The 72,089-nt window shown below is 40.2% G+C and overlaps 1 non-coding gene across 1 annotated transcript; it reads right to left on the bottom strand.

Moving 5' to 3' along the window:
* Positions 1 to 43,389: 43,389 nt before the first annotated feature.
* Positions 43,390 to 43,496, bottom strand: LOC124521391 (U6 spliceosomal RNA). Its single transcript, XR_006964489.1, has one exon. It is a non-coding gene; the product is annotated as a U6 spliceosomal RNA (small nuclear RNA).
* Positions 43,497 to 72,089: the final 28,593 nt, after the last annotated feature.

The following is a 72,089-nucleotide window of genomic DNA, read 5'->3' as shown; positions in this document are numbered from 1 at the left end:
CACAGGAGCGGAAGGGAGAAATCCATCCCTTTTCCAGCCCGGAGGCTGTTGGAACAGGACGTGGGGAGAGCGAAGCTGTTAGACCTGCATCCCCCACTCCCCTCTTTGAGCTTTGGCATTGAATAAGTGAACCTAACAGAGAAGGAGACCTGGTCCCTGACCTCATATAGATCTCTGGGGAGAGAACAACTCCCACGCTGCCTGCACCAACCTAGGGTCATGCGGCAAACACATGGCTGCGAAACAAGGAGGGAACAAGGAGAGCCCTCAGATTTCACTTTTCCAAGCCACCTCCCTTCCAGCCTGGCACCGACATATACGATTGCCAGGGGCCTGTCAGGGACCCTCATCTGCTGACTGCAGCCCACCAGGGGGTCAGAGGTCAGCCAGAGTACAAGCCCCTGACCAGGCCCAGGCTACACAAGCCACACTAGACACAGAATGCCCAAAGCAGGCAGGAACCAGTACAAAGACACAGCGACCTGACACCACAGCCCCCATATGCGAGGTCTCCAGCTCCTCCCCTCCCTGCTGAGGCCATGAGAGCTACCGGCCCTTCCCCCACACACCGATGCCTCCTGAACACCAGATGCCATTTTAGGGAGACAAGCAGTAGGAGAATGGAGGCAATCTGAGATTCAAAGCATTTTTTCCTCGAAAGACTGAGCATTCCTTGAAGGCTCTGTTTAAATGCTCAAATCAGACATTCACTCAAACCAAATTAGACATTTAGTTATTTTTTTCCACTGTTGGGTGGGGAAAGGGGGAATCATGAATTAAACTAAAACAGCTATAAACAAAATATAGAAATTACATTTCCTCGTCATATCCAAGCCGCAGTGAGTTAAATTTTTCAAAGCCATTACACCAGCATGCCCTTTCCTGGGAGGCTGACAGCTCTAGATTAATTTCTGAATTTGCAAAATACCCAGATAACAATGAGGACAGAAATTCTTCCCCTAACTACAGAGAAGTGAGTTACCTAGCAATGGGTCACTGATTTATCATACCAGCTGTATGTAAATTAAATTTCAAAACTCAAATTGATTTCATTTCCAGTCACTAAATATCCAGGTGGCTTGCTGCATTAATTAGAGTTGACGTGGAGGTTAATAATTTCGCCCTCTGGCCTCCACCTCTTCAAAATCAGATGCCTTGCTATTCCTGCTAATAACATGTAGGGTGGGGGCGGGGGGAAGGCAGGAATGGATCGGGAAGCAGAGGCCTGATGAATCATCCAGGAGATGAATTGTTCACAACATCCTCCCCTTGCGCCTGAGCAGGGTATGTTATCACACTGGCCGCCAGCAGCAGGTGCACGGGAGTGATACAGCTGGGCAAGGTGGAAATCAATAAACCTCCATCACCTGCACAGGGCCCTCTCCTCAGCACCCAGTGACCTCCCAGTGCAGGCTTTACCTTGGAAGAGAGCCAACAGCGGCCCATCCCCCAGAAGCCCAGGCAGAACAAAGCTCCAGCCATGGAGGAACAGCTATCCCAGGATGGGGTAGGAGAATTGCCATGGGGCAGGAGACAAAAGTAAGATTGGGAACCAATGAAGTGAGGCTCTGCTGACTTTCGATGCTTGGTAGACAGATGCTGTCACCCAGATGCTCTTCTAAACAGAACATATGGGGTTAACAGCATTTCTGTTTCAGTTCCTCTGCAGGCAGACTGTGTTTGGCAAGGGATTTGAAGGTGAGGTTGTAGAAACCATTTGTGGAAATTAGTTGAGAAATATCTCCTTCCTTCATCAGCTGCTGGGTGCTGCTGAATCCTCTTCCAAATGGTCCTTTTTGGACTAAGTAGCAAACATTTGACTGAGATCTCCTAATTCCGAAGACCACAACTACCTTGCAGATGTCTGCTTGGATCTGGATTCAAAGGCTGCCAACAATGGGTATAACAATATGGCAGCTCCATGAGATGCATGTCTATTGCACAGACCCCACTTAGCCCAGGTTCTACATGTTCACTGTAATGGTCTTAAAAAAATAAATAAACCCCAGGATCTATTTTTCCCTTGAAAGAATACTTACTGTAAGTGGTGATGAGCATCCCAAGTTATCCCAAGCACCCACTGTACTGAGGAGGCAGCTGTGATGTGGCAGAAATTTCATTCTAGTGTGTGAACAACTGCGTTAGTTTCTGCTCAGCCACTTTCTGACTACACTACCCTGGATAAGTCACTTCTCTGAGCCTTAAAATAAGAATCAGGTTAGTACCCAACAGGCTCACTTCAACTCAATGAGCCATGTCAAGAACTACAGGAGAAGCGGGGGTTCAAAGTGTGGAGGGAATCTGTCACCAAGCTTTGGAATCCCACTGGCCTGGCTCTCCTGCTCTGCAGCTGGGTACCCTCAGCCAAGTTTCTCCACCTTAAAATCAACAACCTAGGTAAGCCAGAGTCAGACTAATTTGGATAAATTCCAACTGTGCCATTTACTAGCTATCGACTTTGCGTAGGTCATTGGCCTTTCCTTACTGTTAAAACAAGGGAACCCCTTTTTTTTATTACTTTAGAGGATGGGGGAGATGGGGAGAGAGAGAGAGAGAGAGAGAGAGAGAGAGAGAAAATCCCAGCAGTCTCCACATTCAAGCACAGAGCCCAGTGCAGGGCTAGATCCAAAGACCTTGGGATCATGACCTGAGCCAAAGTCAAGAGTCAGACACTCAACTGACTAAGCCACCCAGGCACCCCCAAAACAAGGGAATCCTAAGTGTACTTTTGTAAGCTTGAGGTGAATAGTAAGTGATAACATGTATGTATATTCCTTGGCATGCTTCCTGGAATGAAGACCCAATTCAGGTAATTCTGTTGGTGGTGGTGCTGGTTTTGATTTAAAAAAACCATTTTATGGTGAGAATAGTTAACTTGCATCACAAATAGTACTTATAGATGCCAAGTAATTATTTGTTTTCTTTTATCAGCAGGAAACTTCAAGGAGCAAAGAATACAATTCTTAAAGAGCAAATTAAAATGTGGTAAATACAAGCATAGGCCTAATAAAGTGCTATGGGACACATAGAAAGGGTGATTCTATCTGGAAGAGACTAAGAAGCTTCAAGGAGGTGACATTGAACTAAGAAGTCTGACCAGATCACAGAGAGTGTAGGAGAGGAAAAACTTTCCTTCACCATCTTGTTTTCAGTAGCTGGGGCATATGAATTAAACTAACAAAAGACTGATTAATAAGAAAAGGGTATATTTCTTATGCACATGGGGGGAGCCTCACAGAAAAGAAATGAGGCCCCAAGAAGTGGTTAGGCCTGTGAGCTTATATACCACTTTAACAAAGGACAATAAATTGTGGAGAAATGACAAGACAAGAAAAAGGGGGATTGAGTTTGTAAGAGCAGTAAATTATGGGAAGGTAAATATATGAGAAAATCTAATGGAAGATAAGAGTCATTTAACAAGGTTTGTAAGACTCAAGTCTGCATAACAAACCTTACTAAATCTTCCTACAATCTTAAATTAAACCTTAAAAATTAAATTTAAATGAAATATTACTAAATCTGATCTCCAGTGATATGTGTCTAGTCCTCTCTGGTGACTAAAAGTCATTCTCCTCCTGATATGGGAGAGAGAACGAGGGGAACATATTCACAAAGGGAAATTTCTGCTCTGCTTTTAGGCAGAGAGGGGGAGGGCAGAGAATTCCTTCTGTATCTGCTGTTTCTTCACTACCTTCAGCTCAAAATAATCTTTATGCTAAAGTGACATATTTTAGGGTGGCATATTCCAGTCCTCTTTGAGAGCAAGGGCATTTCAGACAAAGGCAGTTTGAGCAAAGGCTTTGGCACGCATGAGGAGAAAATGAAGAATTTGTTACGGTTAGAACCCCAGGTACATGGGGGTGGAAGAACTGAGGAAGAATCGTTACTAGAAGAGAAGTTAAAAAGGCAGAAATAGACTGCTATCAAATTGCCATGGGCTTTGAATGCCATGCTAAGAATTTGGGCTTCACCTTGAGGCTGATGTTTCTTTAGGCTGATTGTCTACACTGGAATAACCTAGAATGTTTGTTAGAAAAGCAGCTCCTTGGCTCTACCCTGGACTCTTGTACCCTGGACTCAAGCTGGATCATCACGTCTGGGTGGGGTACCCAGGGATCTGCATAGTTCACAGGTGACCCTCATGCACAATGAAGTTTGAGAACCCTTGCTGTAGCCGGTGTGGCCCCTTGAAGGGCTGGAGACAGTTGACAGATATGTTAAAGACTGTGATTTCTAAAAAAATGAGGTTAGAGTGGGAGAGAGCCAAAGCATAAGAGACTCTTAAAAACTGAGAACAAACAGGGTTGATGGGGGGGTGGGAGGGAGGGAAGGGTAGGTGATGGGCATTGAAGAGGGCATCTTTTGGGATGAGCACTGGGCGTTGTATGGAAACCAATTTGACAATAAATTTCATATATTTAAAAAAAAAAAGGCTGTGATTTCTAAAGAGACAGCTGGGTGGAGAAATGTCTTGGAGGGGGCAGAGCCTAGAGGCAGGAAGGCAAGCAAGATGACGGGACCTGAACTACAGCACAGGTGCTGAGGACCTCAGGCCAACATATGAAGCATCCCTGTTAGGAGCTGGTGAGCAAAGGTCGTGGGGCCCTGGAGATGTTCATACCTTTCTAAGGAACTAAAAGAGTGAATGAGGGGCACCTGGGTGGCTCAGTCTTTTAAGCATCCAGTTTCGGCTCAGGTCATGGTCTCACGGCTCATGAGTTCAAGCCCTGCGTCGGGCTCTCACAGCTCAGAGCCTGGAGCCTGCTTCAGATTCTGTCTCCCTCTCTCACTCTGCCCCTCCCCCACTCATGCTTGCTCACTCTCTATCTCTCCAGAAAAAGGACCATTAAAAAAAATATTTTTAGGGGCACCTGGGTGGCTCAGTCGGTTGAGCGGCCGACTTCAGCTCAGGTCATGATCTCGCGGTCCGTGAGTTCGAGCCCCGCGTCGGGCTCTGTGCTGACAGCTCAGAGCCTGGAGCCTGTTTCAGGTTCTGTGTCTCCCTCTCTCTGACCCTCCCCCGTTCATGCCCTGTCTCTCTCTGTCTCAAAAATAAATAAACGTTAAAATATATATATATATATATATATATATATATATATATATATATATATATATATTTTTTTTTTTTTTTTTTAAGAGTGAATGAGTACAGTTAGATACCAAACAGAGGTTTGTCATCAGTGGACAGATTTGCAAGGGCAGTGAAGAAATCTTGTTAGAACTACTGCTTCTGGGAAATTATATGTGGGCAGGTGGCAGATATCTTCTTTTGAGAGGTGGAAGTCTAAGTGACAAAGCCCCACTTCCTTTACTTGACCTATGAAGAATCCATTAGAAATCCCACCAGCAGACCTGTCAGACTACACAATGGAAGAAAAACAATGTGCCCCTCACTTTATGAATCAGAAAAAAAAAAAAATGAATGAAGAACATGGCCCTAAGGCAGGAAAAGCCCATTTTACCCAATAATAGTTATATTATTCTGGCCCCGGGCACAGGCAGGCATTAAAAAAGGGGGAAAAATTAGGAAAAAAATAGAAATTAGGGAAAAGTATAAAGAAAAATAAAGATACTCTTCCTAAGGTAAGGCAGTCTGAGGCTAAAGCCAAAGAGGGCAGGACTTTGAGACAAAGCAGACTTTTCCTATTTCCTCTTCCATTCTTCTTGGATTCTCCTTACCACTTTTTCCAGCCACCCAGCTATGTGCCTGTATTTCATTAGAATATGAATGAGAAGCCCTTTGGGAGAATTTTATGCTGTCATGGCAACAGTCGCTATGGCAACCGTTAATTAATTGGATGCTGATGAAGTGGAGGAAGAAAAAAAGCCAACCAGAACGGATACAACTCCAGAGGAAGTCATGGTGTGTAGTAATTATATGAATTTCATTCAGCAAAGGCATGCAGCAGGTCAGAAATGCAAATATCTCTCCAAGCAGCCACCACCTACTCAGAGAGGCCTGCTTTCAGATCAGACACATGTGAATGAGTGGCTGGGACCTTGACAATTAAAAAAAAAAACACACACACATATGGCTTCCCCAACATGGACCGATTCTCCAGGGAGATAAACTCATTCTAAGATGGGGAGTTGGTTGATTCTACTAAGAATGGCCACAATGAGCAGCTGTAATCCATAATTGTTGCCTTCATGCCCTCTTTATAGCAAAGAGAACCAACCAGGGAGGAAAATAACATGTGACCCTGCAGAGCTGTTCAGCTATGAAGTGTCTTCTGGTTGAGGGGAGAGGAAGTCTGGTTTGCCACCACCATCTCATGGTGGCACAGGAGCTCCTACACACACAGATGGTTCACAGTTCAAAAAGAACATTAGTCTGGGGGCGGCAGAGGAGGACCAAAATAGCAAGGGTCCTGAAAGAAACTCTCACAAATCAGCTTTCTATTAAGAAAGCCACACGGAGAAGGCACAGGAGGCAATTGCTTAGGTATTTTTTTAAGTACCGTCCCCCTACCCTCACCCCATCTCAATTATCCAAATTATATTCAGACCCCAAGGAACTGGGGATTTGATACCTTGGCTGTTTTCTTTGAAATTTCCATTTCACTTGCCTATTGAGGTTAAACCAGCGCAAGTAGTGAGCAAATGTTGAGCATAGTTAAGAAGCCCTCCACCACACCCCTCCCTCCTGGCTCAAGCCAGGCAGCCTTAGCAAACAGCACCCTCAGGCAGTGATGTTTACACCTGCTGGCAAGCTCCCACCCCCCCCCACCCCCCAGTTCCAGATTCCACTGAGCCTTCTACAACCTTTCCCTTATGACCAGTTTTTGCAAGTGTTTTGAGTAAAAGGGTTTAGAGTGTTTAAAAATAGGACTCTGAAAGCAACTCCTAAAGCTGCGAAATCAACTGTAAATGGGTGCAGGGGACATGGAATCCCACCTGCTAGAGCAATGTCATTTCCTTGCCTTGATAATAATCTGAAAACCCCATGCCCTCTCACAGTCATGTCAGTGCTCAGAAAGTGTGAGCTAGTATTGTTTTCATTCACACCATTGTTATTATTATCCAAAAGCACCTTATTGTGTAGAGCACTGGGCCAGATGCCACACAGGTATGTCCCTTACTTCTGCCTTCAAAAATTTTACAAAGATGAAAATGACCTGATTAGAAGATACTTCCTATTCATAAAGATGCTTCCAAGAGGGAAAAAAAACATACTCCTATCTGTCCAAGACCGAGAGAGGCTTAACACAGAAATTCTAACCCACAAAAGTACATTCAAATCCTCTTCTTATCTGCACCTCCATCATAGCACGTACAAAAGCTAATATGTTCAGTCTGAGCCTAGAACAAAGCACACATATGGTCATTTGAAGGAGGAGGAGCACCTTTTCATCTACCCAGGCAGCCATTCCAAGAGAGTCAATTTCCCTTTTTTTCCAGATAGCCAATTACGGGTTTTGCTGATAGAACTGAAGACAGAGTGGAGGAAGGGAAAAAGGAGAAAGGCACGCATGAATCAATGATCTGCTTCCAACAATAATCCATGCCATCTGGTCTGACTTTCCTGCCTTCCTGACAGATACCCAAAGCACCTAGAAGGAACACAAAAACCAGATTCCTATGTGATAATATATATAATATATGCAATTTGTTGCTTAAATGATTAACTGAAAAAGTCCATTCAGCCTGTGATTAAGGAAACCATAAATGCCCCTTGACCTCTGCAATATTTTAAAATGGCTGTGAAGATTACCTCATTCTTGTTTCAGAAATCATTAAGGGTTCACCATACAATTTGCAGAATGTCAGGGTTTCTAAGTGGCAATAAAAAATCTCCAGTAGATTCAGGGAAGGGATGGAATTGGAATTTGAGTGAACGCGGTTGCCAGCATCCCTGCTCTATGAGCTTGTGAACCGTTTCACAAAATATTCACAACTGAATGGCAATGTACTCTGGAGTTCTCCCAGTAAGAGATTCCATTTCCCTGAAAATCGAAGCCATTTATATAGGATGTGCTCAAAAGAAGGCACCTTGCAGAACTTTTCTTTTTATTAATATCACAATGATTAATTCAAATTGAACCACTATTGTATGTGGGAAAGTGGCAAGGTGGCTCTATTAATTTATAATGATTGCAGTATGGTTTAAGTGTTCGTATCGGTTGATAGCAGACTTAGGTCAGTAAATTTATGGTAGGTCAGGCGAAAACGGATTTCTTTCACTTCCTCATAGTCAAGTGCAAATATCCACAGAGATACCAAGAAGAGAAAAAAAAATATGAGCTTATGGGTTTTGTTTTTTTGTTGTGGTATCTTTCTTCACTTTAAAGCCACTTTAAAATATATTGCAGTGTATGCTATAAAAAAAAGCATCAAGGTACCATCTCACATAAAAATAACCCATAAAGCAATGTATTCTTTCTGAATTTACGCATACAACCTTTTTTTTAGCACTTTTACCCTGGATGAGTCAGAAGATCCAGGTTCAAATCTTAGCCCTCCCACTCCCTCCAAACTCATACAAGATATTTAACCTAGGTAAGCCTCAGGTTCTATACCTCTAAAAGGGGGTCCAATACTTAGACAATTTATGTGATGTTTAGAAATTCAGATGAGGGGTGCCTGGGTGGCTCAGTTGGTTAAGGATCTGACTTCAGCTCAGGTCATGATCTCACACAGTTTGTGACTCCGAGCCCTACATCAGGCTCCACGCTGACAGCATGGAGCCTGCTTGGGATTCTCTCTCCCTCTGTCTGTCTGTCCCTCCCCTACTTATGCTCACTCTCTCTCTCTCAAAATAAATAAGTAAACTTAAAAAAAAAGAAATTCAAATGAGATTATATATGTGTATATAATCCTGTATACATATACAGACATATATATGCCCACTCACATGTGTGTATATACATATACACATATGTACACATACACGCACACACACGACATTCGTATGTGAAGGTGCACTACACAGACACCTCAAGTGCTGCAATGGACAGAGGCAGATAAAGCCCAGTGTCTGCCTTCAAGGAGCCTACAGCTTAGTGTGACCCTTCTTTGTTTGACTGTTTTTCTTGCCCACTGCTCTGTGAACTGCACTGAGAAACCTATGCTTAGAAGCCAAATGCCTTCCTCTTATGGAAGGTGCTGGCATGATTATGGGATCACTTTGGAGAACCCTCTAAAGTGCAGCCTGTTCTTTTTTCTGAAACTCTTCATGCACATGATTAGCATTAGATTCTGCTGTATTCCTTCTCCTTACACCTTTTCAAGACTTTCCTCTTTTACCCATGTATAAAAATACCCCCTCCTCTGGAACCCATGCTTCCCCGTTCTATTACCATTGAGCCTCTCTTGCACCCTCCTCCCTGGCCACCTGTTCACTAGCCTTAATTCCACTGGAAACATTAGCATCCTTCTCCTGGTCTTCCTCTCCTGTCCTGCAGCTGCCATCATCCTTCTGGTCTTGGTGCCCAAGAGAAGAGCCCTTGATTACGGTCACTCATTATCAAGGCCATACCAGACCTCATCATTGTGGGAAAACAAAGGCCAAGATGCCCATGTCTGAGCAATATCTCTTCTGAGACTGAATTCACAAATTAATTCTCATCTCTCCTATGTTTTTAACCCCTATTTCTTGATCACATCTCTCTTACAAAAGCCTTCCCTTAACCTAGAGTTGCCTTCTTGCTATCCCATCTCTCCCACCTGACCGGCCAAGTCCTTGAAAAGAATAGCCTGCACTTTCCGTATGCATTGCCTTTCTTCCTAGTTACCCCTCATTCAGCCCTTACAATGACTTATCTGCTGGGTGTGTGTGTTCATCTACCTAGGATTGAAATTTCTGGATCAGAGTTAAAAGTTTTGTCAGCTGATAGTACTAAGCAGTTTTCCAAAACGGTTTCCAAATTACACTCCCAGAAACAGCATGTAAGCGTGCTAACTGCTCTACATCTTCACCAATTTTAAATATTTTTGTCTGTTTCATTTTTAGCCATTTTGGTGTATATGCATTAGTATTTCATTGTGGCTTCAACTGGCTTTTCCCTGATGACTAATGACATTGAGCAAATTTTCCCACATTTATTGAACCTTTTCAATATCCTCTTCTGTGAATTCCCTATTCAAGCACTTTGCATTTCTTTTTTTTCTTACTGGTTTATAAGAGTTCTTTATAAATTCTGAATATGAGTCCCTAGGGGAATATATGTGTGGCAAATATCTTTTTCACCTACATTTTCACTCTCTTCATGGTGTCTTTTGGTGAACAGAATTTTTTTTTTATATGTGAAGTTTATTGACAAATTGGTTTCCATACAACACCCAGTGCTCATCCCAAAAGGTGCCCTCCTCAATACCCATCACCCACCCGCCCCTCCCTCCCACCCCCCATCAACCCTCAGTTTGTTCTCAGTTTTTAACAGTCTTTTATGCTTTGGCTCTCTCCCAAACAGAATTTTTTTAATATAGTGGTTTTTTTTTTATATCCCTTGTCTATTCTTTTTCCTTTTTTGTGTCCTGTTTTTAAAAAACTCCTTGGGGTGCCTGGGTGGCTCAGTCAGTTAAGCATTGGACTCTTGATTTTAGCTCAGGTCATGATCTCACAGTTTGTGGATTTGAGTCCCACTTCGGACTCTGTGCTGACAGCATGGAACCTGCTTGGGATTCTCTCTCTCTCTCTCTCTCTCTCTCTCTCTCTCTCTCTCTCTCTCTCTGCCATTCCCCCTCTTGCACTCTCTCTCTCTCAAAATAAATAAACTTAAAATAACTTTGCCTACTCTAAGATCACAAAATATTTACCTCTACCCTAAAAACTGCATTATCTTTCAAAATAAAATCTGCAATCCATCTGAAATTGATCTGTGTTTACAGTGTAAAGTAGGATATTATTCCATTTTCAATCCCTAGCATCTGATATAGAATCCAGTTGATCCTTAATAAATACTGTCAGAATTACTTAATGAAATAGCAGTTGGGATACATTAAAGGGAAAAGCAAAATTTGGGCCAGGGCTATGTGTCATCACAAACCTCCCCTGAGTATATCAAGTGTGCTGGGCGTCCTCACCTCTAATTGCCGCCTGCCTGCTACGTGGCCAGCTTCCAACACTTCTTCACCCACTCCTTCATCTTCAACCAGAAACCAAAACCTCAGAATTTTTGTTTTGACCATTATAATTAAAGAAGTGTCATCTTGGGAAAGGCTTAGGCATTTTGCATTCCAATGTACATGTCTGGAGACTAAATAGCTTCCAGAAATCCAAAAGCATCTTCAGACACACACACACACACACACACACACACACACACACGCACACACACACGCACAAAACAGATGCATGGAAAGTAAAGTGCTACTTTAAATCTTTTTAAAATAAGGCATTTTTTATCAAAACAAAGATGATAAGGTGCCATAAATAGAAAGCTAACTGCTTTTCACTTTCTAGAGGTCCCTTTTAAGAAATGACAAAAAATACATAATTATATTTCAGGCTCCTGGACTAGAAAAGAAATTTACCAGCCACTGTGGGTTGAGCCTGCTTTGATATTAACATGCCCACATTTTACTCCCTGTGAGTCCCAAGCATTTCCATAGATTCATATTTCTCTCCAAGACTGAAAGATATTGAAATTCAAAATAAAAGTTGACAAGAAAAGAAAAGGGGTGTGATAAAATCTTACACTTCATCTAAAAGGGAGTGGAAAGTCACATTCAACCCTAATGAAAAAGATGCTATAGCCAGATCAATGGCAGAGAAAATTATTTTGTCCATGGTGAGAGACATTGCTTAGGAAACAATTCATTCCCGATCTAAGGCAGTGGCCGAAGAAATACAAGAAGGGGTAATTGGGATGCAAAGATTAAGAAGAATCTGAATTTAACACTGATTCCACATACAAAATAAAGGACGCAGAAAGGCAAACATAACTGAAGGCTCCCTGGCTGTAGCATGTGAGGAAGTGGCAGCTCTGAGCACTGCTGAGAAGCACCCTGGGCCCAGGTGAGAATGAGAAGGAACAGGGGTGGCTCAGTTTTCTACATTTGCTCTCTGAGCTGACAACAGCTCAAGCCCACTGGGGCTCTTCAAGGCAGATGCACATGGAACCAAGTCAAATGAGTCAGCTTCAAGATGGAGAGCTTTCTCTGAGAACCAAGGGAACCAACACTCAGCTCAGGGGCCTGCCACACCTGAAAAGAATAAAGGGCACAGGATGGTACACGGTATTAGCTGCTCTCCTACTGGTAACCCAACTGTTTGACAAGTGACAAAGGGATTTAGATGGCAAGGAAAACTGACTCATAGCCTGACAGATATTTATTGAGGACTTCTGACAGGCCTATCCATGGGCTAAGCACTGTGATTCATCAAATTGCCTCAAAACCTTTTAATGGTCAGAAGATGTGGGTTCAAGTTCTAACCCTATCCCTTATTAGCTGGGAGGACCTTTGTCAAGTTGTTTATTCCTTTGAGCCTCATTTTTCTCATTTGTAAAAATGAGCATATCTGGATTTAATGTCTGAGCCCTCTCCAGCTCTGAAATTCAGTGGTGCATTGTCTAAGGGTATTTCCCTCCCAATGGGGCTCAAGTTAATCAGCTCACACCATCCATCGTTTCTCTGTCTGAGGGTTTATTTCCCTAATCAGATTTGGGTAAATTTTCATCCTGTCTCTGTCTCTTACTTCCAATCCAATAAAACTGGTATGGATTTGTTTTGTATTTCATCTCATGTCATTATTCATTCTAACAGTCACTGCCTAACCATTTCCTTGCCTATAGCATAATTAGCTATTAAAGAGCTACAATGGCATGGTTTTCAAATTTGCATCCTCTTTTTGGGAGGTAGATTGATCCTAAACTGATTAAAATATCTCAGAATTTCAAATGCAATTTTTAAAATGCAACAGATTTCCAAGACTCCCTCATGACTATGCCATGCCAAGGGGGTTGCCAACTCTTGCTGACTGCCAAGGAAGATGAATAAATAATCCCCGACAGTGGTTTTGAAATGAGAACTAAAATGTCCCATTACTAGCATGACAATGTCACCCTGATCCATTGACTTCCAGGTCATCCCTGAGGCACCAGGGCTGATGTCTCAGATTTCCCCAGGACAGAGCCGCACGTGGACCAGTCTTCTCACTCAGCAGGATAAGAATCACTCGTCATTTTCCTTTGCTTCACATGTGTCCATCTTCTTGATAAAGATATTCCTTCTTTCTTCCAAAACCCTGCTAAAGTTCACCATTCTGTGAAACCGTGGAAGATTCTTTCTAGCTATCGACCCAAATTCTATTTCTTAACCCCTTACCTGGAATCCTGGGCCCCATGCTTTGAGCCTTTACATCCATGGACGTTTGATCTAACCTTGCAGATGTCTCCCACTTGGATCAGGACCACTATCCCAAGATCTGGTTATGAGATAATCCAAACCAAACATGGTCAGTATCACCACCCACCATGCCTGCTGATGCCCACATATCTTTCTCACCTATATCTACTCTTGGATATGCCTTTAAATGCCAGTGAAATCAATCAAGGGATTTCTGCAACACAATACCAGCTTGGACCCATTATTGTGCTGTGATGCCTTTGGCTTCCTCAGAACTGGGACTGCCTGGGGGGGGCGCCTGAGTGGCTCATTCAGTTAAGCATCTGGCTTTGGCTCAGGTCACCATCTCATGGTTTGAGAGTTCGAGCCTCACCTCAGGTTCTGTGCTGACAGCTCAGAGCCTGGAGCCTGCTTCAGATTCTGTGTCTCCCTCTCCCTCTGCCCCTCCCCTACTCAAACTCTGTCTCTCTCTCAAAAATAAACATTAAAAGATTTTTATTTTAAAAAAAGAAAACTGGGACTGTCTGTGGAGCCTAACATCATCACAGGACCAAATGAAGATGGTCCCCAGCTGATGTTCCAGGTGCCCAGACCCACTGACTTGAGTGACCACCTGGCTCAGCCAGGACCAAAGTGCAGAGTACCAAAAGCTGGATGGAATTTTTAAGTGTCTGTTTTCTATTTTCATGCCTTTGAAATGTGTTTTTCTTGCCTTTTCCCCTATTAAATTGTAAGACTCTGCAGCTAAAAACCATGTATATTTCTTTTCAATTCCACAATGGAATTGACTTCTCATTATAATTTATCAAATTGTTACTGTGCTAACTATGAAAATGCCAACTCAGAGGAAGGTTACCAAATCCCTGTGAGGTTACTAGGTATCAGGGACCCGGATTTCATGACCCCAACAAATCACAATCAAGATCATGTCAGGATCTACAGGATGAAGGATCCTGCCTCTACCCACCAGTTCTCAGGAGTAGAACCCCTCTCAGCTGAAAGAATGAACCTCTTCCACAGCTGCACAGGTCAGGCTAATGACAAGTCCATTCCAAGACAATGCATGTAACTGTGGATCTGTGAGTCAAAACCTCTGTTTGGAGGCACATCTCCCCCATCTAATTAGAGGCTTCTATTTTTTCTGGCCAGGTATCAAATTCATTGGAATATTTATGTCCTAAAAAATCAGAACACAGAAAGAAAGCTTTTTGATACCCCTTCAGGTCAGGTCTCCAGACAAGGAGACTTTATAATTAGGCTTGTAAACATTCCTCACTTTAAAGGTGATGAAATTCAAACCGTGAATCTAGGGGATTTCCTGGTAACAGTTCAACCAGGAAAATCTGAATTGAATTTTCTCTCCTTGGTATCAAAAGGTTCCTATTCTGTAAACAAGTGGTTATTGGAAATTCCATCGAGCCACTCTATGCTCTCCTAGGGACTAAGAGCCCCTGGGGAGCTCACAGTCCACTGCGGAGACTCAGATGGACTTCAAACACTCCAGCACAATCACATGTTCTGTGCCCTAGGCTTCATGGCTCCAAGTCCTCCAGGGGCTCACAGCAAAGTGGGCGTGGCCTTGAACTACGTCAGATTTCTAAGTAAAGCAACAGGTAGGAGGCAGACCAAGAACAGGAGAAAGCATGATCAGAAAGAAGTCAGGGCAATGTGTATTTGTGCCTAATGAGCAAATCCAATTCATTTGGAGTATACTATGTCGAGGAGCATGAAGGGAATGTTGGGAACCTGGCATTCCTGGAAACTCTTTCCATCGTGAATTGGTGTTCATTTACCTTTGAAGACAACAATTATACAACACCATGGACTGTAAGAATGGAGGAAACATGGTTGATAGAAGGGCTCCTTATGTTCTTCAGAAGCTGCTTAATCAATATAGACCTAATGGTAGCACCTTGTCTCTGTTTCTATTACAGGCCATCGCATTGCCTTCTTTTTTTTATGTGTCTCTCTTTCCTGCTAGGCTGTGAGCTCCATGAGGGCAGTGACTGTTTCTTATTCAACTTCTAATCCTTAGTTCTTGTCTCGATGCCTAGAACATTAGTGAGTACTCAGAAAATGTTGAATGAGTTAATTAATAAATGAGATAATGGATATGATCATGCATCCCTCACAGCCACTTGTATTGTGCAAAAGGTACTGGATGCCGACTACATTTCATGTAGAGAGATGATGTACTAATGGTCAATGTGGTAGTGGAACCAACAGTGGAGGACTCCTTTCTGATATCGCAAACTGCTGATGGGGCGCCTGGGTAGCTCAGTCGGTTAAGCACCCAACTGTTGATTTTGGCTCAGGTCATGATCTCAAGGTTTGTAGGAATCAAGCGACCCCATCAGGTACTGTGCTGACAGTGAGTGCCATGCTTGCCTAGGATTCTCTGTCTCCTCTCCCTGCCCTCGCCCTGCTTGCACACTGTCTCTCTCTCTCTCTCAAAATAAATTTTTAAAAAATAAACTTAAAAGAAAAAGGAACTGGTAAGGCTGGACATCAAAACCATGAAAAATGCAAGAGCCCTAGTAAAAGGCTTTTTGCCAAAGAGTGCTTGAAGCAAAGCTTCTCATTCAAGACTGCCTCTCAATGGCTTTAAAGTGAAATGCTGGGTTTTGTTAATTACCATTACAGGTAGGCAAATTGATCATCTGGAATTTGTAGCTAGTTTGTTAGGCTGTATCCAGAAAAAAAGAGTGGGTAGCAGGTTTGGCTCAGCTGTCTATAATTTTAGGCCCTTAATGGGATAATAATTTGCTGTTCAGTATGTTCATTTTGAAAACCATCACTCATTCAGAGGAGAAAATGAATAAAACCAAGCCTTTGCTCCAAATTTGTATGGAAACATCAATATCCTTCAACCGAGAAAGCAGGTGGTTAAGAATACATGGAAGCATGGAAGAGACTTCCAGTATCCTGTGGAAAAAAAATGTGCATTTTGTAGGACTGGTTGTGTAAATTTATCTTGAGAAGCTTCCTATAATAAGAGCTAAAAGTCTAGTTTTTCTACACTATACATCCAAGTCCGTAAAAGTCTCCCAAGACATTTTATGGAGCCACACACAAAAAGGAGAGACACAAATGAACAGAGTGTGTGCATTTATTTGTGTATGCTTCCACACCTGTGTTTATCAAGTTATTGGGGCTGGCATTTTCTGACAATAGATTATGTAAAATGGTAGTCTACAATATTTTCCACTCAGCATAAACACAGATAGTTTCTAATGACATTAATTTAGTTGATTTCTTCCTTGGGGTGCCTGGGAGGCTCAGTCAGTTAAGCATCTGAATTAGGCTCAGGTCATGATCTCATGGTTTGTGAGTTCGAGCCCCACATCAGGCTTTGTGCTGAGAGAGCAGACACTGCTTGTGATTCTCTCCCTCTGTCCCTCCCCCACTCACTCTCGCTCTCCCTCTCTCTCAAAAATAAAGATATTTTTTAATTTAGTTGATTTCTTCCTTGATACATCACATGGCTTCACATATATTCTTCTTTTCTCTCCTTTTTCTTTTGCATCCAAGATTAATTCTGAGGAAATCAAGTTGGTCTTTGTATACATTGTAAGTTCCTCAGAGTAGATCATGTTTCTGTGTCACAGATTTGCAAAGCCTAAAGATGTCCAAACATTATCTCTTTGTAAGAGCTAGAGGCATATGCATGCTATTAGTCAACACAAAAGAGAAAGAAGCATGAGAAAACAGGGGAAATTATCCTCAGTAAGAGACCGAATTTTTTTTTCTATTCTGCAACTCATCAAACATTTATAGAGCCCCTATTAGATACAGTGAAGGATAGAATAATAATAATAATAAATACTCTGCCATCCATTCTTTCTTTCATTGTTTGAATATTTATTTATCCCTAGTTCGCATTACGCATGACTATTAGCTAGAAATTCAAGATGAATAAGATATGCTGCTACCTCTAAGAATACACACTCCAGAGACTCACATCCTGACATGGAGAATCATTTTGTGCTGACCTCTGTCCAGAGAGAGGAGGAGAGATGTGATGGAGAGGTGGCACTTTAGCTGTATCTATAATGTTTTATTTCTTTATAAAACCTAATAAAAGGAATATTAGCATTTGCTAAATCTAGATGGCAGGCTAATGCGTATTTGCTATATTATTTTTCTGCTTTATTCTATAAGAAATACTTCATAGTTAAATATTGTCTTGAAAACTGAATAATGGTGATGATGATGATGATGGTGATGGTGATGATGATGATGATGATAAAAAAAGGTGGTAAGAGCATTGTTAGGAATCTTCACAGAGTAGTACGGAAGTACATAGACAGGGGCATATAATCCAGTCTGGAAAGGAGGGCAAGCCTTGACACCTCCTCTAGGAAGCCCAGAGCTAAAATGTTCCCCCAGGAGTCTGAGTGTAAGTCCTTGCCAAAAAAATCCAATGAGGCAGATCAGCAAAAGAGACAGCCTGAGCAGAGAAACAGGGCAAGACCAAGTAAGCAATTTTTTCCCTGCTACTCAGAGTTCCTGGGTGAGCTTCTATGAGCACCAACTTGTCCTTTTACCCTCTCCAGTGGGCTTCCAGCTTTTGTCTCTACTTCTTTGACTCTACTTTTTTTTTACTCTACTTTTGTCAAGTTCTTAGGTTCTCACTGTTTCCAATTCCCTGCTGGAAATCAGAGTCTTTCTAAATCCAGACCATTTATCTGGGCTTTGAATTACAGCCTCACCCCTGATTGTAGAAACCTACTCCCTCCAGGACCTTGAATCTTGCTTCATCTACATGTTCCTCTTCTCCTTTCCTCACTCAATCAAGAACCATGACTCAGGGATGCATGGCTGGCACAGTCAGTAGAGCATGCAACTCTTGATCTCAGAGTCAAGAGTTCAAGCCCCATGTTGGGCATACAGCTTATTTAAAAAAAAAAAAATGACTCAGCAACCTACCCATCAATGAGTAATTTAACCCCCAGAGAACCCAGAATCTTTGTCTTTACCCATCAGAAGGTAGGTACTAACTCCAACCGGGGCTGGACCTGCTTACTACAGTCTCTGAAAATCTTAACTTGAACTATGGAACACTTTGGGAGCCTGCTATCAGTCTGAGCCACAACTATATCCTGCTACCATAGAGTTCTAAGAAGGTCTACAGGCTAAGATATGAAAGGATTCCCGGATTGTCAACAACTGAGTAACATACTTACAAAGGAGACACTATGAGCAGAATACACCATTGGGCAGTGTCTTCCAACCTTCCACTCTGGAGCTTACTTGCAAATTAACCATAGCCTTTTCTGGGAATAGCAGACTCTTGGCCTTAGCCCAGAAGAGCAGAGGAGAGCCAAATTCAGGCCCACCAAGTTGAGGCAGAGTTCCTGTCCTGCTATGTGGGAGGGAGGCAAGACACAAACGAATTGGCTAGAATGGAAGCCCTAAACCAATAGCTGCTTCAGGGCCATGACAGGTGTTGACCCGGACAGTAACCAGGTTGAAGGGCATCCCAGGCAATACAGCTGGCAATTACTCAGGCTTGGGTTCAACACCAACTAAATGGAGCACATAAACCCTGTCTTCAAAGATATTTTCCCTTTGTGGAGAATACATATGGAGCACACATGAAAGATACTAAAACCATTCAAAGACTTCAAGCACCCTGTGTAGCACAAAAATGGGAATAAACCACACTTCATAGTTCAAAAACTAAACTATTAATTGTGTGTTCTGAATAATAAAATGAGCCAAAGCTTATTTTTGAATTTTTTTGTTTTTTGGTTGGCTGAGTTTGGGATCATCAGAATCACTGCAAACCAGAACTGAACTTCAATATCAAAATGCTCTCAAAAGTTTGGCAACATTTCACCAAGTTCAAGTCACGGATTAAAACAAAAAAGCTCAAGACAACACGGGATTGATTCAAAGGGTTATTCTTAGTAAGACAATAAAGAATTTGAAAGCCCACTAAGATTAAGAAAAAATTTAACTTTTACGCAAAAAGAAATAATAAAGATAAAATTAAAAATAATACACTGGAGAAATATTTCTACCAATTATGCCTGATATGTAAAGAGCTCATTTAAATTAATCTGTAAAAATCAACATGCCAACCCACCAAAGGCACAGACAATATACAAAGGAAGAAATGTAATCTATAAGTAATATATCGAAAATGGTTACCTTTGTTAATAAAAAAAAGAAAAGGAAACCACACTAGAATTTTACTGTTATTTGTTATAATTAATACTCAATCTGGCAATATTCTGACAGAGGTGACAAATTTGCACATTGTTTTTGTAATTTATACCAATGCAAACACTTTTAAGAGACAATTAGCAACATACAATTGACCCTTAAACAACATAGGGGTTGGGGTGCTGAACTGTAAATTTTTTTTAATGTTTATTGATTTTTGAGACAGAGAGAGACAGAGACAGAGCATGAGCAGAAGAGAAGCATAAAGAGAGGGAGACAGAGAATCCAAAGCAGGCTCCAGGCTCTGCAGCATAGAGCCTACCGCAGGGCTTGAACTCATGAACTGTGAGATCATGACTCGAGCCAAAGCCGGAAGATTATCCAACTTAGCCAGCCAGGTACCCTGGGGGTACTGAACTGTAAAGTTAAAAATCCACATACAACTCCTGACCCCCCCCCCAAAAAAACTTAACTAATAGCCTACTGTTCACTGGAAGCCTTACTGAGAACATAAACAGTCGATTCACACATATTTTGTATGTTATATGTATTATATTACTGCATGCTTACAATAGAGTAAGTTAGAGCAAAGACCATGCTAATAAGAAAATCATAAGGAAGAGAAAATATGTCTACAGTCCTGTACTGTATATTCAGAAAACATCTGCGTGTACGTGAAACTGCACAGTTCAAATCTATGTTGTTCTAGGGTCAGCTGTATATCAAGACATTAAAATATTCACATCTCTTGACTCATTCTCTGGAATTGCTGAAGGAAGTTATTCAAAAGAAGGAAAAAAGGCTCTATACAAAAAGATATTCATTGTAGGGTCTTTATATAACAAACACTGGAAATGTTTAACAATGAGCAATGGTTAACCATGATACATCAGATCCGAAATACCATAATACCACAGCTATAAAAAAAAAAGTACTGATGAAGAGAAAGAAGCAATATAAGAACATGTTTATCGTAGAATGTTAAGTGAAAAAAACATACAATACAAAATTCTATTCATCCACTGATTATAATTACACTAAAGTATATCTGCAGGTGGGTAAAAATGAAAAAAAACTCCAAACAGTTGTGCTTGGGCCGTGGACTTGTAAGATTGTCATTAATTGTTTTTCTGTCATATTCTCAAAGTGTTGGTACCAGAGACACAATTGAGGCAGGGGGAGCCCATCATGGAAGTACCAGCAAAAATCACCACAGTCCCCACGCCCGGTATAAGCTCCCACACAAAGAATCAGACCTCAGGCAGATTTCAGTGCTGCCTGGAGCGCGCTGTCCTTGGCTCCCACACTGCAAAGATTTTCCAGTTCCCCCTCAGTCACCTCATTCATGCTTAAGGAAGAAAGCACAGCTACCAGACAGGGTGACAACAGATGTCCAGGCGCTGAGCCATCGCATCGCTGTTATTTTTCATTCACATGGGCATGTGCCGGATCTAGCAGATGAGAACCAGACCTGCCCTCTTCCTCATGGTTTTTTTTCCCCCTGCTGCTGCTGCTGCTGTAACAGCTAAGTGCCAATTATCTCCCAAGCGTGAAAGCAAATATTGTGATAGCCCAACAAGCTCTACAAATGTTAGAGGACACTGGTGGGGATGATTGTCTTTCCTGGCCTGGTGCTTCTTTCTTTATTAATTAGAACAGCTCTCATTTTAAAGCAGGATCTAACAAGGGTGGCTCAGTAGGTTAAGCGTTTGACTCCTAGTTTTGGCTCAAGCCATGATCTCATGGTTCACGGGTTCAAGCCCTGCATCGGGCTATGCCCTGACATCAGGGAGCCTGCTTGGGATTCTCTGTCTCTCCTCTTTCCACCTCCCCTGCTCACTCTCTCTCTCTCTCTCTCTCTCTCTCTCTCAAAATAAATAAGCATTTTTTAAAAATAAGATAAAGGAGGATCTAATAGGTGCCAAGCTCTGTGCAAACACCTTCAGTCCTTTGCATTCTTTCTTTTCTCTTTAATCTCTCAGCATTTTGTCTCTACCTCTCCTGAATCCAGGGGTAAGTTTGCTCTTATTTGCCCAGAAAGAGGTATATCAAACTATCTACCCATTCTCGAGACCCAGCTTAATATGGCATGTGAGGCCTTCTTCAAATATTTGAAGACCTGACTGGGTATATTAGACAGGATTCTCTGGAGAAACAGAACATATATATAAACTGGATGGATAGATAGATAGATAGATAGATAGATAGATAAATAGATAGATAGAGATGTTTCAAGATAATCATTGGCCACATACTCTCCCTTCCTGAGGCTTCTGTGATTGTGGAATCTGACAAGCCCAAAATCTGCAGAGTAGGCTAGCAGGTTGCAGACCCAAGAGAAACTTGATGTTGTGGCTTGAGTCTAAAGACAGTCTGAAGGCAGATGTAACCTCAGCCTGTATTTTCTTTAGGCCTTCAACTGATTGAATGAGGCCCACCCACACTATGGAGGGGGCAGTAATCTGCTTTACTCACAGTCTACTAATCTAAATGTTAATCTCATCTATAAAATGCCTTCACAGCAGCATCTAGACTAGTGTTGGACCAAATGTCTGGGTACCCGGGCCTAGCCAAGTTGACACATAAAATAGAACTCCTGAAACAGTAGAACTCCTGAAACAGCAAGAATTAGACCAATGACTGAATATTACTGAGCTGCACATTTTGCCATGTGATAAAGAAGTTGTTAAAAAAAAAAAATTTTGAAATGCCTCACTTGTGATGCAACATGCTCCTAGTCCCAGAAACATTCAAATGGATACTGAATGATCATCTATTAGAGATGTTGCACAGAAGAGAACTTTCTTCACAGGAAATTAGATCATAGTATTTCCAATGATCTCTAATTATTCTCCTAATCCAATATCCCATTATTGTATGATGAATACAGCTAATTCATGCAAACTACTTTTAAATTCAAGAAATCTTAAATACTAAATAATTTATCCTTCCCCCACCCCATTTTGTGAACAAACAAATTGAGATTCGAGGAAGTAATATGGTTACAGTCTAGGACTATAATCTAGGTCTTCCAGCCCAGGCTCTTTCCACTATAACATGATCTGAGATGCTAAGGAGATGTTTCAAGATCATCACTGGCCACACACTATCACTTTTTGAAGCCATTCCCTTGGCCCTACCCTGCTCATCAATCCACCTTCAAGGAGGAGTAACTCCTATATGAATAAAGCACAAAATGGGCTCCATGATCAAAGTGGGGTGCTGTAGAAAAGGATCAAGTTTATGCTGGATTAGTACAAAAGTTCTCCTAGATTAGCTCTGATTTCCTCAGCATGGCATCAGACCAACCTGAAAGGTCCATAATGGGCTCCAAGGGAGAGAAGACCTAAAGAGGAGAAACACACATTACCAGAAAGGAAGTTATGGTAGAATCTGGGAATGAATCTCAGCTGTTCATAACATTGGCCTTGGCCAAAAGGAACCTCTGGGTTATATAGGCATCTCTGCCCCTCAGGGTTTTCAGAATAAAACATCTACAAGACAAACAAACCTTGTCCTTGTTAGTATCAGCTGCCTTTCGCTTCAATGGGTAACCATTCTACAAGGTCTCTCTGTACTCTGTCTGGGAGGAAGGAAGGAGGAAAGACGACAGTAAACGGGGAAGGAAACCCACCCTGCCCCCTATTTATCACAATCCTTCAGGCACCCGGTAGAGTAATAAGTTGGTAGTTGAGAATTTGGGCATTTAGAACCTGGCCCTCACCCCTTCCCAACACATATGACTAACAGTAATGACATCACCAGGGATCTGAATCAAGTCTCAGCCTGTAAACATGTCGGTCTCCTCCAATAGCAAAAATATAAGTGAGGAATCTTTCCATAAGTGAGGGCTTAATTAAAAGGCATGAATACCATTGTTCTACCCACAGCCCCATGGCTCTCTTCCACATGCCCTCCTTCCTGATCTCTCCTTCCTGCCACAAGCACACTTCCAACAACCACACCATGGTTGATAGGCATTGGCGCCTCAAGGTTGTTGGCAAAGACATTTTTTTGATACCTAATCCATTCACTGCTTTTTTTTTTTCTTTGTCAGAAAGGAATTTTTTTCTTTGTGCTTCATGGTGTCTCTAGCCCGTTGAAAGCACTTCTCATACGTCTCTCTTTGTAGTCTTTAAAAAGAAATAATTATATAATGGCTGACTTCTTTTGGTTACGTGGGAAATCAACATCTCAGTAGCTTTTTCAGACATACTTAATAAGAAAGCTATTAGAAAAGCAAAAGAGAACCCTATCATTATTTTCTGGTTTCCTCCTTAATTATAGACAATCATTCTGAAGGAGGGGGGACAGCTTCTGTGACAAAAGTTGTCTGGCATTTAACAGAACAATTTAGAACCAGATTGAACGGCTCAACGTTATGTCAACTTGCAGATGCTTGACAAAAACTACTGAAAGGATGTTTAGACGGAATGAGAAGCTAATTCAGCCTTTTCTTCTTTCCTTTCACTCTGAAAATAGAGGATTTTTTTTCCTCTGCTCAGGAAGATTCAGGTAGGTCTGTCTCAAAGACTCTAATTAAAGAATGATACATCCCCAAATTCTTACTCTTTTTTTCCCTAGGTAACACAAATATTATCACCGCCTAAAAGTCACTAACATTTTCCCCAATTCTATACATACTCCTTTGGCTACAATCTTATCTCCAAAAAACTAATTCTAAAGTTCTCTTATGCTGCCTTAGTTTGGGCTGCTATAACAAAAGTGCCGTAGGATGAGTGATTTATCCAACAAAACAAGTTTATTTCTCACAGTTCTGATGGTTGGGAAGTCCAGGATCAAGTTGCCAGCAGATTCAGTTATCTAGTGAGGGCATGCTTCCTGGTTCATGGACCGCCACCTTTTCATTACAACCTCACATTGTGGAAGGACAAGGGAACTCTCTGGGTTCTCTTTTATAAGGGCATTAAACTCATTTATGAGGACTCCATCCTTGTGACCTGACCACCTAATAAGGGCCCTACCCTCTAATACCATCACACTGGGGTTAGATTTCAACATAGAAATTTGGAGGGGACAGAAACATACAGTCTATAGCACTGCCCTTAGTCCCAAACTAGTCGATAACCCTAAGCCAAAGAAATATGTGTCTGAGCCCAGGGTGGATATTGGTGCTCGGGACATGGCAGCTTCCATTCAACACAGACATAGTCAAATCAAACGCCCCCGAATCCAGAAGGAAACAACCTCCATCTGGAAAAGTCACAGAATGGCAAAGTGAAACAAGATGCAAGATGCCTACCTGTTTCCTATTCAAGGTGTTCATTTATCTGATTTCCCACAACACACAAAGCTGAGGGGAAATTGGTAACGGCCTCTATAGGAGACCATCCCACCCAAACCCTATGAAGGCTGTACTGGCTTCTAACCACATGAAATTTCTCATTCTCTTTATTTAATGCTGCCCAGTAATGCTCTACAGGCTTTGAGATGTACTGGAAAGGGTCTAAAATAGGAGTCAGGAGTCCTCAATATGTTCCTATTATTACCTCCCTAAGACAAGACACTTTCTGTATTCTATTTTTACCTGTAAAACAAGAAGGATGAATACATTCTATACCTACTGCACTAAACTGTTAGGGGAATCAAATAAGATAATGCTAGTAAAAACACCTTGAAAATTAAAACATACAACAAATTCTTCACAGTTTTCCACTGAATTAACCCAAATAATGCAATTTACTTTGCTATCTGTTTTATATGCATCATTCAGGGCAGACTCTATTATTTTTCTCCCAGAAGGGTGAAGTGACTTGTCCAGGTGACAAAGCTAATAAACAGTAGAACTGAGATTCTATCGTAGCCTCAGTGACATCAAGAGACTGCTGCCTTAAAGACCAGTCTATCCTTCTCCAAAAATGCAAGCAGTAAGGGGGATCTTGGTGAACCACCAATCTTACCTTAATAGGTCCTTCTCCAACCTCTCAACATCACATAAATGGAAATATCTAATCTATGAAACAGGCATTTGTTGTTTTCTTGGTAAGTAATCCCTTCTTACAAAACATTTATCGGGGCACCTAGGTGACTCAATGGGTTAAGCATCCAACTCTTGAGTTGGGCTCAGGTCATGATCTCATGGTTTGTGAGACTGAGCCCCATGTCTGTCTCCATGCTAGACGTGGAGCCTGCTTAAGATTCTCTCTCTCTCTCTCTCTCTCTCTCTCTCTCTCTCTCTCTCTCTCTCAAATCAAAAAATTTATGAATGTTTCTCAAAATATTTTATAAATTTAAAATTTAAAAATCAAACAGTAGAGAAAGTGGGAGTGGGTGGGGCGATTCTGCAATTCTCCAATCTTCCCCCACCCTCCTCCCATGCAGCATCTCAACCCACCAGTCTACACCACTGGGATAATCAATGCCCACAGCTTCATATGTTGGAAATATTCTGAGTAATTTTTTTAACACAAATAGGATCACTCTATATATACTATTCTGCAACTTTATATATATTAGACAGCTTTCCATATTAATATATACACCTCTGCTTCATTTTCATAGCTATAAACCACAGTATTAATAATGTACCATAATGAATGCACACTGCCACCTTTTGATGGGCATTTAGGCTATTTCTTAGTGTCTGTGTGTTTGATGCTGTTATTATTAGAAAACAGCAAGGAACATCCTGTACATATAACTTTGCATATTTATGTGAGTTTATCGATGAAATAAATTCATAAAAGTAGAGATGGTGAGTCAAAGGAAGTGAGCATTCTAGGTTTTTATAGATAGTGCCAAATTTATCTTCAAACACTTGTGCCAGTATGTTCTCCCACAAACAACAGCGTACACGGATATCTGTTTGCATATATCTTCACCAGCTGAGGAGATTATCAAATGTTTTCATCTTTGCCAATCCAGTGGGGATAAAATGATCATCTGTCCATTGATTTTATATTTCACCTTCAGTGAGCATGTGTCTCCCTTCATTCTTTTTATGCGACCTCCCTCTTTATGGTGTATGCTCTTTTTTCTCTGAATTTATAGTCATTGTCTTTTCTGTTTTTAGGAGCTCTTTGGGTATTATGGAAAATGAGTCCTTTTGTTACAAGTGCTCCTGTTGTTCCCCACCCGCCCCCCAGGCTGTTCTCTTTTACCTTTACTTACAATGTTTTTTTCAAGTAGAATTTTTTTTTATATGGGCAAATCTTTTTATTCTTTTCCTTGTGGTTCTAAGTTTCATATCATGTCTAGAAGAGCCATACCCATTCATTTTTAAATTCATAAAATCTTTATTCTAGTGTTTGTATAAATCCATATTTTTAGATTTCAACATTTGATCTTTCTTGCACTTATTTTGGTGTGAGAAAGGAAGCAGGTACCAAGCTTTACCAAGTAGAACCGAGAAACCAAACCAAGTTCAAGTAACAAAAAATTTATATTGTACATATATCACATATTGAGTGTGCCAGGGCCACTTTAACCTTTACCGGCTCTTTACTTTGTCTACATGGTGACCTTGAATCATGTGCAGCTTGTTGATTGAGGACTCAGTTTATCTGCTGGCATGGGATCTAGTAAATGCACTGACATCAGTCACCTAGGTACATCTTTATTCAGTTATTTTCCTGATTCAGGGATTCTTAATCTTTCTGCCTCTTTGACAGGATAGTGTTCTTAAAAACATTGGATTACAAAAGAAACAAGAACATGGAAATAGATTTCTATGCAAAGACCCCCTTGGTGCATGAATCCCAGCTTATTGAGACTTCCTTCCTTCTCCTGACATTCCAGAGACTGGACACATTTGGGGTGATATGGCCATAAACTTTCTCCTGACATTCCAAATACTCTTTGTGGAGGCAAACACAAAACTTTCACCAATGGACAGGCTCTCTCTCTCTACTGCCATGAGATGGTTTACCTGAATCTCGTGTTTCCCTCTGCTTCATTGCCTCCTTTGCACTGACATACACTACTCCATATCAGAGGAGCCATCACCAAGCTCCTAAGAGGCAGGCTAAGTTAAGAAAAGTGAATGTACAGAAAACAATACCAGGGGGCACCTGGGTGGCTCAGTCAGTTAAGCTCTGACTTCAGCTCAGGTCCTGACCTCATGGTTCATGAATTTGAGCCCCACATCAGGCTGTGCATTGACAGTGCAAAGCCTACTTCAAATTCTCCATCTCCCTCTCTCTCTGCCCCTCCCCCACTCTCATTCTCTCTTTCAAAAATAAATAAACATTTTTTTAATTTTTTTTAACATTTATTTGTATGAGAGAGAGAGAAAGCATGTGTGAGTGGGGGAGGGGCAGAAAAAGACAGAGACAGAATCCGAGGCAGACTCCAGACTCTGAGCTGTCAGCACAGAGCCCAACACGGGGCTGGAACTCACCAGCCAGGAGATCTTGACCTGAGCCGAAGTCAGACACTTAACCAATTGAGCCACCCAGGCACACTTAAATAAATAAACATTTAAAAGAAAAAAGCCAGTACCACCTTTCCTCATTCTCCTTGTTTCATCCTTACTCTCACTCTCTCCCTCATCCTGTGCCAATGTCTCCTACTCTACTGCTTCCTACAAAGTTATTTCTTGTTAATATAATTTTTTGATGTTTATTTCTTTATTTTGAGAGAGAGAGAGAGAGAGAGAGAGAGAGCGAGCAGGGGACAAACAGAGAGAGAGGGAGACAGAAAATTCCAAGCAGGCTTCACACTGTCAATGCAGAGTATGACACAGGGCTTGAACTCAGGGACCATGAGAGAGTGACCTGAGCCAAGACCAAGAGTCAGAGGCTTAACCAACTGAGCCACCCAGGCAACCCCCTACAGAGTTATTTCTGACTACTCAGTCGTCCACTTTATATCCATGTGTTACAGTCCTTTTATACATATGGAAAAAAAGAACATAGGCATATATTCTTGTAAGTGTGTGTCTATCATTTGGTCGTTTTGTGTGTCCCTAAACAAGTGTATCCTTCCCCATGTCACCATATTAGAAGCTTTCCTGGTTCTTGCCTCGAGAAATAAGTTGACTCCAGAGGTCTTCTGTGATGAAGTGTTAACTGAGAATATTTTGAGAGCAGAAGAAAAAATGACAACAGTGGATTTGTGTGATAAGAAGCCTTTGTGAATGAGCTATGAATTGAATTGGGCCTCACCCAAGAGAAAAAAAAAATCTCACCTTGCAGAGAAGTCTGAAAACTAATTCCGTCTGGTTTGTCTGTGATGTATAACAATACTAGATCATTAGCCTTCGTGCTTGCTCAAAGCCAAGTCTAGCATCTGGATCAATGATACCAAGGCCCCCAGGGACATCACCATACCAAGAATTCTGTAGCCCATATGGAAGAACAGAGAGTTGAAAGCATATTTCACCTTTGACTTCGAAGGCCAAAAGAAAATCAATAAGCAACTCTTTGGCTCCTTAGTGCTGAGAGAATACAGAAGGTCAAACTCACTCTCTCTCTCTCTCTCTCTCTCTCTCTCTTTTTCTCTCTCCCTCCCCCTCTCTCTGATGAAAGTGTAATTGAAAAGGCTGCAAATAATGATGATGATAATAATAATCATAATAAGTGATAAAGTGGTAAGTTCCTTGACAAAAGCAAATGGCGTTAATAAAAAATACAACTTTTCTCTTAGAAACACACACACACAAAGAATTTTAGCCCCAAAGCAACAAAATTTTCACAGAACTGCTTGCTACATTAAAAAGAGATGGTAGACATGAAAACATTTTTTTTCTTAATTTTAAATTTTTTTTTTCAACGTTCACTTATTTTTGGGACAGAGAGAGACAGAGCATGAACGGGGGAGGGGCAGAGAGAGAGGGAGACACAGAATCGGAAACAGGCTCCAGGCTCCGAGCCATCAGCCCAGAGCCTGATGCGGGGCTCGAACTCATGGACCGCGAGATCGTGACCTGGCTGAAGTCGGACGCTTAACCGACTGCGCCACCCAGGCGCCCCATTTCTTAATTTTAAAGACAAGTCAAATAAAGGTAAAATTATCATCAACAACAATGGTCATTTCATCACTGAATATAGCTCAAAATTATAAAAGCTTCAAGTTATAAATCTCGGAAAATTTATCTTAGACATCTTTTTGTCTGATGTAAGATTATTCATTCCATAAACACAACACAAAACTGAAAAGGGACCACAAAGGTCATCTGGTCTAACCCCCTCCTATGGATGAGAAAAGAGGATCAGAAAGGTTAAGTGAAATATTCAAGGCCACAGTGAGTCACAGTGGAGATGGGACAAAACCTGTTGTAACCTTGTTATAACTCTGTGATCTTTCCAATAACCCCACGCCATCTACCCGAAACAAATTTATAAAGTTTCAATGTCTGTCATACAAAGCTCTCCTGGACAGGCTGTCTTTCTTTAGTCCTCATATCTCCCACCCAGATTTCCCGACTCTACTGTCTACCCTAGGAGGCTGACTTATATGGATTACCTAAACCAGCTCCCTAGCCCTCTGGCTTCCAGTAGAGTTTAGTCAAAAGGAGCCCCAGGGATGAAGTGACAGAAGAGATAGAGGTCAGGGTGTTTATTTCTTGGATCCATTCTACGTGGGTGTCACCCTGTGTGGTGTTATAGCACCACACAGCTTTTTATGTCCCTCCTTGCCCCTTCAGGCCTAAGGGTGTGTATTAGTTTCCTAGAACTGCCATAACAAACTACCATAAATTGAGTGGCTTAAAAGAACAAAATTTGACTTATAGTCCTAGAGACTAGAAATTTGAAATGAAGGTGTTAGCTGGACCATGATCTCCCTGAAGGATCCTTCCTTGTCCCTTTCTAGCTTCTGGTGTTTGCTGGCAATCCTTGGTGTTCTTTGGTTTGCAGTTGTATCTATCACTTCATTCTCTCTCTTTGTGCTCATACAGTGTTCTCCCTGTGTCTCTTTCCGTCTCTTCTCATTTTTAACAAGAACGCCAGTCATATTGGATTAGGGCCCACCTTAGTGACCTCGTCTTGACTTGGTTACATCTGCAATGATTATCTTTCCAAATAAGACTACATTGATAGGAACCCAGGATTAGGACTCCAACATATTTTTTGAGAGACACAATTCAACCCATATCAGGTGGTAACAGTGCTCTATGATTACTATCCCCAGACTGCTGTATTAGCCCTCATACTTTCATATAATATAGATGCATTATATGCATAAATATTCCTACAAATATTTCCTGTGCTAAACTCTCCTGGAGTTCCACTTTCACTAGAATATAGAAAGCCACATGAGAACATTGATCCCACCCTAACAATGACAAAAAGCCAAATAAGCCATATACAATTGTAACTTCCCTTGAGCCCATCAGAGAGCTGACAACACAAAGCAACCAAGTGAATGAAATTCCAATGACTAATAGACCCCTAGAAGGAGAGATAGAATTCACAAGCTATTTCTCTTTTGGCAGAGCAAGAAAGGAAAAGGCAGCTGCCATAAAGTAGGTTAAAAAAAAAAAAGGAGAAGAAGAAAGAAGAAAGAAAGAAAGAAAGAAAGAAAGAAAGAAAGAAAGAAAGAAAGAAACAGCTAAAATTTTAACAAATTCTTAAAGGTCAAGTGTGAGTTAATGAAACAGTATTGAATTCCTGGAACTGCACATACAAGCAGAATCTGTACTCACTCACCAGTTCATTTTCATGAACCTTTCTCAGGCACTCTTGAGGAAGATTCGGGGAAGAACAGGAAACCTGAGTGAGTGGCCTTCAGTGGTGCCAGTGTTCTAGTTCTGAACATCTGCCACTGAAGCGGTACAAGCATGCAGTCTCACCCATTTACTAGGCTCTTATTCCATGAGAAACAAACCCTAAAGCTGCTGGGAGGCAGGAAACACTCCCACTCTCAGAACCCTGGCAAAGAACCCTGCCTCTCAAGAGAAAAGGAACTAAAAGCCTCCCTGCTCCTGTGGGAGGGATAAGAAACCCTCTCAAGCCAAAGATCCTGCACCCATACAAAGCAGTGTTCTCTTACCACTGAAGGCAGTGGGGGAAATATGTCTCACACAAGGGCTCCCACACCTATAAGACAGAGCTTGGCTTGGTTGCAATGGGAAAAGGGACAGGAATACTGAGAAAGTGCCCACCACTGGGGCCCAAGGACACAGGACCCACCGAAGACTAAAGCTGAACCAAGAGAATGAAGAAACTCCCTGTGGCCACCACCACAAACCTCACACCAAATGACAGTCTATATCCGAAGGTAAAATGGCAAGAGTGTGAAAAAAGATCTTATCTATGATGCGAATGTTCAGGGCCTGCTAAAAGTTGAATGTGAAGCATAAACACTGAGAAAAACCCTCAGTATGCCAGGTCCCATGGTAAGCACAAGGTAAAAACAGTCCACCACTGAAGGAATTTGAAGTCTATGGTTTACTGGAGTTAACTACAGTGACAACAAGCCTAAACGCATCTACTTATCTACTGACAATACAAATTCAAGCCTCCAAACTAGCACCATGAAATGAGAAGACCCATGCTCATTCAAAACATAATTACTATTTACCTCAGACTCTTCATTCTACACATAATATCTGGCACTCAGTCAAAAAATAATGAGACACACAAAATAACAAGACAAAGCAAAACACTATCAAGGGATAAAGCAATCAATAGAACAAGGCCCAGGGGTGATCTGGATGCTTGCACTATCAGACAGCCCCTTAAAAATAACCAGGATTGGGGCGCCTGGGTGGCGCAGTCGGTTAAGCGTCCGACTTCAGCCAGGTCACGATCTCGCGGTCCGGGAGTTCGAGCCCCGCGTCAGGCTCTGGGCTGATGGCTCGGAGCCTGGAGCCTGTTTCCGATTCTGTGTCTTCCTCTCTCTCTGCCCCTCCCCTGTTCATGCTCTGTCTCTCTCTGTCCCCAAAATAAATAAACGTTGAAAAAAAAATTAAAAAAAAAATAAATAACCAGGATTAATATGTTAGATAATCTAGTAAAATAAAGGAATACATGCATAAAGAGATGGAAAATCTCAGCAAAGCAATAAAAACTATAAAAAAGAGTCAAGTGGAAAAGCTAGAGATAAAAAGCATGATGTGAGTTGAGTTTAGACTTTGTTATTGTTGTTACCTTCAGTAAATCTGAAATTTAAAATACCTGGAATAAAAATTTCAAAATAAATTTGAAAATTAAAAAAATTCTTGGAATGGGACATAGCTTAGTAAAGTGTAAGTAAATTTGAAGATAAGTCCAAAGAAATTATCCAAATTAGAACACAATCAAGGAGGGGCACCTGGGTGGCTCAGTCAGTTAAGTATCTGACTCTTGATTTCGGCTCAGGTCATGATCTCATGGTTTGTGAGTTCAAGCCGCATATCAGATTCTGTGCTGATAGTGTGGAGCCTGCTTGGGATCCTCTCTCCCTCTCTCTCTGCCCTTCCCCCATTTGTTCATTCTCGCTCTCTCTCTCTCAAAAATAAGTAATTTTAAATTAGATAAAAACATTTTAAAACACAATCAAGGAAAAAACATAACAGAGCATTAAAAACTTGTGGTAAGATATCAGTCTAATGTACATATATTTGAAATTCCAGAAGGAAAAGAAAGAAATACAGCAGAAGGTTTTGAAGAGACTATAGCAGATAACATTTCATAATTAATGAAAGACAACATCAGATCTAAGAAGCTCAGAGAAACACAAGCAAGGTAAGTGCACACACACACACACACACACACACACATCCCTAGATCCATTATACTCAAATTGCTGAAATCAAAGATAAAGAGAAAATCTTGGAGGCATCTAGAGAAAAAAGAAATGTTACATACAAAAATACAAAGATAAAATTTACAGTGGTCTTCTGATCAGAAATTATGTAAGAGAGAAGACAATGGAGTGACATTTTTTAAATGCCAAAAGAAAAATGTTGACCTGGAATTCAAAACCTAGCAAAAATATCTTTTTATAAATTAAGGCAAAATAAAAACACTTTTGAAAAAATAAAATCTGGGAGAATCCATTACAGGAAGACCTGCATTAAAAGAAGAGTTAAAAGGGACACCTGAGTGGCTCAATAAGTTGAGCATCCAACTCTTGATTTCAGCTCAGGTCGTGATCCCAGGTGGTGAGATTGAGCCCCATGTGGGGCTCCATGCTGAGCATGGAGCCTGCTTAAGATTCTCTCTCTCTCCCTCTGCCCCTCTCCCCCACTCATGCTCTCTCTCTCTCTCTAAAAATTAAAAATTAAATAAATAAATAAACTAACTAATTAATCAAATTAAGAAGAAGAGTTAAAGGAATTTCTGCAGGAGGATGGAGGATGATAAAAGGTGGAAATGTGAGGGGCACCTGGGTGGCTCGGTCAGATAAGCCTCTGACTCTTGATTTCGTGTCAGGTCATAATCTCACAGTTTAGTTCATGAGATCAAGCCCCATGTCAGACTCTGCACTGACAGCACAGAGCCTACTTGGGATTCTCTCTCTCCCTATCTCTTTCTGCCCCTCCCTGACTCACACATGCTCTCACTCTCGCTCTCTCTCAAAAAATAAACAAACATTTAAAAAAGATGGAAATGTGGATCTACAAAATGAAATGGAGAGCAATGGAATTGGTAAAACCAGAGCATATGTAAAAGTGGTTATTTCTCATTTTTGTTAAGATTGATTATACCAATATATCATGGAGTTTATAGTATATGTACAAATAAAACATATGACAAAAATAACACAAAGGAAGGGAGAGAAAAAACAAAAGTATACTACTGTAGGTTCTTATACTAAATGGGAAGTGGCATAATGTTATTTAAAGGTAGACCGTAAAGGGGCACCTTGCTGGCAAGCAGTAGAGCATGTGACTCTTGATCTTGAGGTTGTGAGTTCAAGGCCCACAATGGGTGTAGAGGTTACTTAAAACTAAACAAATTTTTTAAAAACTTTTTAAGAAAAATCAAACAAAGGTAGACCATAATAAGATAATACGTGGTAGAGGTTACTTAAAACTAAATAAATTTTTAAAGAAAAAACAAAAATGGTAGACCATAAAAAGATAATATGTGTTTTCAGGGCGCCTGGGTGGCTTAGTCGGTTAAGCGTCCGACTTCAGCTCAGGTCGTGATCTCGCAGTCTGTGGGTTCGAGCCCCGCGTCGGGCTCTGTGCTGACAGCTCAGAGCCTGGAGCCTGTTTCAGATTCCGTGTCTCCCTCTCTCTGACCCTCCCCTGTTCATGCTCTGTCTCTCTCTGTCTCAAAAATAAAATAAAAGGTTAAAAAAAAAAAAGATAATATGTGTTTTCAAAACTCTATGTCACCACTGAAAAACAACAAAGAGGTGTAACTAATAACCCAATAATGGATTCATAAAAAAGCACTCAATCCAAAATAAAACAGAAAGTAAAAGAAAACAGGGAACAAAAACAGAGGGCAAATAGAAAACTATTAGCAAAACAGTTGATTTAAATCCAAACATATCAATAATCACATTAAATGATAGGGTGTCTAACTGCCTCTATTAGAAAGAAGAGATTATCAAATCTGGAAAATAGCAAGACCTACCTATATGCAATCTACAAAAACCCACTTTCTATATAAATTTTATATAAAAAGATAGGTTAAAAGTAGAAGATAAATCAAATCAAAAGAAAGCTGGGTCAGACAAGGCAGACTTCAAAATAAAGAATATTATAAAATATGAAGAATGATAATACATAAGGACAAAAGGAGACAACCCACCACGAACACTTAACAATCCTAAAAGAACATGCCCCTAACATAAGACTTTTTTTTTTTAATTTTTTTTTTAACGTTCATTTTTGAGACAGAGAGAGACACAGCATGAACGGGGGAAGGGCAGAGAGAGAGGGAGACACAGAATCGGAAGCAGGCTCCAGGCTCTGAGCCATCAGCCCAGACAGAGCCCGACACGGGGCTCGAACTCGCGGACCGCGAGATCGTGACCTGAGCTGAAGTCAGACGCTTAACGACTGAGCCACCCAGGCGCCCCAAGACTTTCAAAATACATGAAGCAAAAACTAAAAATGAAACAAACAAAAAATAGGCAAATCCACAATTTGACACTGAAATTGTTAAGTTCAACACTCTTCGATCAGTAATTGATTGAACAAATGTATAACACATTAGAATAGATTTAGAAAACCTTAATAATATCATAAGCCAACTTGACCTAATGGACATTATGTAATACTCCACTAAACAGAAAATAACATATTCTTTTCAAGTGTATGTACAGAATTCCCCAAAAGAGACTATATTCTCAGTTATTAAAAAGAATCTCAACAAATTTAAAAGAACTGAAATAAATGAAAGGTGTGTTCTATAACTACAATGAAAGTAAACAAGAAATCAATAACAGAAACGTATCTGGAAACCCCCTAAGTGTTTGAAAATTAACACACTTTTAAGTAATAAAACAGAAGAGCAATTAGAAAATATTCACATTGAAAGAAAATGATAACACAACATGTCAAAATTAATGGGATGCAGGTAAATCAATGTTGTAGAAGAAAATCCATAGCATTAAATATTTATATTAGAAAAGAGGAAGAGTCTTAAATCAATGACCTAAGTGTTACCCTTATGAACTAGAGAAAGCACAAATTACACCCAAAGCAAGCAGAAGGAAATAAATAGTAAAGATAAGAATATAAATCAATAAGGGGATGCCTGGGTGGCTCGGTTGGTTAAGCATCGGACTTCAGCTCAGGTCATGATCTCACGGTTTGTGAGTTCGAGCCCTGCGTCGGACTCTGTGCCGATAGCTCAGAGCCTGGAGCCTGCTTCGGATTCCGTGTCTCCCTCTCTCTCTCTGCCCCTCCCCTGCTCACACTCTGTCTCTCTCTGTCTCTCAATAATAAATAAATGTTAAAAAAATTGTTTTTAATTAAGGAAAGAAAGAAAGAAAGAAAGAAAGAAAGAAAGAAAGAAAGAAAGAAAGAAAGAAAGAAAGGAAGAAATATAAATCAAGTAAATAGAAGGGATAAAACCAAACCATCTGCCTGGGGCATGATTGAAAGGTAATATTTGTTTAGTTGCTAATTTATTGAATTGTGAAGCCGAAGTAATGGCAAAACCACCATTTGTACAGCTCAAGCCAATTTAGAGAGTTTTTCCATATAGATTTGCCCATTTGATCACACAGAGATCCTATTGAGTAAGATAGTGGGACAATATTCACTATTAGTTAGAAGTAGGTAATATTTACAAATGAGATAGCCACATTAAATGACTTGCCAAAGACTGAGCCAAGACAGAATTTCAAAACTCCTGATCCGCAGTCCACTATCTTCCTTCCCACTATCCTTTCCTGATTCCCCATACTGGACACTGTAGAACTTTTATAGAGAACCAAAGCATCTTATTCCTACTTTCTAGGTGACCCCAGAAGTGAAATAAATCAGAAGCCAAGTCAAAAGTGTTTAACCATAGCTAAGTTATTGAAACATCAGAAATTTTTCTTAACACTTGAAGAAATGTTTTTTTCTTACCAAGTTCACACATTTCAAAGATAACAACCTAGATTCTTTGTAAGCATTCTAAAAATATTACTTGCTGGCTGAAAATTGACTATTTATAGTAATTTTTACTTGACAGGAAGACCTTTTCAACAGATAGCTAGACTCTCCTCCAGTGGATTTAATAAACACCAAATTACCCATCTAAGAAACATCGTAGTTGAAAAGCAATTTGGATGAAATTTCTGTTCCATTTGGGATAAGTGAAAACCCAACTTCTTGAACACAATCAGGACTCTGAACATATTCCAGTACATTCAGAACAGTACTAATTAGAAAGTACTGTACTTCAGAAAGTACTGTACTTCTGAAAGTACTGTACTTTCAGAACAGTAATAATTAGAAAATCTCTGCTGTGTTATATTCAGTCTAAATCTGTTTCCCTACATCTTATACCCACGATAACAGTGGAGCAGGTTAATGAAAATTATCACTTAGATATTTTTAATTGGGAAACTCACAGGGCGCCATAATCAAGATGTCCTTTTCAGTGGAAGCAATGGCAGATAACTCACTTCTGCTAATAGCCACTTGACTGAGCAGCAATGCTAGCCAACTGAACAGTTGATCTCAGCCATATAATTACTTATATGGATAGCTGCTAGATGCTACTATCTATGTAGCTGGAGGGTTCAAGCATACTTTCTATGCCTCAATGTTTGCCCTTTTAGATGTCTAGAAAGAAATGAAACAAATATTCATTGAGTTTATAATGCGAATTAGGCACCATACTAGGCACATTTTAGAGGCACTCTCATTTAATTTACAGTAATCCGTACCCTGCTGTTATTGCTCCCATTTTATGGATGAAGAAATTAAGTTTCAAAGGGGTTCATAATTTGGCAGAGGTCATGAACTCTATTAATAAAAACTCAAGGTTTTGAACACATCTCCTAAGTTTCAAAGCAGATCTTAATGAGCACGTCATACTGCCTTGATTAACCAAAAGCAGAACCTGGGTTAGACAACAATGAGAAATGGGCAAATTTATTACCAGTCTCTCTATCCTTTCACCCATACACCTCGCACCCCTCCAGCACCCTCCTATGGTCCATAACTACCCAAGGCCCCCAAACACCACCTGGTCTCAGTCTGCCTTTCCCAGACTTGGCTCCCTGCTCCAGACTGAGCCCTCATCATTGGCCTCCTTCCCCTTTGCCTCACTTCTCTATGGCCTGGTCGGCTAATCTCTAAAAGCTTAATTCATACTTGCTCCAAATACTTCAGCAGGGGTGAAAGGGGAGCATTTTAAGAAGAGTCGCTATGATAGAGTAAGGGGAAGTTTGATATTGAAGACAGTAGGACATTTCGATCTTAAAGTTAAAAACACAGTACTCTAAGAGGACCACAACGGCAACCCAAACCAAGATCCCTCACTATGAAAACTTTTCCATTACTTCACACCTGCTTCCCTGGGGTGCTCATTCCCATGCAAGATGCATAGAGATTCATGGGATACTGCCAGCACCTTTAAGGCACAATTCACATCTTACTCGTTTTATATTCCTGATACTAATACAATGCCTGGCACATAGTAGGGGCTCTAGATCTTTGTTGAGGAAATGAAAGAAGGAACAAACAGAACCACATGGGTTTGAGCGGATACTTCACTGGCTCCAGCTCAGTCAAGTCAGCTAATTTATCTCGCTGGCCACTGTCCTAAGGAAGCAATGACATTAGCCATAACAAAAATATGCACTACCATGTCTCCTTCATAGAAAAACAGTCTGAATAAACAGGATAGGAACTCTGATAATAAAGAGACCTCATTCCATTGAGGGAGGCAATCCAACTCTGTCTAAATGCTCAGGGACTCTGAACATTCAGAGCTTAAGAAAAAGCACATCTAGACTTCTGGGGTCATTATATTCTTCAAAACCACTCACTGTTTTGTCTCAGGTTGGGGGTATTTGGGATCCAGTACTGTATAGCCTATATGACTATAAACCCAAGATACAAAAGAAATTATACCTGTCATTTTTCCACTTTTATCTCAAGCCCATTATCTTAACTTTGAGGCCTCTTCCATCCCATATCCTCATGGATTTATCCAGCGATGTGCTGGAGCTAGGTCTCATCAGCTCATGAAGGCTAACTGTTAAGTTTCCAAAGCTGTCATCAAATATAGCTATTATCCAAAATGAAATTATGTAAACTAATAAATAAATTACAACTGGGCCTTGAACAACACAGGTTTGAGCCACACAGATCCACTTACATGTGGGGTTTTTCCAATAAACGCAATACAGTACCATAAATGTTTTTTCTTCCTAGTGATGTTCTTACTTACGTTTTCTTTTCTCTAGCTTACTTGACTATAAGAATACAGGATATAATACATTCAACATACAAAATATGTATAAATCAACGGTTTATATTATCAGTAAGGCTTCCAGTCAACAGTAGGCTACTAGTAATTAAGTTTTGGGAGAGCCAAAAGTTTTATGCGGATTTTTAACTGCATGGGGTAGGGCACTATCAATCACATCCTTTCTCAACAGTATGTGCAGTGACACCACATTGGTACCTTGAAATCCTCCATGGTGGGAGTATTTATACCACAAAGATTGGTAATGCTCTGAATAGGGGCTTTTTCTTCCCACAGAGCCAGTTGTCAAATATTTATCAGCACATCACTGGATTCATGCCATCCCAAAACTTTTGGGGTTGGAGGAAATAGTCTAGCCACAGAGTCAGGCAAGAAAAGAGTTGGAACAGTCCAATATACTGACACCATTGCTTCTTGCTGCCACAGTGTCACTGCTTAAGACTGACTGACTCTTCATGGTCACTGAGGATGCTAATCTACTTAGTGATGATTTCTCTCTAATCCAAATTCCAGCATAAGGCACATGGCACAGCTCTTTAACAGAAAACAACCCCACAATCTGAATGCTGAATAGGCCAGAGGCCCCATCTTTGGGCCACAGAGGTATGGCTCTACATGTTCAACTCTTGTGATCCACATCCACAACCTTCTTGGTGTGCCATCTAATTCCAGGACCTATATTTTCCAGCTTGATCCCCAAGGATTTACCATAAGTATTGGCAGATTTTTTTTTAATCCTTAAAACATGAAGAGCTCTATTGCATTCCCTGAATAGGGGTGCTGTTTGTCATACCCTACATTTGATCATTCTTGGGGAGGCCTCACCCATCCTTCCAAAAAAAGACTACATCCTATGAACCAAAGTTGAATTACTGTTCCAAGAGAAACACTAAGTATTTTCAAGATGCTTATATTCACTGTCCTCAGTCAGGGGAGTGGTTAATATCAATTATTCTAGAGTGATTTCTTAGCTCTTCATTTACTAAAGAAGAAAAGGAGCAGAGGAAAGAGAATTTTAGTCTTTGCAAAGAACTTTGCTACAGATACTCCAAGAAAATATCTTCAAAGAAGACTCGATAGCTTACTCATTTTTAAAGCAAATCATTTTGCAGACATTTTATTCTAGATATAAAACCAGAAGTTAAGAAAAATCATGCATCATCTTTTGGTTGCCAAAGTACTTTACCATATATTTTAAACATTGTTTTTCAAAAATATCATACAAAGTATGTTCTATTATTTGTGTTTTACAGATGAGAACATTGAGGCCCAGAGATAGCTAAGTGGCTTTCCAAGGTTACATAGCTAATAAATCCAAAACCTCTCTGCTCCTGTTCCAAATCAGAATGTCCTTTATAATATTCTTTTTAAAGAGATGGGAATACAACACAATAGAAGTCCTCTCCTCAACATTCCTTATTCCTGCTTCTTCCATGCTTATTTCTGTATCATGCCTCTGCCCATGATAATATCCTTACCCAAAATGTCTTCTTTCCTTCTTTCTAGCCTTCCAAATCTAATCCATCCTCAAGACTCAGTCAGGGTTCAGTCCAAACATGTATAAAGGAGGTGACTACAGATATCATTCATTTATGAACCCCTTATACTGATTAAAATTGCAGTCTTACATTCCACATAATAATAGAAGCAAAGTGCTTCTCGTGTTTACATGAAGTTACATGTCTTCCAACTGGGGTTTAAGACTCCATAGGACAGGTGATGTTGAGTTGGGCCATAAGGTGAGAAGGTACAGACAGAACATGCAGAGGAGAAAATTATATTAAGAATGGCATTTTTCTGAATGCATGAGCAGAGCTAAAAATTTGAAAACATAATGCTCAATTATGTGACTTAATGGAAGACCAATATGCAATAGTTAAAAATAAAAGGAATGCTTTAAATAACTTTAGAAGTAGTAAGCGAATGGGTACTTTCAGTCTGCTTGAAAACAGGCCCTTTTGGGTGAAAAGCCCAGCTGGCATTTAAAAAGTCAATTTCTTTAGGCAGCCAGACTTCCTGACTGAGTAGAGCATGTTTGTTTACTTTTGGTCATGTCCTATTGTGCTACAAGAAGCTACACAACATCAACAAAAGATGTAGTAATTAAATATTTTTGGGTTTCCTTAAAAAAAGTATGAAGTGAAAACCCTCATTTTTAAATATCTTTAACTTATTTTGAATTTAGACTTACAGAAAGTTACAAGAGTAGTACAGAAAATGTCTGTGTACCCTTCGCCTAGCTTTCCCTGATAACATCTGACATAGCCATAGTATAATCCCCAAAGCCAGAAAATTAACATTGGAACAATACAAGAAACAACAGTTTTCAAGACGCTGAACATCAGGCAAGGAATGACAGCGATCTCCAAAAAACAGGAAACAAATGAGGTGAGCCCTACAATTGTCTGGGCTTACTGCCTTGGGAGGATTTCCAGGCCATGGCATGGGGAAATGGGATTGAGGCAGAGCCAGAGAATATTCTGAGTTGAGACAGGACTGAGAGTCTGGGGGAATCAAAGCAGCTAGAGTTCATCAGATAGAATGCTAGAGCAGAGAGGGCTGCACAGAGAACTGCAGAAATCTGCAGAGGGTCCTCCCAAGTGTTCAACAGAATACTGATCAGTGCATGGGTAATGAAGAACTGCCCAAGACAAGGGAAAGGATTATCCACAGGATTAGGGGAGGAAGTGCTCACACAGAGCATAGGGGAGAACCTGTCCGCACCAGCCAAGCCTGACAAACACCTCCACCCCTACCACCACCACCCCTCTCCCACCCCCTAATCCCCACTTCCCACCCCCCAGGGACAAACTCTAGGAAGGTCTTATCTCAGTAGTAGGAGCACTGCTCCAGAACCACCTAGCAAATCATAAAAGCAAGATTGGAAAGGATCAAAGTGTTTCTAAGCAACTTTAACTGCATCCCAGCACAAAGCTTAAGGAGATGTATGTAGGAATACAAAAATATCCATTGTTGCCTTGCTTCATATGTTGGTTTTGAAAGTCTAATGCTAGTTTAATTCTTTTGTCTTTGTAAGTAATTTGATCTTTTTGTCTAGAGAGACACCTCGAGGATTTTATCTTTATTTCTGAGAACTATTAGTTGGACCAGGCTATGTCTGAGAATTGATAGTTCTGGGTTAAGTTTGACGGATGAGCCCTTCCATGTGTTGATTTAGATCTTTTTCTACTTCTGGAAATTTCCTTGGATTATAATTTTAAATATTAGATCTGTTCCATTGTTTTTATTTTCTTCCTCAGGAACTCAGATAACATGAATATTATTCTTTCTTTACCTGTCTTTCTTTTCTACTACCTTCTGAGCCTTTTTACTTTTTTGTTTACTTATTACCATCCCTTTGGTTGTTTTCCTACCTTTAATTAAATGCTCATTTGGTCCATTCTCCTTTGTGCATGTTATACTTTATTCTTCATTTCTGAGATAACTTTCTCTTTTTCTTCCATTTCTTCCCTGAGTTTAATTTTTTCTTTTCTCTCTCTCTCTCACTCTCTCTTTTTTTTTAAATGCTTATTTATTTTTGACAGAGAAAGAGAGAGAAAAAAAACACAAATGGGGGAGGGGTCAGAGAGAGAGGGAGACACAGAATGTAAAACAGGCTCCAGGCTCTGAGCTATCAGCACAGAGCCTGATGTGGGTCTCAAACTCACCAACGGTGAGATCATGACCTGAGCCAAAGTTGGATACTTAACTGACTGAGCCACCCAGGTGCTTCTCTCTCTCTCCTTTCCTTTTCCTTTTTTTTTTTTTTTTTTTGGTCCATTTCTGCTTTGAGTTTTTGGGTTTCAGATTTAAAGAGGTTTTCTCATATCCTCAAATGCTTTTTTCAGTAGATTTCATTCATTATGAAAGTATAGACTTACAATTTTCTTCTGCTTCATGGCTGTTTTCCAGGAGGGGAATTTCCCTCAGTTGATTTGCATGCAAATTCATTTCCTGATATCTGACATATTCCTCTGTGAATTTCACTTTCTTTTTGTTCATTTTTGTGATATTTCCGCATTTTAGAAGATTCCTAGTTTAATTCCTTTTTGGCTTACAAACGTCCAGGTACTTCAGTGGGGTTTTGTTGGACTGTTTTAGTGGTGGGGGAAAAGCCTGCAAGGCTTCCAGTTTTTTGTTGTTTTTTTAAAATCTGTAACGCTTCACGAATTTGTGTGTCATCCTCGCGCAGGGGCCGCGCTAATCTTCTCCATATCGTTCCAATTTTAGCATATGTGCAGCTGAACCGAGCTCGGCTTCCAGTGTTTTTATTCTCTTTTGTCTTATAGGACACAAAATTTCTCCCTTTTTCTTCTTTTCCCACTTACCACTTGAATTCCCAAAGGTGATTCTTCCTTCTTTTTTGCCTCTTTCTCCCCTAGAAGCTTTTTTTCCCCAGAAGACTATCCTTTTAAATCAGGTTTTTCCTTTAAAATATAGTCAGGGTGGGGGTGGCCTGGGTGGCTCAGTCGATTGAGCGCAAGACTTCAGCTCAGGTCCTGATCTACCGGCTTGTGAGTTCAAGCCCCACGTCATGCTCTGTGCTGACAGCTCAGAGCCTGGAGGCTGTTTCGGATTCTGTGTCTCCCTCTCTCTCTGCCCCTAACCCACTCACATTCTGTGTCTGTCTCTCTCAGAAATAAATAAACATTAAAAAATTTTTTTTAATTATATATATATATATATGGCTCCTGGGTGGCTCAGCCCGTTACTGCCAACTCTTGATCTCAGCTCAGGTCATGATCTCACGTTGGTGGGATCGAGCCCCATGTCAGCCCCGCACTGACAGCGTGGAGCCTGCTTGGGTTTCTCTCTCTCTGTCTCTGCCCCTCCCCTGCTTGCTCTCTCTCTTTCAAAATAAATAAACTTTTTTTAAAAATAGAGTTTGTCCCTTTAAATTACATATCTGGTCCTCTTCTTTTTAGTCTATCTGGTCCTTTAAGTCCTGAATACTTTGAAATCCTTTCTCTGCTGTCATGTTCTGATCTACCCGGTTACCTTTTTAGGATTTTCTGACTTAGGGTAAATACAATCTTTCTGGTGGTCACTCCAATTCACACACAGGCCTCTCCACTCGGTCCCTCCTGTGTCTCACAGTTTCTCTCCGCCTGCCTTTGCTTGCCACTGAACCCCATGGGGTGAGAAAGGAACACATGGGCCACAGCACTGATACTTGTTGACTTTTCCCTTTTTACTCACAGTTACTTTACAGTTTCAACATTATTTACGTTCACGTTGACAATTGGTTTTCATAGAATTTTTGTAGATAGAAAGTTATTTCATATTATTTGGGGAGCAGACCTGGGGAGGCTATTTACCTCACTGCACCCATTGTTTATAGCTCCCCTGAGTGATCATTTTAAAACCTTTTATTTGGGGCACCTGGATGGCTCAGGGCCTGGAGTCTGTTTCGGATTCTGTGTCTCCCTCTCTCTCTGCCCCTCCCCCTCTCTCTGCTCCTCCCCCACTCATGCTCTGTCTCTCTCTGTCTCTCAAAAAATAAACGTTGGGGCGCCTGGGTGGCGCAGTCGGTTGGGCGTCCGACTTCGGCCAGGTCACGATCTCGCGGTCCGGGAGTTCGAGCCCCGCGTCGGGCTCTGGGCTGGTGGCTCGGAGCCTGGAGCCTGTTTCCGATTCTGTGTCTCCCTCTCTCTCTCTGCTCCTCCCCCGTTCATGCTCTGTCTCTCTCTGTCCCAAAAATAAATAGATGTTGAAAAAAAAAATTTAAAAAAAAAAATAAACGTTAAAAATAATACAGAAAGAAAGAAAACGTTTTAGTAAAGCATAATATACATACCAGAAGTACACATAGCATTGGTATGCAACATAATAAACTTGCCCAAACTGAACACATCCATGTATCCAGCCCAAGACCAAAGGAAGAAACTTACAAATACCACAACCAACCCATGCTCCTTCACTGGGTATCCTCCCCCCAAAGGTAACCACAGCACAGATGAGTCTTCCCTGGCTTTCACATTCTAGAAATGAAATCATATGGCAGGTGCTCTTATGCGTCTGGCTCCTGTGATCACGTTTAGGAGATTCATCCACGTTTTTCATTCTTGCTGCTAAATACTCTTCCACTTGTGAGTGTGTCACAATTTATTTACCCATCCTATGACTTGAGGATAATTTCAAGTTTTTGGCTAATTTGAATAGTATTGCTGTGAACATGCTTATACATGCCCTTTGGTGAATACATGCAAACATTTCTGATGAGTATATACCTAGGAATAAAATTGCTTGGACCAGCAGTATATAAAAACCCCTCCTATTGTTGCACGCACATCCTTGTCAAAATATGGTATTGTGTGTCTTTTTTATGTGATCTATTCTGATGGTATGTAGTCATATCTCATTGTGATTGAGCGTCTATTCACCTTTTATTCTCCTGTTTTGCAAAATTCTCCTTTGGTTATTTTTCTTCTGCTAGTATTTCACTTTAGAGGAAAGAGACCTTTTACCGGGTGACCAGTGATTTCATCATGTTCACAAAACAAATTAGTCATAGAGTAAAAGTCAGACCAAAACCAACAGCTCTGGATTCTCTAGGCGTTTTGTTTTGTTTTGTTTTCCTACCAGAATAAGAAGTTTGGGGTGAATCCTGTTAGTATCTGGTAGTCATTTAAAGTTTTTAAGCTGGCTAATGACATGGCATTGGTGAATTAAATAGGCAAATCTCAACCTGGTGGGTGGAATGGATTATAGAAAAGTGAATCTATGGGTAGATAAACCACTTAGAAGACAAATAGAACATGCAATACAAGCAGGAAGAGACACAATAAGATTGCAAATAAGAGACAAATCAGAGAGAAAGTGGAAAGAAAACTTTTACGGAACGAAAGAATTCTCTAATCATTTTGTAAGCTCTAGAGACAAAAACAATGGCAACACAGACAGAATTAGGAAAATCCCAAGAACGGTTATTGGGGATGGGGAGAGCATGAGTTTGGTTTTAAATGCAAAGATTGTGACATGTCAGCAGGACATTCAAAGTATCCAAGAGACAACTGAAAAACCAGAATTTTACGCTAAAGTTAGAGATTTGTGAGTCATCTGTAAAGAAGTGACATGAGAATGGAGGTCATGTAGAAAAAGAAGACTGTAGAACAGAGAGGAGAAATTGCCCCCCCATTCAATGGATGGGGAGAATTCAAGAAAGAAGTCAGAGAAGAGGAGCTAGACAGGTAAGAGGAGGACAGAGGAGAATTAGACAGAATTATGGCAAGAGGCTCAAAGAAATTAAAAAAAAAAAATTTAAGCAGGAGATGGTCAACATGAAACCTCAGAGAAGCAAAATAGCATGAGATCTGGTGGAGGAGAAAAGCCTGCTGAGTGTAGCATGTAGCTGTCATTGGCATCAGTGGAGAGAACAGTACTGTACTAGAGATGAAGGACGTATTATAAGACATTGATAATGTTGATAATCATAATCATAATCAACAATACAACTCGCAATATATTGATAGAACTCTATCAATGGCTTCAACTGTGAAAAGAATTAGCAGGAAAAGAAAAGGCAGTCAACTGAAAATTTTTTCCAAATGGAGGACATCTGTGCTTTATTTCAGTCAGACAGAAAGATGCCCCAAAAAGAGAGATTCACTGATAATGTTAGAAAGCAAAGGAATAACTGCAGTCATGAAGCTCAAGAGGTTAACGAGATTTGGAATACTCCTTATGAGGAGAATTAGTAAGGAATTAAGGATTTCTGCTTCTGAGAGGGAAAAAAAATCCTGAAAATCTTTCTTCTACGATGCTGCATAAAATATTAGAAGCATTCTTTAAAAGCGTAGGTGAGCTTGTAAGAAAATAAAATTCTCAATTGCCGGGAACAAGAAGTTCCTGAAAACCAGAAAGGGAAGCCATCCAACTGGCATCACTCTGCAGGGCTGGAGGAAGGGGGAACACTTGTTTCAGGTACCCTAGGGGTTTTGATATTTTTATCAATGATGGAGTTAGAATTCAACTTCTGCCCCAAGCTAGGACCTTTGAAAGATCCACTTTCATGAAAAGTGGATTAAGGGAAGAAACAAATCAACCAGAAGCACAGCGACAGCTGAAAAAAAAGTTGTCTGTTTCAGGCCTAACCTTGAGTGGAAAAAATATCCTCTCCTACAAATGTATATATCTGAGTCTAGGCCACATACTAGCCACATGATGCGCTAACCCTCAACCCAAGAAATCAATATAAAAATATGTCCCAGGTCATCAATACCCTGGAATACTAATGTCAAACAACTCTGAAAGGCTGTGTCCCCAATCCTGGCCACATAGGAGTCCCACAGATAAATTACCAATGAAGATTCACTTAAGCTCAATAACTGGACATACATGAGCAACATTTTATAAAGGCATTGCAAATCTACAGGGTTAGGTCTTCTATAAATTCATACAAATAATCTGAATAAAACTAGAAAATAATTATGTTTAAAATGGTTACAGACAAAAAATAAAGAAGTAAATTTTTAAATGATTAAAGACATAAAAAGATATGATAAAAGCTTAAGAGCAGTATACTGTTTAAAAATTACAATCAGGAAAGAAAAATCAGAAAGAAGACACACTGAATATAAGTAAGTAAAATTTCTAGGAATTTCTAGGAATAAAATATATGTATGTATATATATATATATATATGCATATATATATATATAGCGCCATTGAAATTATAAAAATTCAGCAAATGCATTAAATAGCAGAGTCAACATAGAAAAATCCAGAATTGACGTACACAAAGATAGATCTGAGGAAATTACTCAACATGAATCTCAAAGACACACACAAAAAGGATGAAAATATCAGGCAGAGGTTAAGAGACAGAGGACAAAATGAGAAGGATGAACATACACCTAAATAGAGTTCTAGAAAGAGATTCAACCAAAAGAAATATGGAATAGGTTTTATTTTTTTGAAGACCCAAATGAATCTAAAAAGCTTGACTTTTTAGTTGTTCACATTGGAACAACTGCACACTAACTCTTCCCTGATTATTCTAATCTACATTCTTCCCTTTTTTTCTCTGAAGTTCTTTGGTAATTACAATCCATACATCATGAGGTACCATCTAATTACATACTGTCTTGCTGACAGTGACAATGGCTTCACACATGCTAGTCATATCTCCCTAACTAAACTGTAGAAATCCTACAAAGAGGTCATGTCTTATACTTCTCTTGTATTTCCTAAGATGCCGGATATTATTTACTCCAAATTAGAATTCCATGATGGAAGTAATAGAATTCAAGGTAAAAACCTATATTTTAATCCTTTGATATGTACTTTATTTTAATAAAGGCATATTCATTTATCTATTTTATAGACAAGACATATCCAAGAACACACACATTTCAACTCTGGCTAAGCAAGAGTTTAAGCTCAGCTTAAACTTTAGTTAAAAAATCCTTTAAGTATTTATTCTTTTAGTATGCAACCACCAAGTTTGCATGCTGAGCATATTTTGTAAATCAAACTATAAATAGCTATAATAAATGTCATATGTAAATTGATCTATTTTCAAGGTTTCTGAGTACAACAGAGGATCTGAATAAGTTTTTGAATGGCTGACAAACACTTTTTTCTGCTTTTGCATTTGGATATCGCCCAAAGAACTGAGCAAATTTCCCTAAAACTCCATCCACCATTCTCTGTAAGATTAAAAATGGACATTAGAAAATTCACTTCTTAAAATGGCAATTAATTAGGAAAGTCAATGGCAATAAAAATTAATGGCTTGAGCTGGACATGTGGCCCCTACATTTCACATGGCTTCATTTCAATGACACAATAAAGAATGCAGGACTGTTACGTAAAAGAATAACCAGTGGAAAATGTGCATAGACCCACAATTCATAATGTCACATCACTGCTGCATAGAAATTCATTTCAGCATAGAAATTCATTATTAGAACATAACTTGAGGTTATCCCCCAAAAATAATCTATACTTTCTTCATAACCTCTAAAATAACTTAATGAAAGCAAATCAGATCTTAAAAAGGCTTCTACAACATTAAAACAACCGGATTCCTTCATAACATAGCTTTATCCCCTGTGTCATGTAAAGATTGATTACTGAAAAACATGGGTGCTTGGGTGGCTCAGTCACTTGAGCGTCTGGCTCTTGATTTTGACTCAGGTCATGATCCCGGGGTCGTGGGATTGTGCCCCATGTTGGACTCCGTGCTGAGTGTGAAGTCTGCTTAACATTCTCTCTCTCTCTCTCTCTCTCTCTCTCTCTCTCTGCCCTTCTACTCCTCTCCCCTGCTCTCTCTCTCTCTAAAATTGAAAAACAAGAAAGATTGATTACTGAACAGGGACAATATACTGGCCAAGAGAAAAACTGGCCTAAAGAAATTAATAGATCAGGATATAAGCCAGCAAACTTAGAGAACAAAACAGAGAGATCTCCTCTCAGTCTCTGTCTTCCACCAATACAACACACACACAGGGGCACGTGCACACGCACACACGTACACATATATATGCAATTCAAGCCAAAAGAAAGAGATCTTCAGAGTCCAAGATAGGAAATGACAGTGCAGCAGTGTCTCAGCTGACTGGGGCATTGGTTTAGTTTGCTTGCTCCCCAAAAAGCAAACACAGCTGGAGACATAAGGCCAAATCCTACGTGTCCTTTGCTAATCAGGGCAGTTAATTCTCTGTAAAGGCACCCACTTTTGTGGGAAGAGGGCTGAAGAGGGTAAAAGTTTGGCCTCCCATGTTATATTGAACCTACAAGTTGTCTTGGCCAAAGTCTAAAATAAAACCCTAAATTCTAAATGAAACTATACATGATATTACACTAATATGAAGACCCTCAACTATCCAGGCATCCAGCTCCTGGGGCCACCGAACTAGAGGTAGATATGCAAATCAAGCAGTGCATGTGAAATCAACTTGCTCCCTGCTCTGTTTATCTAGAACAGATTGCCATGTTTACAGTCTCCCATTGAGTAAGGATTTTTAGCCATGAAATTTTCCAACTGAAATCTGCCTCACTCCTCCTGAGTAACAACCAAAGGCTCCCTCACCAAACCTCTCCTTAGGGATCTCTGGGTCTTAATTCCATCAAAGAGTTCAGTCTTCTCCATCTGCTCACCATCTTATTTGTTAAGGGCCCAGACTTCTAACTCAAGGGAGGAAGTCTAATTAGTCAGAGAGTAGAGGGACCTTGAACAAGTCAGCCTGGAGGCTGGGGGCCTTGAGTGCACCTTCAATAAGAAAAGCCTCAGTCCCACTGTGCCCTTCACAGGAAACTGACAATTAAGGGCTCCGGACCCTTGGGGAAAAGAGGCCTATGCACTCATTCTCTTTTCAAATCATTCTCCTTTGAAAACCAGATCCCAGAAATGTCACCTTCAAACCCAGCAGAAATTATAAGATATCTCCTGGTGACTTCAAGTCTTAGAGACCATGTTGGAACCTGTTTAGAGGTACCCCTTAGGCATTTAGAGAGACAGGAACAGGGTTTCTTATCCTAAGAAACCTAAATATGTCCTGCATATGCAAGCTTTCAATTAAGCTTAACACTTCTCTGTGAAGCCAAGACCCTCAAAGGTACTTGGGGAAAAATTCATCTTTTACAATAAATCATCTCTGGATCATTGGGTTTTTCCAACCTTATAATTTTATTTTTTAATATTTATTTTTTTTATTAACTTTATTTTTTTTTATTTTACATCCAACTTAGTTAGCATATAGTGGAACAACGATTTCAGGAGTAGATTCCTTAATGCCCCTTACCCATTTAGCCCATCCCCCCTCCCACGACCCTTCCAGTAACCCTCTGTTTGTTCTCCATATTTAAGAGTCTCTTCTGTTTGTCCCCCTCCCTGTTTTTATATTATTTTTGTTTCCTTCCCTTATGTTCATCTGTTTTGTCTCTTAAAGTCCTCATATGAGTGAAGTCATATGATATCTGTCTTTCTCTGACTCATTTCACTTAGCATAATACCCTCCAGTTCCATCCATGTAGTTGCAAATGGCAAGATTTCATTCTTTTTTGATTGCCGAGTAATACTCCACTGTGTATATATATACCACATCTTCATTGTCCATTCATCCATTGGTGGACATTTGGGCTCTTTCCATATTATGCCTATTGTTGATAGTGCTGCTATAACATGGGGGTGCATATGTCCCTTCGAAACAGCATACCTGTATCCCTTGGATAAATACCTAGTCGTGCAATTGCTGGGTCATAGGGTAGTTCTATTTTTTGTGTTCTGAGGAACCCCCATACCATTTTCCACAGTGGCTGTACCACTTTGCATTCCCACCAACAATGCAACAGAGATCCTGTTTCTCTGCATCCTCGCCAACATCTGTTGCTGCTTGAGTTGTTAATATTAGCCATTCTGACAGGTGTAAGGTGGTATCTCATGGTGGTTTTGATTTGTACTTCCCTGATGATGAGTGATGTTGAGCATTTTTTCATGTGTCTGTTAGCCATCTGGATGTCTTCTTTGGAGAAGTGTCTATTCATGTCTTTTGCCCATTTCTTCACTGGGTTATTTGTTATTTGGGTGTTGAGTTTGATAAGTTCTTTATAGATTTTGGATACTAACCCTTTATCTGATATGTCGTTTGCAAATATCTTCTCCCATTCTGTCAGTTGCCTTTTAATTTTGATGATTGTTTCCTTCGCTGTGCAGAAGCTTTTTATTTTGGTGAGGTCCCAGTAGTTCATTTTTGCTTTTGTTTCCCTTGCCTCCAGAGACGTGTTGAGTAAGAAGTAGCTGCGGCCAAGATCAAAGAGGTTTTTGCCTGCTTTCTCCTCAAGGATTTTGATGGCTTCCTGTCTTACATTGAGGTTTTTCATCCATTTTGAGTTTATTTTTGTGTATGGGGTAAGAAAGTGGTCAGGTTTATTCTTCTGCATGTCGCTGTCCAGTTTTCCCAGCACCACTTGCTGAAGAGACTGTCTTTACTCCATTGGATATTCTTTCCTGCTTTGTCAAAGATTGGTTGGCCATACGTTTGTGGGTCCATTTCTGGGTTCTCTATTCTGTTCCATTGATCTGAGTGTCTGTTCTTTTGCCAGTACCATACTGTCTTGATTACAGCTTTGTAGTATAGCTTGAAGTCTGAGATTGTGATGCCTCCTGCTTTGGTTTTCTTTTTCAAGATTGCTTTGGCTATTTGGCGTCTTTTCTGGTTCCATACAAATTTTAGGATTATTTGTTCTAGCTCTGTGAAGAATGCCTGTGTTATTTTGATAGGTATTGCATTGAATATATAGATTGCTTTGGGTAGGATTGACATTTTAACAATATTTATTCTTCCTATCCAGGAGCATGGAATCTTTTTCCAATTTTTTGTGTCTTCTTCAATTTCTTTCATAAGCTTTCTACAGTTTTCAACGTATAGATTTTTCACCTCTGTGGTTAGATTTATTCCTAGGTATTTTATGGGTTTAGTGCAACTGTAAATGGGATCGATTCCTTGAATCTCTTTCTGTTGCTTCACTGTTGGTATATAGGAATGCAACCAATTTCTGTGCATTGATTTTACATCCTACAACTTTGCTGAATTCATTAATCGGTTCTAGCAGTTTTTTGGTGGAATCTTTTGGGTTTTCCATATAGAGTATCGTGTCATCTGCGAAGAGTAAAAATGTGACCTCCTCTTGGCCAATTTGCATGTCTTTTATTTCTTTGTGTTGTCTGATTACAGAGGCTGAGATTTCCAATACCATGTTGAATAACAGTGGCGAGAGTGGACATCCCTGTATTGTTTCTCCTTAGGGGGAAAGCTCTCAGTTTTTCCCCATTGAGGAGGATATTAACGTTAGGTTGTTCATATATGGCTTTTATGATCTCGAGGTATGCTCCTTCTATCCCTACTTTCTTGAGGGTTTTTATCAAGAAAGGATGCTGTATTTTGTCAAATGCTTTCTCTGCATCTATTGAGAGGATCCTATCATTCTTGTCCTTTCTTTTATTGATGTAATGAATCACGTTAATTGTTTGGTGGATATTGAACCAGCCCTGCATCCCACTTGGTCATGGTGAATAACATTTTTAGTGTATTTTTGGATTGTTTGACTGATACCTTGAGGATTTTTGCATCCATGTTCAACAGGGAAATTGGTCTACAGTTCTCCTTTTTACTGGGGTCTCTGTCTGGTTTTGGAATCAAGGTAATGCTAGCTTCAGAGAATGAATTTGGAAGTTTTCCTTCCATTTCTATTTTTTTTGAAACAGTTTCAAGAGAATAGGTGTTAACTCTTCCTTAAATGTTGGTAGAATTCCCCTGGAAAGCCACCTGGCCCTGGACTCTTGTTTTTTGACAGATTTTTGATTACCAATTCAATTTCCTTACTGGTGATGGGTCTGTTCAAATTTTCAGTTTCTTCTTGCTTCAGTTTTGGTAGTGTATATGTTTCTAGGAATGTCCATTTCTTCCAGATTGCCCATTTTATTGGCATGTAATTGCTCATAATATTCTCTTAGTATTGTTTTTATTTCTGCTGTGTTGGTTGTGATCTCTCCTCTTTCATTCTTGATTTTATTTCTTTGGGTCCTTTCCTTTTTCCTTTTGATCAAATTGGCTAGTGGTTTATCAATTTTGTTAATTCTTTCAAAGAACCAGCTTCTGGTTTCATTGATCTGTTCTATTGTTTTTTCGGTTTCGAAGCATTAACTTCTGCTCTAATCTTTATTATTTCCTGTCTTCTGCTGGTTTGGTGTTTTATTTGCTGTTCTTTTTCCAGCTCTTTAAGGCATAAGGTTAGGTTGTGTATCTGAGATCTTTCTTCCTTCTTTAGGAAGGCCTGGATTGCTATATACTTTCCTCTTATGACCACCTTTGCTGTGTCCCAGAGGTTTTGTGTTGTGGTGTTATCATTTTCATTGGCTTCCATATACTTTTTAGTTTCCTTTTTAATTGCTTGGTTAGCCCATTCATTCTTTAGTAGGATGTGCTTCAGTCTCCAAGTATTTGTTACCTTTCCAAATTTTTTCTTTTGGTTGATTTCGAGTTTCATAGCGTTGTGGTCTGAAAATATGCACGGTATGATCTCAATCTTTTTGTACTTGCTGAGGGCTGATTTGTGTTCCAGTATGTGGTCTATTCTGGAGAACATTCCATGTGCACTGGAAAAGAATGTACATTCTGCTGCTTTAGGATGAAATGTTCTGAATATATCTGTGAAGTCCATCTGGTCCAGTGTGTCATTCAAAGCCATTGTTTCCTTGTTGATTTGTTGATGAGATGATCTTTCCATTGCTGTGAGTGGGGTGTTGAAGTCTCCTACTATTATGGTATTGCTATTGATGAGTTTCTTTATGTTTGTGATTAATTGATTTATATATTTGGGTGCTTTCATATTTGGTGCATAAATGTTTATAATTGTTAGGTCTTCTTGGTGGATAGACCCTTGATTATGATATAATGCCCTTCTGTGTCTCTTGATACAGTCTTTATTTTAAAGTCTAGATTGTCTGATATAAATATGGCTACTCTGGCTTTCCTTTGTTGACCATTAGTATGATAGATGGTTCTCCATCCCCTACTTTCAATCTGAAGGTGTCTTTAGGTCTAAAGTGGGTCTCTTGTAAACAGCATATAGATGCATCTTGTTTTCTTATCCATTCTGTTACCCTATGTCTTTTGATTGGACCATTGAGTCCATTGACATTTAGAGTGAGTACTGAAAGATAGGAATTTATTGCCATTATATTTCTTATAGAGTTGGAGTTTCTGGTGGTATTCTCTGGTCCTTTCTAATCTTTGTCGCTTTTGGTCTTTATTTATTTTATTATTCATTTGTATTTTCATCTTTTCTCCCCTCAGAGTCCCCCTTAAAATTTCTTGCAGGGCTGGTTTAGTGGTCACAAACTCTTTTAATTTTGGTTTGTCTGGGAAACTTTTCATGTCTCCTTCTATTTTGTTATTTTTTTTTCAATATATGACGTTTATTGTCAAATTGGTTTCCATACAACACCCAGTGCTCATCCCAAAAGGTGCCCTCCTCAATACCCATCACCCACCCTCCCCTCCCTCCCACCCCCCATCAACCCTCAGTTGGTTCTCAGTTTTTAAGAGTCTCTTATGCTTTGGCTCTCTTCCACCCTAACCTCTTTTTTTTTTTCCTTCCCCTCCCCCATGGGTTTCTGTTAAGTTTCTCAGGATCCACATAAGAGTGAAAACATATGGTATCTTTCTCTGTATGGCTTCTTTCACTTAGCATAACACTCTCCAGTCCCATCCACGTTGCTACAAAGAGCCATATTTCATTCTTTCTCATTGCCACATAGTACTCCGTTGTGTATATAAACCACAATTTCTTTATCCATTCATCCGTTGATGGACATTTAGGCTCCTTCCATAATTTGGCTATTGTTGAGAGTGCTGCTATAAACATTGGGGTACAAGTGCCCCTATGCATCAGTACTCCTGTATCCCTTGGGTAAATTCCTAGCAGTGCTATTGCTGGGTCATAGGGTAGGTCTATTTTTAATTTTCTGAGCAAGCTCCACACTGTTTTCCAGAGTGGCTGCACCAATTTGCATTCCCACCAACAGTGCAAGAGGGATCCTGTTTCTCCACATCCTCTCCAGCATCTATAGTCTCCTGATTTGTTCATTTTGGCCACTCTGACTGGCGTGAGGTGATATCTGAGTGTGGTTTTGATTTGTATCTCCCTGATGAGGAGCGATGTTGAACATCTTTTCATGTGCCTGTTGGCCATCTGAATGTCTTCTTTAAAGAAGTATCTATTCATGTTTTCTGCCCATTTCTTCACTGGGTTATTTGTTTTTCGAGTGTGGAGTTTGGTGAGCTCTTGATAGATTTTGGATACTAGCCCTTTGTCCGATATGTCATTTGCAAATATCTTTTCCCATTCCGTTGATTGCCTTTTAGTTTTGTAGGTTGTTTCCTTTGCTGTGCAGAAGCTTTTTATCTTCATAAGGTCCCAGTAGTTCATTTTTGCTTTTAATTCCCTTGCCTTTGGGGATGTGTCAAGTAAGAAGTTGCTACAGCTGAGGTCAGAGAGGTCTTTTCCTGCTTTCTCCTCTAGGGTTTTGATGGTTTCCTGTCTCACATTCAGGTCCTTTATCCATTTTGAGTTTATTTTTATGAATGGTGTGAGAAGTTTCAATCTTCTGCATGTTGCTGTCCAGTTCTCCCAGCACCATTTGTTAAAGACACTGTCTTTTTTCCATTGGATATTCTTTCCTGCTTTGTCAAAGATGAGATGGCCATACGTTTGTGGGTCTAGTTCTGGGGTTTCTATTCTATTCCATTGGTCTATGTGTCTGTTTTTGTGCCAATACCATGCTGTCTTGATGATGACAGCTTTGTAGTAGAGGCTAAAGTCTGGGATTGTGATGCCTCCTGCTTTGGTCTTCTTCTTCAAAATTACTTTGGCTACTCGGGGCCTTTTGTGGTTCCATATGAATTTTAGGATTGCTTGTTCCAGTTTCGAGAAGAATGCTGGTGCAATTTTGATTGGGATTGCATTGAATGTGTAGATAGCTTTGGGTAGTATTGACATTTTGACAATATTTATTCCTCCAATCCATGAGCGCGGAATGTTTTTCCATTTCTTTATATCTTCTTCAATTTCCTTCATAAGCTTTCTATAGTTTTCAGCATACAGATCTTTTACATCTTTGGTTAGGTTTATTCCTAGGTATTTTATGCTTCTTGTTGCAATTGTGAATGGGATCTGTTTCTTTATTTATTTGTCTTTCTGTTGCTTCATTATTAGTGTATAAGAATGCAACTGATTTCTGTACATTGATTTTGTATCCTGCAACTTTGCTAAATTCATGTATCAGTTCTAGCAGACTTCTGGTGGAGCCTATCGGATTTTCCATGTATAATATCATGTCATCTGCAAAAAGTGAAAGCTTAACTTCATCTTTGCCAATTTTGATGCCTTTGATTTCCTTTTGTTGTCTGATTGTTGATGCTAGAACTTCCAACACTATGTTAAACAACAGCGGTGAGAGTGGACATCCCTGTCGTGTTCCTGATCTCAGGGAAAAAGCTCTCAGTTTTTCCCCATTGAGGATGATGTTAGCTGTGGGCCTTTCATAAATGGCTTTTATGATGTTTAAGTATGTTCCTTCTATCCCGACTTTCTCGAGGGTTTTTATTAAGAAAGGTTGCTGAATTTTGATTGGCCTTTTCTGCATCAATTGACAGGATCATATGGTTCTTATCTTTTCTTTTATTAATGTGATGTATCGCATTGATTGATTTGCGAATGTTGAACCAGCCCTGCAGCCTAGGAATGAATCCCACTTGATCATGGTGAATAATTCTTTTTCTATGCTGTTGAATTCGATTTGCTAGTATCTTATTGAGAATTTTTGCATCCATATTCATCAGGGATATTGGCCTGTAGTTCTCTTTTTTACTGGGTCTCTGTCTGGTTTAGGAATCAAAGTAATACTGGCTTCATAGAATGAGTCTGGAAGTTTTCCTTTCCTTTCTATTTTTTGGAATAGCTTGGGAAGGATAGGTCTTATCTCTGCTTTAAACGTCTGGTAGAACTCCCCTGGGAAGCCATCTGGTCCTGGACTCTTATTTGTTGGGAGATTTTTGATGACTGATTCAATTACTTCGCTGGTTATGGGTCTGTTCAAGCTTGCTATTTCCTCCTGATTGACTTTTGGAAGCGTGTGGGTGTTTAGGAATTTGTCCATTTCTTCCAGGTTGTCCAGTTTGTTGGCATGTAATTTTTCATAGTATTCCCTGATAATTGCTTGTATCTCTGAGGGATTGGTTGTAATAATTCCATTTTCATTCATGATTTTATCTATTTGGGTTATCTCCCTTTTCTTTTTGAGAAGCCTGGCTAGAGGTTTATCAATTTTGTTTGTTTTTTCAAAAAACCAACTCTTGGTTTCATTGATCTGCTCTACAGTTTTTTTAGATTCTATATTGTTTATTTCTGCTCTGATATTTATTATTTCTCTTCTTCTGCTGGATTTAGGCTGTCTTTGCTGTTCTGCTTCTATTTCCTTTAGGTGTGCTGTTAGATTTTGTATTTGGGATTTTTCTTGTTTCTTGAGATAGGCCTGGATTGCAATGTATTTTCCTCTCAGGACTGCCTTCACTGTATCCCAAAGCGTTTGGATTGTTGTATTTTCATTTTCATTTGTTTCCATATATTTTTTAATTTCTTCTCTAATTGCCTGGTTGACCCATTCATTCTTTAGTAGGGTGTTCTTTAACCTCCATGCTTTTGGAGGTTTTCCAGACTTTTTCCTGTGGTTGATTTCAAGCTTCATAGCATTGTGGTCTGAAAGTATGCATGGTATGATTTCAATTCTTGTATACTTATGAAGGGCTGTTTTGTGACCCAGTATGTGATCTATCTTGGAGAACGTTCCATGTGCACTCGAGAAGAAAGTATATTCTGTTGCTTTGGGATGCAGAGTTCTAAATACATCTGTCAAGTCCATCTGATCCAATGTATCATTCAGGGCCCTTGTTTCTTTATTGACCATGTGTCTAGATGATCTATCCATTTCTGTAAGCGGAGTGTTAAAGTCCCCTGCAATTACCACATTCTTATCAATAAGGTTGCTTATGTTTGTGAGTAATTGTTTTATATATTTGGGGGCTCCCGTATTCAGCACAGACATTTATAATTGTTAGCTCTTCCTGATGGATAGACCCTGTGATTATTATATAATGCCCTTCTTCATCTCTTGTTACAGCCTTTAATTTAACATCTAGTTTGTCTGATATAAGTATGGCTACTCCATCTTTCTTTTGACTTCCAGTAGCATGATAAATAGTTCTCCATCCCCTCACTCTCAATCTGAAGGTGTCCTCAGGTCTAAAATGAGTCTCTTGTAGACAGCAAATAGATGGGTCTTGTTTTTTTATCCATTCTGATACCCTATGTCTTTTGGTTGGCGCATTTAGTCCATTTACATTTAGTGTTATTATAGAAAGATATGGGTTTAGAGTCATTGTGATGTCCATAGGTTTCATGCTTGTAGCGATGTCTCTGGTACTTTGTCTCACAGGATCCCCCTTAGGATCTCTTGTAGGGCTGGTTTAGTGGTGACGAATTCCTTCAGTTTTTGTTTGTTTGGGAAGACCTTTATCTCTCCTTCTATTCTAAATGACAGACTTGATGGATAAAGGATTCTCAGCTGCATATTTTTTCTGTTCATCACATGGAAGATCTCCTGCCATTCCTTTCTGGCCTGCCAAGTTTCAGTAGAGAGATCAGTCACAAGTCTTATAGGTCTCCCTTTATATGTTAGAGCACGTTTATCTCTAGCTGCTTTCAGAATTTTCTCTTTATCCTTGTATTTTGCCAGTTTCACTATGATATGTTGTGCAGAAGATCGATTCAAGTTCCGTCTGAAGGGAATTCTCTGTGCCTCTTGGATTTCAATGCCTTTTTCCTTCCCCAGATACGGGAAGTTCTCAGCTATGATTTCTTCAAGTACACCTTCAGCACCTTTCCCTCTCTCTTCCTCCTCTGGAATACCAATTATGCATATATTATTTCTCTTTAGTGCATCACTTAGTTCTCTAATTTTCCCCTCATACTCCTGGATTTTTTTATCTCTCTTTTTCTCAGCTTCTTCTTTTTCCATAATTTTATCTTCTAGTTCACCTATTCTCTCCTCTGCCTCTTCAATCCGAGCCGTGGTTGTCTCCATTTTATTTTGCAGTTCATTGATAGCATTTTTTAGCTCCTCCTGGCTGTTCCTTAGTCCCTTGATCTCTGTAGCAAGAGATTCTCTGCTGTCCTGTATACTGTTTTCAAGCCCAGTGATTAACTTTATGACTATTATTCTAAATTCACTTTCTGTTATATTGTTTAAATCATTTTTGATCAGTTTGTTAGCTATTGTTATTTCCTGGATGTTTTTCTGAGGCGAATTCTTCCGTTTCATCATTTTGGATAGTCCCTGGAGTGGTGCAGGACTGCGGGGCACTTCCCCTGTGCTGTCTTGAATAACTTGTGTTGGTGGGTGGGGCCGCAGTCAGACCTGATGTCTGCCCTCAGCCCACCACTGGGGCCACAGTCAGACTGGTGTGTGCCTTCTCTTCCCCTCTCCTAGGGGTGGGATTCACTGTGGGATGCCATGGCCCATCTGGGCTACTTGCACACTGCCAGGCTTGTGGTGCTGGGGATCTGGTGTATTAGCTGGGACAGATCGGCAAGTTGCACAGAGGCGGGAGGGGTAGGCTCAGCTTGCTTTTCCTTCGGAGATCCACTTCGGGAGGGGCCCTGCGGCACCGGGAGTGAGTCAGACCCGCCTGAGGGATGGATCCACAGAAGCACAGCTTTGGGTGTTTGCAAGGTGCAAGCAATTCCCTGGCAGGAACTGGTTTCCTTTGGGATTTTGGCTGGGGGATGGGCAAGGGAGATGGCGCTGGCGAGCACCTTTGTTCCCCGCCAAGCTAAGCTCTGTCGTCTGGGGCTCAACAACTCTCCCTCCCGTTGTCCTCCAGCCCTCCCGTTCTCCGAGCAGAGCTGTTAGCTTATAACCTTCCAGATGTCAAGTCCCGCTTGCTGTCGGAACACACTCCATCTGGCCCCTCTGTTTTTGCAAGCCAGACTCGGGGGCTCTGCTTGGCCGGTGGGCCACCCCTCCGCCCCGGCTCCCTCCCGCCAGTCCATGGAGCACACACCGCCTCTCCGCCCATCCTACCCTCTTCCATGGGCCTCTTGTCTGCGCTTGGCTCCGGAGACTCCGTTCTGCTAGTCTTCTGGCGGTTTTCTGGGTTATTTAGGCAGGTGTAGGTGGAATCTAAGTGATCAGCAGGACGCGCAGTGAGCCCAGCGTCCTCCTAGGCCGCCATCTTCCCAGGATTCCTGTCTCCTTCTATTTTGAATGACAGCCTTGGTGGATAAAGAATTCTTGGCTGCATATTTTTCTGATTCAGCACATTGAATATGTCCTGCCACTCGTTTCTGGCCTGCCCAGTTTCTGTGGATAGGTCTACTACAAACCTGATCTGTCTTCCCTTATAGGTTAAGGACTGTTTTTTCCCTTGCTGCTTTCATGATTCTCTCCTTGCCTGAGTATTTTGTGAATGTGACCGTGATATGTCTTGTTGATGGTCGGTTTTTGTTGAATCTAATGGGAGTCCTCTGTCATTCCTGGATTTTGATGTCTGTGTCTTTCTCCAGGTTAGGAAAGTTTTCCGCTATGGTTTGCTTACATAACCCTTCTACCCCTATCTCTCTCTCTTCCTCTTCTGGGACCCCTATGATTCTGATGTTGCTCCTTTTTAATGAGTCACTGATTTCTCTAATTCTTAAACCATGCTCTTTTGCCTTAATCTCCCTCTTTTTTTCTGCTTCATTATTCTTTATAAGTCTGTCCTCTATATCACTGGTTCTCTGTTCTGCTTCATCCATCTTGCCACTGCAGCATCCATCCATGATTGCAGCTCAGTTATATCATTTTTTATTTCATCCTGACTAGTTTCTACTTCTTTTATCTCCACAGAAAGGGATTATAATCTATTTTTTACTCCAGCTAGTATTCTTTTTTATCGTGATTCTAAATCCTGGTTCAGACATCTTGCTTGTATCTGTGTTGGTTAAATCCCTGGCTATTGTTTGTTTGCGCTTTCTTTTGAAGTGAATTCCTGCTGAACTCTGTGGTTCAGGTTGTGCAGATTGTTGTCTTAATCCTCAGATCAGTTTTTCTAGGTGTGCAGGATGGCTTAGTGTTGGTCTAGCTGTATTTCATGGACGCAAGATACACAAAAAACTTCCACGCTATTCCACCATCTTGGGTCCCCCCCCCCCCGCAATGTTTGTTTATTTTTGAGAGACAGGAAGTCAGGGAGGGGCAAGAGATAGAGGAAGGCACAGAATCCAGAATAGGCTCTGCACTGTCATCATGGAACCCGATGAGATCGTGACCTGAGCTGAAGTCAGACACTTAACCAACTGAGCCATCCAGGTGCCCCTAACCTTATAATTTTAAAATATAATCAAATAATGTATTCATGGTATCACAATCCAGATAAGACCCCAAACAGAAGATTTCTCTTCTGATTGTTTTACTATTAATATAAATTCCACTTTCATCACTTCAAGAAGGAATGGGGTGGGGAGGAACATCTTCACGTCTAAAATTCATATCCATTCTTCAGCACCTCACCCACTGAAGCCTTACCCAAACAGAGTATTCTCAGATTTGGTGGATTAAAGTGTGCATGCTAAATAAATAAAAATAAAAAATAAAACCAGAGAATTATAAAGAAACATATAAGTCACTAGTGAAATTCTCTTATTGAGGCCCACAGAGGGACCCAGCATCTCATGGTTAGGGCTGGAGCCACCAGCACCTAGAATTCAGATTGGGGTGGCTGGCAGACCAGAATCCTTTCTATGCACCATACTCTTTAACCCTGTAGGACTAAAGAATCTCAGGACACATGTGATATACCAATTGGGGAATTCAAAGTTATATGCTATTCAGTGTTGTCCAGAACTGCTTCTATCTCATTTACGTTCATATGGTCTTTCAGGTCTCCTATAGTTCACCATTATGCCCAACCCCAGGGGAAAGCCACTGCTCTAGGTCACAGGAAAAGTAATGTCTCTTGTGTCTACCTCTCCACTCCAGGTTCATTTTTCTTTAAAGCCACCTGACTCAATGACTTCCAAAACTTCAACTGAAAATTTTTTCTTCCGATCTAAACTTTCTGTGTTTCAATGAGAAAACATGGTTTGGGTTAACTCCCTTGAGCTTCCTGTGCTCTAAAAACTTCCTCCTATTTTCAGAATCCACCATTTCTCTATAGTTACACCCTCTAACACAGTAGCAGTAGCCACATGTAAATTCAAGCTTTAATTACTTAAAATTAAATAAAATTTAAAATTCAGTTTCTCAATTACATTGGCCACCAATCAATGATGACTACAATATTGACAGTGCAGACAGAGAACATTTCCACCATCACAGAAAGGTCTGTTGGACAGTACTGCTCTAGAAGATGCAGATTTCTTCCCAACCAGACAGTGAATTCTTTAGTCATCTCAAACACTGCAACCTTAAAACCCGACTGCTTATTGGTTATGAAGCCTCAGACAAGATGGGATCCCACTACATCTGCATTTTATTTTTAGTGGACTTTACAATCCAGCTCAGACCTTTTTTTTTTTTTAACTTTTTGTTTTGAGATCATTGCAGATTCCAGTTGCAAGTCTAAGAAATGACACAGAGAGATCCCATAGCCCCTCCACCTGGTTTCCCCAAAAGGTTGCATATTATTTTCTTAATGTTTATTTATTTATTTTTGAGAGAGAGAGAGAGTATGAGAGAGGGAGGAGCAGGGACAGAAGGAGACAGAGAATCCCAAGCAGGCTCCTTGCTGTCAGCATCGAGCCTAACGTGGGGCTTGATCTCATGAACTGTTAGAACTCATGACCTGAGCTGAAGTCAACAGTTGGACACTTAACCCACTGAGCCACCCAGGTGCCCCCCAAAAGGCTGCATCTTAGTTATGGTACATGATCACGACCAGCAAGTTGAAATTGATAGAATCCACCGACTTTATTCAGATCTCACTGGTTGTTCATGTACACGTTTGTGTTTATATCTCTGTGTAATTCATGCAGTCTTACCAAATGTGTAGATTTGTGGACAACATCACAGTCAAGATTGAGAAGAGTTCCATCATAAGAATCACTTATGCTACCATTCTATAATTGCAATCACCACACCTCCTCCCCTCTGCCTAACTCTTGGCAACATGTAATCTGTTTTCCCACTCTATTACTTTGTCATTTTAAGGAATATTATATAAATGGAATAATATAGTGTTTAACATTTTGAGATTGGCTTTTTTTCACTCAGCATAATTCCCTTAAGATTCATCCAAGTTGTCGAGTGCATCAATGGTACATTCCTTTTTATTGCTGAGTACCACTCCATGGTATAGATGTGCCACAGTTTGCTTAACCATTCACCCATTTAAGGACCTATGAGTTGGTTCCAGTTTGGGAGCTATTACAAATAAAGCTGCTATAAACATTTGTTTGCATGTGAACATAAGTTTTCCTTTCTCTGGGATAAATACCCAAGAGTGCAATTGCTGGGCCATATGGTAAATGCATGTATAGTTTTGTAAGAAACTGCCATATGCTTTTCTAGAGTGGCTATCCATTTTGTATCACTATCTGCAATGTGTGAGCAATGCAGTTTCTCTGCACCCTCATCCACCTTTGGTCTTGGCACTACCTTTTTTTTTTAACATTTATTTATTTTAGAGAGACAGAGACAAGAGTGTGATCGGGGGAGGAGCAGAGAGGGTGACACAGAATCTGAAGCAGGTTGCAGGCTCTGAGCTGTCAGCACAGAGCCTAACACGAGGCTCAAACCCACGACCTGAGCCAAAGTTGGACGCTCAACCGACTAAGCCATGTAGGTGCCCCTTGGCACTACTCTTTATTTTGCCATTCTAATAGGTATGTAGTAATACCTCCCTGTGGTTTTAATTTGCATTTCCTAATGACTAATGGTGCTAAGCATATTTTTCATGTGCTTATTTGCCATGTGCTCTTCAATGAAATGTCTGTTCATGTCTTTTGCCCATTTTCTATTGGATTGTGTGTGTTTTTACAGTTGACATTTGAGGATCTTTATGTATATTCTAGATACTAGTCTTTGCTACATATGCTGTTTACAGATATTTTCCCCTGCTATTAGCTTTTAATTCTCTTCAGAGGGTCATTCAAAGTTTTTCATTCTTACGAAGTCAATTTATCAGTGTTTCTTTCCCTTTATGGATCATGCTTTTGGTGTTAAGTAATTGAAATCCTCACCCAGTCTTATGTCCCAAAGAGTTTCCTCTATTTGTTCAAATTAACTTATTTATTTTGAGAGAGAGAGAGAGAAAGAATGAGTGGGGGAGGGGAAGAGAGACGAGAGAGAGAATTCCAAGTAGGCTCTGCATTGTCAGTGTGGAGCCTGATGCAGGGCTCTAGCTCACAAACTGTGAGATCATGACCTGAGCTGAATCAAGAGCCAGACACCCAGCCAACTGAGCCACCCAGGTGCCTCTCCCCTATGTTTCTTTAAAATATTTATTTATTTAGAGAGAAAGAGAGAGCACGTGCACATGTCGGGGGGAGGTGCATAGAGAGAGGGAGAGAGAGACTCCCAAGCAGGCTCCTCATTGTCAGTGCAGAGACCACTATGGGGTTCAGTCCCACAAACCGTGAGATCATGACCTGAGCCAAAATCCAGAGCCAGACACTTAACTGACTGGGCCACCTTGGCACCCACCTCCCCTGTTTTTTAACTGAAAATTTGATAGCTTAACATTTTACATTTAAGTCCTTATCCATTTTGTGTTAATTGTAAGGTGTGAAGGTTAGGTCAAGTTCATTTTTTTGCCTATGAATGTCCAATTGCTTTAGTATCATTGGTTGAAAAGGCTGACACTCCTCCAATGAATTGTTTTTGCATCTTTGTCAAAAATTAGTTGGGCAAAAAAAGTTCTGGGGATCTGTTGCACAACATGCATATATTTCACACTACTGAACTATACACTTAAAAATGGTTAAGATAGTAAATTTTATGTGTTTTTTACCATACCAAAATCAAATTTTTAATAATTTAAAAATTAGTTGGGCATATTTGTGTGAGTCTAAGTCTGGATTCTTTATTCTACTCCATTGATCTATATGTCTTTTCACAAATATCATGCTGCCTTGATTATAAGACATATTTAATATGTATAAAATCAGGTATAGTGATTCCTTGCATCTTACTCTTTGTTCTTCAAATTTGAGCTATTTTAGATCCTATGCAGACATTTTTATTATTATTTTATCCTTCATAAAAAAATATGAAGAATATATTTTACATAAGGAAAAACTGAGGCACTGACCTCTATTTACTCATCAAAAACTTACTAATCAAATATATTATCATTTATTGAGCATTTCTTTCTATTTTGGCACATTACAGATTAGATCTCATTCAATTTTCACAAAACCTATGCCGTAGGTGCTATCCTCATTTCTATATACAAGGTAACTGAAGATCAGGTAGGTTAAGTATTTTCCCAAGAACACACAGATGATAAGTGGTAGGAACAAGATCTAAACATGGGTCTATTTGATCCAAAGCCCAAGACCTTCCACTGTGGCATTCCATACATCTTTCACAATGTCTACCATCTGCTTGATAATCTCTGCTTAATCTCAGGGATACAAAGATGAGCAAAATATGGCCCTGATTTTGAGAATCTCTTTGATTATTTCCAGCAGTCTCAGAACTCAAGGTAACAGGCTAAAATAGGTACAACTGATTGATAATGCCTTTTTCCATATTCCTTTATCAAAATTGCTTCTCTCACCTCAGTCTTTTATTTTCTAACAATGACTAGTCACTTAATCCACCCAAATTTCTCCATCTGAAAGATCATAACCATTCTCCCCTTACTAAGATTACCATAAACTCTCAGGCCATAGTAGTCCTCTATTACTCTACTCAGTTGGCAGAGATAGACACAGCTACTCCAAATCAAAGACTTAGGGTAAATAGCTTCAATATTCAATAAAAGTAATCATTACTGTTTGGAACCAATCAGTCAACAGCCAGAATACAGCTTGTATTAAGGTCCATTTAGTGTCTGCACAGGGACTATTCTGCAGGTAACACAGCTCTTCATGACTTCCATTAACTGTATGCAATGATCCAGCACAAAAAAAGCAAAACTCTTTAGAAACACAATATTTTCATTTTATTAATATCTGCTTTTAAGGTATTGGTCGGGACAAAGGAAGACCACTATGGAATTGTCTACCTTTCCCATTGCCAACACATGACTCATTAGTATTCCTCTAGGGTTCTCATGTGAGCAATGGAGTTTCTTGGTTTCCTAGAAGGTTAAAGAAGATCAAATCTGGTTTTTATTGTCTATCAAAAAATAACTATTGGTTTCTATAACGGGATCTCATATATATGGTAATCCCTTACAACACAAGAAAAGTTCCAGAATAAATTAATCACTAGGGCAAAGTCACATTAAGGAACTCTATGTTCAAATATCATACAAGACAACAGGCTTACAGAGATGAAAAAGGATTGGCCCCTGACCTTAAAGAGCTCACAAGAGCAAATAACTACAACGCACTACAAACTAAAATAAAGGTTTGCATGAAGCACCCCTGGAGCCTGAAGGAAGAAAATTTTGCTCAATCAGAAGAGGTCATAAAAAACTTTACAGAAAACAAGATTTGAGTTAGCTTTGGAAGTTTGAAACCACAGATACAAGTGAAGAAAAGGGGGGTGCCTGGATGGCTCAGTTGGTCAAGCATCCGACTTTGATCCAGGTCATGATCTCACAGTTCATGAGTTTGAGACTCGCATGGAGGTCTGTGCTGACAGCTCAGAGCCTGGAGCCTGCTTCGGATTCTGTGTGTCTCTCTCTCTGCTCCTCCCCTGCTCATGCTCTCTCTCTTTCTCAAAAATAAATAAACATTAAAAAATAAAAATCTTTTAAAAGGTGAAGAAAAGGGCTATCTTGGAAAATTAAAAAAAAAAACAAAAACAAAAACAGGGGCACCTGGGTGACCCAGTCAGTTGAGCGTCTAACTCTTGGTTTCAGCTCAGGTCATAATCTTGCAGTTTGTGGGTTTGAGCCCCGCATCAGGCTCTATGCTGATGGTGTGGAGCCTGCTTGGGATTCTCTCTCTCCCTCTCTCTCTCTGCCCCTCCCATGCTTGCTCTCTCTCTCTCTCTCTCTCTCTCAAAATAAATAAATAAACTAAAAAAATTTTTTTAAATATTTTCCTCAACGAGAAGTAAGACTTCAGAAGTCTTCAATGTAAGTATCTGTCAGCTACTTATCTGTAAAACAGGGCTGACATCACCTACCCTCACACAGATATTGTGAGAAATGATCGTGACACTCCTGATAAAATGGAAATCATCAGCCACCCAGGAGTGTAGCCTATGTCTCCACACTTCCTGTACCACACCCACTCCTGTAGGCTGCCCTTGGTAGTGGAGTGTCAGAACACAGATTTCCACCCAACAACTAACCTTCCTCCGACAACTGCCATGGCATCAGGAAGGATCCACCAACCAAACTACCCGAGCCCCCAAGAGAGAGTGAGGAAATATTTTGAGTGCAGAGCCTGTTGGACAACCAGATCCCCACAGATATGTCACAAAGATGGAGACGTAGAATATTCAACTAATCGCAAGAGCAAGCTCATCATGTCATAGAGGTGCAATCTGTCTGAATGTGAGAGATACCAAAAGGGATAAAGAACTCTCTGTTGTTCAGACAATGTGGTCCTGTTTCATTGCTGGACAAATCACTCATGTTTCACCCCAAAACCTGAAACATTATCATATTAAGAAATGTATATTTAAGTGATATTGTGTCCTATTAGACCTAAAGTGTACTCCCAGGGAAAACTCCAGGCTAGCCCAATTCTCATCAAACGTTCATTAGGGAGGGGTGCCTGGGTGGCTCTGTAGGTTAAGTGTCCAACTTTGGCTCAGGTCACGATCCCACAGTTCATGAGTTCAAGCACCACCTTAGGCTCTCTGCTGTCAGCACAGAGCCTGCTTCAGATCCTCTGTTCCCCCCTCTGTCTCAATCTCTCTCTCTCTCTCTCTCTCTCTCTCTCTCTCTCTCTCCTCTCACTCTCTCTCTCTCTCTCTCTATCTCAAAAATAAATAAACACTATTTTTAAAAGTTCATTTGGGAAAAACCGTATTTGTGGAAGATGGCTTCAAAGATGAGTGGCCCTCCATTTACTCAATGTGACCATCAGAAAGCTGACTAGGCAACACTGGAAGGTGCTGGCTAAAAGAAACAGTCCTATAAAGTTCTTCCTTCCAGTATAGCAGGAGACTATTAATTGACTGATCATATAACACTCATCTTTCTGTGGAACGTCCAGAAAATTTTTCTCAAATCTTGGTGGAAAGCAGATGAATCTCCTTGAAAGAAGGTAAAATTGTATTTTATGGACACTATGACTATCATTACTTATGCTATTTACACTTTTGCTTTGGCAAAAGGAAGCACACATACAACTGAAACACCCTTATAGTCACTGCCCAGGACCTATGACATGTATTTGGTGTATTTTTTTACCCTCACTTTTTTCTTCATCTTTATTGCAGTGTTCATTTATTTTTTAGCCTCTTTTACTATTTCTGTGAGATATAAAAAACAAAAGCCCAGCCAAGGAGAATCAATGTTGATATATCTGCCTATAATTTATGCAGGTCAGTAGACGGTATTACCATATACTGGAAAACAAGTGCCCTGAGAAAATGATGGTGCCCAGTGAGTTGAGTACCAGGATCCATGTGCTAGAGTCACTCACTGAATCTGAATTTTACCAAATTTCTTTAAATACTTACTTAGAATGCTCTTAAAGATGAGGCATGTAAGAAAGAGCTAAGGGATACAGTTTTGAGAATTCAAAAGGAGAATTGTATAAATAATTCTTCTTCAAAAGGAGAATTGTATAAATAAATTTGATTCAATGTTTATAGTTCTCTAAACTTATTTCAGAAACAAGTTCCGATTCATAAAATAATTACTGTTTTCATTAACCCATATTTTTGTGAAATACAGTAACCAAAACTATAACTTAGTCACTATCTTAACATGTGTTCTCCTGAAAGCAAAGCTTGAGACAAACACTCCTGTGTCAGTATTTAAAAGGTATGTGATTCCAAGAAAAAGGTATGAGTGACAGTGTCAGCAAAGCAGGCCAGGAGGAAGAGCCATTATAAATATCTGTCATCAAGTTGGCCTCCACTGTTGACGACTGGTTTTTGGTCCTAAAGGACTACCTGACAAGCCATATGAAATATGTTTTAGAACTGTCAGTAGAGAGAAGAAATTTTATCCAACCAATGCCCGTTGATCAGAGCTCACCCTGCCAGTGTTAATACCCCAACATTTCCAGGTTGCACATGCGTGAGTGTCCCGGGGGTTCCCATGGCAACACATGTTGCAATATCCACAGAGAATCCACAGGGAGGGGCACCAGCGATGGTAGGAATGGGCCAGAGGCATCTGCAGGAGCCAGGTCAGATCACTTGCAGAACTGATGATTACCCACAGTGTCATATTCCTGGGAACTTACTAAAAATAAAAAGACCAAAAAAACACACAAAACTATACCTGTCTTTCCTGATTCGTCTACAATCCTTTTAAAACCTGAGAGAGAAGGGGCGCCTGGGTGGTTCAGTTGGTTAGGCGTCCGACTTCCACTCAGGTCAGGATCTCGCAGTTCATGAGTTTGAGCCCCGCTTGGGGCTCTGTGCTGATAGCTCGGAGCCTGGAGCCTGTTTCAGATTCTGTGTCTCCCTCTCTCTGCCTCTTCCCCGCTCATGCTCTGTCTCTCTCTGTCTCTCAAAAATGAATAAATGTTAAAAAAAAAATTTAATCTGAGAGAGAAAAGAAGGCAGTCTGTGCACAACGCATTGGTGAAATTAAAAATCAAATACTCAAGTTGACATTAGCACAAGAGAACAGCTTGAACACAAGTATCCCATCGTGTTTGATGGAAGGAAGTATTAAATGAAATTAATGAATAACACTGCTGCAGGTCTGACAAGGATTCAAGTGACTAAGAATCTTGTCTGAAAGAGATCATCATGAGCGACCCAGCCCACAGCCAATCTAAACACTGTATGCGCTCATAACTCTCTACCTTCCAAATTAATGCCAAGTTGAAGGAAAAAGACAGCAGCTGTTTGGATGGAAAATTAGTTCTCATACATCCAAAAAAACAGTCAGAAATGTTGGCAGCCTGAGAGTATCCGAACATAAGATTAGAATCTTTTGCTATTGCCATTAGAATCTGCAGCAAAGATGGGAATATAAGCTGGTGCAGCCAGTCTGGAAAACAGTATGGAGGTTCCTCAAAAAGCTAAAAACAGAACTACCCTATGACCCAGCAATTGCACTACTAGGTATTTATCAAAGGGATACAGGTGTGCTGTTTTGAAGGGACACATGCACCCCAATGTTTATAACAGCACTATCAACAATAGCCAAAGTATGGAAACAGCCCAAATGTCCATCGATGGATGAATGGATAAAGATGATGTATATACATGAGTATATACAATGGAGTATTACTCGGCAATCAAAAAGAATGAAACCTTGCCATTTGCAACTACGTGGATGGAACTGGAGGGTATTATGCTAAGTGAAATTAGTCAGTCAGAGAAAGATAAATATCATATGACTTCACTTATATGAGGACTTTAAGAGACAAAACAGATGAACATATGGGAAGGGAAACAAAAATAATATAAAAAACAGGGAGGGGGAAAAAAACATAAGAGAATCATAAATATGGAGACAAACAGAGGGTTACTAGAGGGTATGGGCTAAATGGGTAAGGGGCCCTAAGGAATCTACTCCTGAAATCATTGTTGCACTATATGCTAATCTGGATGTAAATTAAAAAAAAAAAAAAGAATTTGCAACAAAGACATTTAAGTGTAGCAACAGAAGATAGTGACAAGAATAAGTCAGGAGTTGGGGGCGCCTGGGTGGCGCAGTCGGTTAAGCGTCCGACTTCAGCCAGGTCACGATCTCGCGGTCCGGGAGTTCAAGCCCTGCGTCGGGCTCTGAGCTGATGGCTCAGGGCCTGGAGCCTGTTTCCGACCCTCTCTCTCTGCCCCTCCCCTGTTCATGCTCTGTCTCTCTCTGTCCCAAAAATAAATAAAAAATGTTGAAAAAAAAAATTAAAAAAAAAAAAAAGAATAAGTCAGGAGTTGTGAATAAGGCTTAGGGCCTTTTTACACCTTGAATAAATGAATGACAGTTAAACATTTCTCCTTTGAGCAAAATTCAATTTTAAATACATTATTAAAATACATAATAAAAA

Source organism: Lynx rufus, unplaced genomic scaffold (assembly GCF_022079265.1).
Source record: "Lynx rufus isolate CCGP_SWC_20201006 ecotype Redwood Valley unplaced genomic scaffold, mLynRuf1.p SCAF_3, whole genome shotgun sequence".
NCBI lineage: Eukaryota > Metazoa > Chordata > Mammalia > Carnivora > Felidae > Lynx > Lynx rufus.
The sequence above is the reverse complement of the archived record's forward strand: the minus strand, read 5'-3'. Positions and strand labels throughout refer to the sequence as shown.